Source organism: Primulina tabacum, chromosome 16, assembly GCF_025594145.1.
Source record: "Primulina tabacum isolate GXHZ01 chromosome 16, ASM2559414v2, whole genome shotgun sequence".
Classification (NCBI taxonomy): Eukaryota; Viridiplantae; Streptophyta; class Magnoliopsida; order Lamiales; family Gesneriaceae; genus Primulina; species Primulina tabacum.
In genome coordinates, this window is record NC_134565.1 from 30,927,345 (window position 1) to 30,984,910 (window position 57,566).

At 34.4% G+C, this 57,566-nt stretch overlaps 5 protein-coding genes and 3 long non-coding RNA genes across 9 annotated transcripts; 3 read left to right on the plus strand and 5 right to left on the minus strand.

Annotated features, from left to right (window-relative positions):
- The first annotated feature begins 215 nt into the window (after positions 1-215).
- On the plus strand, positions 216-7,933 carry LOC142530196 (putative cyclic nucleotide-gated ion channel 5). Its single transcript, XM_075635994.1, is given in 9 exon segments — positions 216-356; positions 2,127-2,193; positions 2,838-3,423; positions 3,620-3,832; positions 5,059-5,088; positions 5,090-5,367; positions 6,264-6,375; positions 6,614-6,850; positions 7,036-7,933. Coding segments are annotated over 8 exon segments (2,187 nt in total). The 5' UTR covers positions 216-356; positions 2,127-2,155; the 3' UTR covers positions 7,729-7,933.
- Positions 7,934-8,273: 340 nt separating this feature from the next.
- Positions 8,274-16,582, minus strand: LOC142530197 (uncharacterized). Its single transcript, XM_075635995.1, has 7 exons — positions 16,244-16,582; positions 15,965-16,006; positions 10,783-10,865; positions 10,584-10,686; positions 10,256-10,469; positions 8,731-8,825; positions 8,274-8,649 (listed from the first exon to the last, which is right to left on the minus strand). Exons 1-7 carry the CDS (start codon positions 16,383-16,385, stop codon positions 8,402-8,404), a joined length of 927 nt encoding a protein of 308 aa, XP_075492110.1. The 5' UTR covers positions 16,386-16,582; the 3' UTR covers positions 8,274-8,401.
- Positions 11,064-15,957, minus strand: LOC142530198 (uncharacterized). The gene is made up of 2 exons (XR_012816059.1): positions 14,008-15,957; positions 11,064-13,689 (listed from the first exon to the last, which is right to left on the minus strand). It is a non-coding gene; the product is annotated as an uncharacterized LOC142530198 (long non-coding RNA).
- Positions 16,583-17,545: 963 nt separating the features above from the next.
- LOC142528734 (neutral leucine aminopeptidase, chloroplastic-like) lies at positions 17,546-22,894 on the minus strand. The gene is made up of 10 exons (XM_075633864.1): positions 22,601-22,894; positions 21,574-21,985; positions 21,279-21,473; positions 20,851-21,076; positions 20,580-20,706; positions 20,292-20,387; positions 19,441-19,518; positions 18,934-18,994; positions 18,434-18,621; positions 17,546-17,828 (listed from the first exon to the last, which is right to left on the minus strand). The coding sequence occupies exons 1-10, from the start codon at positions 22,838-22,840 to the stop codon at positions 17,700-17,702; spliced, it is 1,752 nt and encodes a 583-aa protein (XP_075489979.1). The 5' UTR covers positions 22,841-22,894; the 3' UTR covers positions 17,546-17,699.
- Positions 22,895-23,242: 348 nt separating this feature from the next.
- LOC142528491 (putative 26S proteasome regulatory subunit p27) lies at positions 23,243-25,218 on the plus strand. Its single transcript, XM_075633538.1, has 3 exons — positions 23,243-23,246; positions 24,503-24,623; positions 24,903-25,218. Exons 1-3 carry the CDS (start codon positions 23,243-23,245, stop codon positions 25,216-25,218), a joined length of 441 nt encoding a protein of 146 aa, XP_075489653.1.
- Positions 25,219-28,121: 2,903 nt separating this feature from the next.
- LOC142529111 (putative WRKY transcription factor 32) lies at positions 28,122-35,225 on the minus strand. 2 transcript variants are annotated; one of them, XM_075634503.1, is made up of 5 exons: positions 34,831-35,221; positions 34,586-34,638; positions 32,670-33,373; positions 32,411-32,569; positions 28,122-28,612 (listed from the first exon to the last, which is right to left on the minus strand). In XM_075634503.1, the coding sequence occupies exons 1-5, from the start codon at positions 35,093-35,095 to the stop codon at positions 28,489-28,491; spliced, it is 1,305 nt and encodes a 434-aa protein (XP_075490618.1). In that variant the 5' UTR covers positions 35,096-35,221; the 3' UTR covers positions 28,122-28,488. The 2 variants fall into 2 exon arrangements, with proteins under 2 accessions (XP_075490618.1, XP_075490619.1); XM_075634504.1 differs by lacking the exon at positions 28,122-28,612 and adding an exon at positions 29,221-29,457 and having other exon boundaries at positions 34,831-35,225.
- Positions 35,226-48,400: 13,175 nt separating this feature from the next.
- On the plus strand, positions 48,401-51,009 carry LOC142530220 (uncharacterized). Its single transcript, XR_012816066.1, has 2 exons — positions 48,401-48,598; positions 50,278-51,009. It is a non-coding gene; the product is annotated as an uncharacterized LOC142530220 (long non-coding RNA).
- Positions 48,848-50,278, minus strand: LOC142530221 (uncharacterized). Its single transcript, XR_012816067.1, has 2 exons — positions 50,056-50,278; positions 48,848-49,191 (listed from the first exon to the last, which is right to left on the minus strand). It is a non-coding gene; the product is annotated as an uncharacterized LOC142530221 (long non-coding RNA).
- Positions 51,010-57,566: the final 6,557 nt, after the last annotated feature.

Here is a 57,566-nt window from a genome sequence, read left to right on the forward strand (position 1 = left end):
TTATTTTACACGCTGAAAAAATACTAGTATATTTAAAAAATAAAGAGATATTTAGAATAATAATTTTGAAATTTCGAATATATATTTTGTAAAACATTTTTTCCTTTTTTTTTAAAAAAAAACCACTTTATTTCAAATAATATAATAATAATTATATCCAGGTAACACGTTAGAAGGTCCACAGAAGCTCACGATGTCGCATATGGACAGACAAAGGACAGATTGGTCATTTCCAGGCTCCTTCCTCGTGAATGGTCGTCGTCTGGATAAATGCTTGACTTCGTTTCTGCAACTTCGAAACATACCTCTCTCTCTCTTTTTGCTGTGATTAATTGCTTCATCTCGAGATTTATGTCGTAAGTTTCTTGCTTTGATCTGTTCTTTCTTTTATTTTACAGAGTCTGAATTGCGATTTTGATGCTTTCCTGTTTCTGTTATCTGCGAAACATTTAATACAATTGAGTTCTTGTTGTACCATCTCAACAATTTGAATGATTTTTATTGTTTTGTCATGTCTATTGTATAATCAGAGTTGGTGTTTGAAGTGTTGTTTAGATTTTTTTTTATCTTGGTTATTATTCTGTTTGATCTAATGGTATCTGTGAATTGTCATTTTAGGTGTTCTAGAGTCGAAATACTGACTTAGATAATGTTAAAAAGTTTGTTTCAGGAGTTTATCAAATTTATGGTTTCTATGGTAATAACTACACATCGATGGATTGTGTATGTAGCTAAGATTTGGATATGGCGGAATCCTTTATTTCTTTACATTTTTGAGTAAGTTTTAGATGTCAGGTTTAAGGAATCCGTTGGGTACATTGATGTAATTGACATTCGGAAAGATATAAAAATGTGTTCGGAAAAATATAAAAATGTAGTTATATGGTATAAAAAATGGGTATCTGTGTTGATATGAAACTCATTTGTCGACCTGTTTTACCATGATTAAACTATGAATCTTTGATTTTCTGCTCCATTTTGTTCTTTGCTGTCTTTTTAGAACTTCAATGGATACGTTTTGATTTTGGTTTATTTTAGTGATCTGCCCTTGGAGAGGGGACTTTTTTTATGATGTTTCCGCTTTATTGAAGTCTGATTGGATCTTTTAGTGGTATTTTGGTGATTTATACCAATGTCGGCCAAATTGTACTGATTTTAAGACCTTGGCTTATTTATCTCTTCATTATAAATTGAGAAGTCATAATTGGGTTTTTAGGTGAGTAGTATGTTTTACAGGTTCTGCAGAATAGTTGATCTGTATACAATGTCCAAAAAAGCGGTAGGCGAGCGGCCACCCATCGCCTACCGCCTAGGTGCTAATGCGGTTTTTTTACCTAAATATCTACTTTTTTTGTTTATATCTATATTTCTCCAAGAATTCCTCTATATCGGATTTCAAACTCAAAATCAATGACTTATTTGTCATTTTTATACAATATAAATTGATAAAAAAATATGTCAAACAATCTTTTAAAAAAAATTAAAAATTCTATATATTACATTAGGCATGCCGGGGCGGTGAGTGGCCGCCAAGTGCCTAGGTGACGTCTTTTAGAACATTTTCTGTACATTCTTTGGTCAATCTTGCACGAGAAGTTACTTTAGAATTTTTTTTATCTTATTTAAAGAAAAGGTTTTCTTCTTTTTAGGCCTCTTTCAATAAATCTGTTAACCTTTTCTTTCGATTATCATTTTGTGAGAAATGCCCCTAAACATGTACAAATTCAACTATCTTTGTAGTTCTTATCGACATCATTAGTTATGTTTTTCCTTTATGCTGTATAATATAATCCTTTTCTAGTGGATTAGTTTGGATATATTGAACACTATTGTTATTTGTCATGTATGCGGAATTGTGCTATAATCTAAATGATTGGTTGGGGTGTTTTGGGCCGTGTTTGGCTAGTGCTTCCTGGTTTTTTAAAGATATTCTATGTTGAACAAATAGAGTACCTATTTTTGGATTTCATTTGTTTGATTTGATATTTCCAGAAAAAAGTAGTATGTGGGTTGGTCTAAAGTGTTATAAAATGTGGCAGATAAAAAATTTCTGGTCTAAAGTGTTTAGAAACTTGAAACCTTTTCTCCCCTTTCATTTGTAATCTTAAATTTTTGTTTCTCTGCAGCTGATTTTGTTTTATGTTAATTACACGTGATGTTTGATCTCAGTGGGCAGCGTGACAAGTTTCAAAGGTATCCTATTCTTTTTGCCCGCACATGTTATGGAAAGGAAGATCTTCTTTGTCCTTACAAAACTATATTTAAATCCTAATTTTCTTTCAAGAAATTTTATGTTCTTTATGTTACAAATATGACGTTTTTAGTTGCGTTATTTCCTTGAAGAGAAAGAAGCGAAGAAGTTTCGTTTTTTTAAACATTGTGTAAGAGCAGGGAAGATTTTCATCAGAGTGATAGTAACGGCTGCAATTTTTGAAAGAGGTAAATTAGTTGACTTGGAAGAAAAATCAGTTTTTAATTAATCTAAAATATTTCCTCTTGAATATTCTTTTTCTTGATGTGAGATTTTCATCAGAGTGTCACAACACCACAAATTCTGAAAGAGGTTCAGTTAACTGACTTGGGGAAAAAATCAGTTTATAAGTAATCTAAAATGTGTCCTCTTAAATATTATTTTCCGAAGCAAGGTTGAATCTCAAAGTAACACTGTGGCATTAACTTGAGATGATGTCAATTTCTCAGAAAATGATGATGCTCAGATATTCTGCTTGCTTACATGGTCCTCTTAAATATTATTATTCTGCTTGCTTACATGGTTTGAGATGATGTTTCTGTTTCTGTTATTTGTGTTGTGATTACGAAGGGCTCTTTTATGTCAGGTTAGACGACCTGAACTCCAGACTTTCGTCCCCGTCATCTTCAACTGTATCGAACAAACGTGGCTTCAATATTGATGCTGTTGGCCATGCTAGGCATCCAATTCACTCTCCAGCAAATTCCTTTGAGAGAGGAATGAGGAAAGGATCCCAAGGACTAAAATCCATAGGCCGGTCCCTTGGATTTGGCGTATCTCGGGCAGTATTTCCCGAAGATCTCAGAGTGTCAGAGAAGAAGATATTTGACCCTCAAGACAAATTTCTGACACTTTGGAACAAGCTTTTTGTTATGTCATGTATTCTGGGTGTATCTGTGGATCCACTTTTTTTCTATCTTCCCATTTTTAGTCAATCATCAAACTGCTTAGATATAGATCGAAAGTTAGCGATCACGGCTACGACACTGCGGACAGTTGTTGATGCTTTCTATCTTATTCACATGGTTCTCCAATTTCGAACAGCTTATATTGCTCCATCATCTCGAGTGTTTGGGAGAGGTGAACTTGTCATAGATCCTGCAAAAATCGCTAAACGATACTTGAAGTGCCATTTTATCATCGATTTCCTTGCTGTGCTGCCCCTACCACAGGTCTGCAGAAAACTCCCTCAGCTTTGTGTTTCATAGCCATGCAGAAATATTTGATTTTTTTTTAATATAAAAGATTTGATTATTTTGATTTAATTATGGTGGAATTCTTGTTAGTGATGATATGTTTGGTATCTGTGAAAGTATTTGGATATTTCTTGTCGCATTAACATTTCAATATCTCGTTGAACTTGCGCAGATTATCGTCTGGAGATTTCTGCAGAGGTCAAAAGGCTCTGATGTACTGGCGACGAAACAGGCACTACTTTTTATCATTTTGCTTCAGTATATTCCTAGATTTCTCAGAATTTTTCCGTTGACTTCGGAATTGAAAAGAACTTCTGGTGTCTTTGCTGAATCTGCATGGGCTGGTGCAGTTTCTTATTTGCTGCTGTACATGCTCGCCAGTCATGTAAGCCATCACATGAACCATATGGCAGTTTTTCTAGAAATTTCCTGCAACAAAATGTCCTTGATTTCTTTATGCAGCTATCTAATTTTATAACTTCTCTTATCTAGCATATGCAAAAAGAAATCTGAAAATGGAGAGCTCTGAGTTTATATATTTATACTTGGTGTCATGTCTTTGATAATATATATATATATATATCTGTGTGTGTGTGTGTGTGTGTGTGTGTGTGTAAAATGATTACTAATCCATTCAGGATCAAGTTTTCTACATGACGGTGCCCTCAGTTTAAATGAGAAGTGAAAAATTGTAAGATTTAGAGATATACATTTTTGCATTAACTTTCGTAATTGGGAGTCTGGTGTTGTGTTATTTGAACATATTAACGGGAAAAAAAATTACGCCATTTTCTTTTGCACCATAGCTAATGGTAATGAAATTCTTTATCGTCTTCAATATTTTGGCCTTAAGTGGCTCATTGTGGACAACTTGAATTAATCATTTATATATTCTCCATTCTTTAACTTGAGTTGGACATACACCCCATTGTAGGTTCACATGAATTGTTGTCTTATGTAATACTCGATCTCTCTTCCATTTTATTTCCATGTTTTTCACTTCTTTTTAACTCAGAGTCAAATTTATGCAAACTATTTTTCTTGCTTTGAATACATTTCATGTGAAATCAAAATCATTTAGATCCTTGGAGATGGTTTTATGTGCTTTACCGATCTAAGAGGTCACTAACATTTCCATATTCTGACCAATTTAAACCTGTTTCCACCTATGTAATGCTAATTGTCGCAGACTAAACATAGATGTGTGAAATATCAGCAATTTCCTTCTGGTCTTTTTGCTCCTTGGTCTGTGGATTGTGTTGAAATTATATTGTCAAATTCAATTATTAGTAGTAAATTTGTAGCATATAAATGAAGTTCATGAAATTAGCAACAAGTGTCTGAAATGAACTAAATGTAAACCGTATATTTCTTCAACATTTTTGTGGTATGGATTTTGAGCTCAGTTTCTCGTTTGAAGTGCCAATATCATCAAAATATCACCATTCAAGAAGTTTGGTGCAGATAGTGATTTTCATCTGCATTTCCACCTTATGATAAACAAAATCAGGTCCTCTGACTGGAGTTCTGGAAAATAATATTGGCGCTTCTTTTATTTGATTAGTTTTCTGTAATATTGTTACTATCATCTTCTGCATGAGGTTTTTGCAGATAGTTGGGGCATTCTGGTATTTATTGTCCTGTGGAACGTAATGATACCTGCTGGCAGAAAGCTTGTAAACACACCAACGAATGCCTCAAAGATTTCTTATATTGCGGGAATCAGAAGATGAATGGCTATGGTGTCTGGAGCAACATCAGCAGTACTATCTTAAGCTCGGCTTGCCCCGTGGATGAAGAAAATAATCCACCATTTGATTTTGGAATTTTTAGGCAGGCGTTGTCATCTGACATTGTTTCATCTAAAAACTTCCTGTCAAAATACTGTTACTGTCTGTGGTGGGGGCTGCAAAATTTGAGGTTAACAAACTTCTGTGCATAAGCTTACTCACGTATTTAAATCCAACCTGAGGATTTCTGTAAGTTTGAAGTTTTGTCACAGTGCATCTTTGACCTGCCGAATTCACGGTAGTTAAGATATGTTCATCAAGTGCAGATGACATTTCTCGTTTCTGATTTATTTATAGTCTTTCTTTTTCTTCATTTCCTTTTTTCATTGTTTGGATTTTGGGAATGAAACGAGACATGCTCACCTTTAAAGTGCTGGAACTGGCTAAAATCCTATATATGAAAATTTGTATGATTTCTGCGCTGTAGAGATGGGCAATTGCTTAATGATCTATGGAAAAGATTATGTTAAAGCAAGTTTAATTAATAAATATTGCTGCTTTCATAGCTTAAAAGACACAAATACAAAAAAGAATTTGGTGTAACCACTAGGATTTTTACTCCAAGATTGGCTCAGAGATACTGACTCCTTGCTTTTTGCGTTAGAGAAACGTAGGCTCACGAACAAATATACCCTGCAATCAGTAAACAGAAGATTGCACGTCTTATTTTATTTTTCTGTATTTGATAGATTCATTGACTCCTTGTATGTTTTCCTATGATTTCTGCATATAATTATGTCTTTGTACCCCTTTGCTATGGCTACGAAGAACAAAGTGCAGAGTCTTAGTTGGCCTTCATAATAGCTTGTGGCTTTATTAATATAAGCATCCATTTCCTAATTCTCGCTTCTCTGTCCAAAAGCTTTAACTTAGTAAAACTAAAATACTGTGCTTCTGTACTACATAACCCATTTTGCTGGGTTCTCGTATTTTAATATTTTTTACAGGAAATTATTTTTAACTGATCACTGTAATTCAAGTTGCCTCTTCCAACATTTACAGTTTTTTTCATCTTTCTTTCGACAGCACACTTGGCCAGGGGCTTCAAACCAGTACCTACCCTGGAGAGTCTATATTCAGCATCGCCCTTGCCATTTTGGGACTTATTCTATTTGCATTGTTAATTGGAAACATGCAGGTAATTTAATAAGCTCGCATTTCTTCTCACACTTGATTTCTGTTGTCTCGAATTTGAATTAGTTCCTTTTTGTTTTTGGCTTTCGAATCCAAAATTTTAAAATAGAATAATTTCCGGTGTATCTTGTATGAGACAATTGTGACTTATGGCTATATCACCATCTCTATGATCCGGAGGAATTCATAATGTTTGGTACCTGAAAATTGAGGAATCTAATTTGGTTGTATCACTGTTACAGACATATCTTCAGTCACTTACTATTCGACTTGAAGAGATGAGAGTAAAACGGCGTGACTCGGAGCAATGGATGCATCATCGCTTGCTCCCCCAAGATCTCAGGGAGCGAGTTAGACGTTATGATCAATACAAGTGGTTGGAAACACGTGGTGTTGATGAAGAAAGTTTGGTGCAAACTCTACCCAAGGATCTTCGAAGAGATATAAAACGGCATCTCTGTCTGGCCCTCGTCAAAAGGGTAACTTGATTACTTTTATTTTAATTCTTTTAACTCACAGAAGCATTGTCTTCTACATGCATGTCACATGATGTGATGTTCATTATTTTTATGCTCCTTAAACTGGTCTAAACGACCTCCCATTTCTGGATCCTGACTACTGATGAATTAGATCTGAATGTTTGCTAATGTCCATATATATTAAGGTCCCTCTCTTCGAGAATATGGATGAGAGGTTGCTTGACGCCATTTGTGAGAGGCTCAAGCCTTCTCTATTCACGGATAATACTTACATTGTTCGGGAAGGAGATCCGGTTGATGAGATGATATTCCTAATTCGTGGTCGTCTTGAGAGTGTGACTACTGATGGTGGAAGAAGTGGATTCTTCAACAGAAGTTTACTGAAAGAAGGAGATTTTTGTGGGGAGGAGCTTTTGACCTGGGCTCTTGATCCCAAATCTGGTGCTAATCTGCCATCTTCCACTCGAACTGTGAAGGCTTTAACTGAAGTTGAAGCTTTTGCCCTTTCAGCTGATGAGCTAAAATTTGTCGCTGGTCAGTTCAGACGTCTCCACAGTAGACAAGTCCAACACACATTCCGTTTCTACTCACAGCAGTGGCGTACTTGGGCTGCTTGCTTCATTCAAGCAGCTTGGCGTCGCTATTCAAAGAGGAAAATCTTGGAACTTAGAAAGAAGGAAGAAGAAGCTGAAGAGTTAGCTGCAGCTAGCGGCAATGCTAGTGGAGGTTCATACAGCATCGGTGCAACATTCCTGGCTTCTCGATTTGCTGCAAATGCTCTTCGTGGAGTTCATAGAAATCGAAATCTCAAGAGTGCTCGAGAGTTGGTCAAACTGCAGAAGCCCCCAGAGCCTGATTTTACAGCAGATGCTGATTGATCTTGTATTTCGACTTTTTTAATGAGAGTGACTTTAGATGCTTGTTAATGGTGAAAAATATGTATCAGGAAGAACTTGCAATTGTGGGGAAAATGGTATATTACGACGTAACTGGAAAAAAAGATATTTTGTGAAGATCAGCCTCTCTGTTTGTCACTTGTATTTGATGCAATTTGTCAATATCGTTGTGAACCAACTTCTTATGAATGACCGGTGATTTCAAGTGTACAATTGTATATTTCGAAATAGTTGAGTTTTGATAACAACTGAATGATTTCATGCAGGCGTGACAAATGGTGTTAGAGTTGAATCGGTGGTATAAGAATCACGCTGAAATATATTGCGAACTGTGGTGGAACAAGAAGGTGCTCATTGAAAATATTACACGTCCAGTGGGAGTTTGGATCAATTTAAGTGTATATTTTTTAGGGTTAATTAGTTATTAAATTGTCTCTGAAGAACAATCAAGATTCTTGTCTTAAATTTTTCTACAACTGCAAAAACATATAATATAATATCCATAACGATAATATATGAAGCCATCGAACTCGAAGATGATTATAATGTTGAACAAAAAAAGTTTCTTAATAGAGCAAATGCTGTAAATAACCAATTATTGGACAAAACCAAGGAAATTTGCAGAAATCAAGCCAAACTGTATGGTGTCTTTACTTCATTCTTGAGCAGGCGCTTCAATGAATCTAACTGTGCGCGGAAGCATAAATTCTGCAAACATAGGATAGTGCAACGAAGGATAATAACCATCAACATTGTCACTAACCACCTCACACGAGAGAGGGATCAATGATCTGCCTCTGAAAAGAATCCAGTCAATGTGAAGATCTTGAGTTTGTCGATCCCAACAAAGACAAAGTGCTCGAAAAATTAACTTCAGGAACTCAAGAACTCCTTGCTTGTCACCTGATAACAATTAATAAAATAAAAAGTATTGATGCAAGTAATGTGTCTATGCCATTTTTATTGAAAATATAGCGGCTGAACCTTTAAATCCATGGTAAGTGCGAATTAAAGATACATTTTTCCTCGTACGTGCGTTGGGCCAAGCATCCCTCATATCACCTACAACACCATGTTCCCTGTAAAAGCAGCAAACATAAAACAAGAGAAAATACAGAGCTCCAACTTGAATAGTTGTTTAAGAATCACCTATGGTTTAACCTATTTAGTTGTAAACACATTTTGAAGGAGGAGGAGAAGAAGCTTCTGTTACATTTGTTTAGCGTAACCACACATGAGAGTTTGATATTTTGAACATTCTGTATCCAGTCTCACAACAATCCAAGCCCCAAAAGAATCACTTTTGCTCTCTAAATGAGAATTTGTTTTGGTTTCATGAGATATTCTCCATAAGCATGTTACCTTGCAAAGTGTGTATATGTCATGGTGATGAGAATAAGCACCATTAGAATTAAATGAACACACGTGTCATGCAAGGGGGATAACTATGCCGGTTTTTCTGGTCCACTAAGTGCGTGAACTATCAACTTTCGCATATCTTTTTTTCATGGAGCTGGATGAGAAAGGACAAAAGACATCATTGCCATTACGTAAGGAGAACTCTGTTAATATCCTTTTATTTGTCCTTGTTCACTCCTTACGGATGCTAGAAAGACTAGAATACAATAATGGTTCATGACAACTACAGGGAGAAGGGAAAAAATGTGCTACTCAGATTCTTGTGGCAAACTCCTGCCATCATAAATTTCAACTTGTTTCTCAAACAACCTCAATAAAATTATTTCGAGATATCAGAATTTAACAGAAATAGAAGTTTGACCCTGTGTTCTGGAGGATCATGGTAGAAATTCTGCAGCTAAAACTACAAGGTGTTTCAAGCCAAACTCTATCGTTCTTAACATGCTAGTACATTCCTTGAATGCTGAACTTCTTTTGGATGCAGTCTAATAACATCTTTATATTAAGACTTATATTGCTTTCAAAATTCACTAAACTCTTTTCAACTCATATAGGAATCCATTAAATATTTGCAATTCTTGGTTTTGTGCATCATGCATTCCTTCACAGTGTTTCTCGATATTTTTTGACAAAGGAAACTGGAAGGAGTACGGATGGAAAATTTGCTACAGCAGGTGGCAATAAGAAAGTCACGAAGCCGCAAAGGCAGTTTATACAATGGGGTGTGTTCAAATGAAGAAGACAAAAGTATAGACCAACAGGGACATAAAATGACAAGGGGATGATACTGCAAGGGAAAAGTGAAATAGCAAGGACAAATACCATAACCTCATTATCAATTTCAAGAAAGTTAGCATCTGTACCAAGAGGAATTAGGTAATCTGATAACTATATTAGAACTATGAGACTCCAAGTGTAAACATCGAGTATCGTACCGTCGCTGATTTTTTCACATATCGAATCCAATGAAGTCGGATATTTAGGGTAAATTTTTTCAAACAGCTCATGAATAAGTGGCGATGTCACCAACTTAAGCATATTGAAAACCTTCATCAAACAATGAAATTGAGACCGCGACTGAAAGTAATACCTTGATCTTCCAAGAAGAAAACGCCCCGTTGTTGATTCCTTTTGTGCGTTAAACCCCCCACAGTATACAACAGGCAAGCTAGGAGGTAAGGACGCTATATGTTGCCACGTGAGTAAAGCACCACGTCTTCGAGCACGAGGAGTCAACTCATCCATGTATGTATTCACTATCTGAAATGAAAAACCGGGTGGCTCAACTCCTTTGAGCTGAAATGTGTACACAATTTATTAAGGAAAATAATATAGATGTGATGCCACTAAGCTACATGAATAAAAAACAATTTTCTAAATTTAAAGAAAAAACATTATTATGGAAGCGTAAAAGGATATAGCCCATGTTGAAATGCACGGATCTGTGGAACCCCACGAGATGCTTCCAGGCACTGAAGGTGACTCCGACAACCAGAAGGTTCCACCTTCTAACAACTCAACCTACATCAAGCACTAAAATATTATCTGAAGACTTGATTTCTCAACTGTTCTGATGATAGAACGAAACCAAAATGATTTTCTAAAGATGAAATTCACCTTATCCTTGTCATAAAAGATAGTGCAATGCTGATCTGAGGTATCTTCAGATCCTTTCCTTGAAACTCCAAATTGTTCATAACCTTGTCGATCAAAAGAATAACTCCCATATCAAATAAAGCTTTAAGTCAATAATGAGAGATTTTAAACCATGAATATTAATTAATAACAGCCCAATTGTTTCCTTGAGAAGAGCTGGGAAACATGCTCAATGGACTGAATAATTGACCCAGCCCTTTGTTGATTGAAGAAACATCATTTCAATTAGTATTTTTTTCATCTCACAAATACGATCTAAGAAATCCAGTGTTTCTCAGCCCTCTCTCTGACACATCTATTTTACTCCTACAAATAGAAAATGACCATAGGTGGTGGATACCACTACTATTCACAGAAAAATCTCAGCTGTGAACCTACCGATCTGTCTATCTCTATCGTATGTAGAATCCAACATGCTCTATATGCTTTTTGTACTTCCATACAAAGGCCGTTGATTAAAAGTTTGAATTTTAATTGATAACAAAGGCATAGGCAGCCTTATGAGCTCATGGGTGTTACAGAAGAATATGACAGACAACATAAGGAGAAATAATTCTCTTATTTCTTATATTCGAAGTCATAGATTAGTATACTTTATATCGATCAAAGGAATAAAATCAAATCCCACTAAATCTGAGAAATATCCTATAATACCAATAATATAGTCTCTTAGTCCAAAATAGAACCTATCCGATCCTAACTACTCGACACTCTCCCTCAAGTTGGTGCGAAGATATCCATCATCCCCAACTTGCTCACTTGTTCTTCAAAGGTTTGTTTGGATAAGCCCTTAGTTAAGATATCTGCAACTTGTGATAAGCTTGGAACAAATGAAATACAATAACTCCTTCAAGTTTCTCTTTTATGAAATGCTTGTCAATTTCGATATGTTTTGTTTTCTCATGAAGAACTGGAATGTGAACAATGCTAATTGGTAGCTTTGTTGTCACAATACAGCTTGATGGGAAACTTCAGAATCATTTTTAGATATTCCATAACTCGATTAAGCCACAATACTTCACACTCTCCTTGTGCCATAGATATGAATTTTGCATATGCGCTGCTTCTTGCAACTACTTTTTCTTTTGCTTCTCCATGTTACCAAGTTGCCCCACACAAATGTGCAATAACCAGAGGTTGATCTTCAATTAGTGACCGATCGTACCCAATCAGCTTTTGTATATACTTCAATCTCCATACCAATATTTGATATCTTCCCGTATCCACTGCAACGCTATTGTTGATATCTCTTAGTTTCTTATTGGCTTCTAAATAGTATCCGATGGTTTGCATCCACTCATCCCTATCTTCTTCAGGAGGTCAAGAATACATTTTTTTTGAGACACCGTGATTCTCCTTTTGGACCTTGCTACCTCCATCCCAAGGAAATATTTCAACTGCCCCAACTCCTTCATTTCAAACTCTCTTGCCAAGCTTTTCTTTAACCTGTTTGTCTCTTCTATATCTTCATCTGTCAATATTATATCACCAACATAGACAATTAACACTGAAATCTTTCCACTACTGGACCAAACTGTTTTGTGCATGATCGAGTACTTTTTCTCAGGGTAATAGGAAGATCAATGTTGTTTTCAAGAGTAGTCGAGGCATCATTCTGAGTTTCAAGATCCAGTCCATGAGTTGACTCATGGCATTGTTGAATGACAGGGTCTCCTTTCTTTGCACCCTTCTTCCTTGTATAAACTAACCCTTTGAACTTTTCTCAAATGTTACCACTGTTTTGTCGGATTGATTAAAATTCGAAATTTCATAGTTTCCTAGTTCTATATTAAAATCAGACTCGGTTAAGTGGTCATCTTCACTATCCCTAGACTCTCCCTGAAGATGAGGCGTGCAGAAGGACTGGCCTTCAATGAATGTTACATCCATGGAGATTAAAAAAAATGGTAACAGGGTCAAAGCACTTGTACCCCCATTGATTTCCAGGATATCCAACAAAAGATACATTTTCGTGCTTTTGGGTTCAGTTTCGAGATACCAGGATCAAAGTTATGAACAAATGCTAGACTGCCAAATATTTTCAGAGGGATTTTATTTAGGAGGCGTGTATGGGGGAAATTTTTTTGGAAAATATTCATGGGGATTGGAAATTCAAAATCCTAGTTGGTAATCTATTCATCAAATAAATGGCTGTTAGAACTGTTTCTCTCCAAATCTACTTAGGCAGTTTAGTTTCAAAACTAATTGCTCGAGCACGGAGCAACTTCAAGGAAATGTCTGTTTTTTCGTTAAAGCACACTATTTTGTTGAGGTGTATGGGGACAAGAGCTTTGGTGAATGATCTCTTACTCTTGAAAACACTTGCCAAGTACATCGTTAAAGTATTCCCGACCATTATCACTCCGAAAAATTTATATCCTAGTGTGGAACTGAGTCTAAATCATTAAAAAAAAATTTTGAAATGTGACCCTTGCATTAGACTTATCTTTCAAAAAGAAAACCCAAGTTAGACGTGAATGATCGTCAATGAAAGACACAAACCACCGTCTATCAGTAATTGTTTTTACTTTGCATGGGCCCCAAACGTCACCGTGAATCATTGTAAATGGCTAGGACTTTTTATAAGGCTGAGATGAAAAAGTAGCTGATGATGTTTGGCTAACTCACAATATTCACAATGCAAAGTAGAAATATTTTTATTGATAAACAACTTGGGAAACACTTTTTTTAAATAAATAAAGTTTGGATGACATAACCGACTATGCCACAATAAAATATCGACATTTGAGTAGGAAATAGAATTGAGACACTTGTCTGGATCGCGTCTGCCAAAGAAGGATTCGGCAGTGAGAAAGTAAAGGCCACCATCATGTTTAGCATTGTCAATCATCGTCCCCAAGGCCAATCCTGCAATTCACAATGGGAGGACAAAATATAACTCCACATGTAAGATTAATAGTGAGTTTGCTGATTGACAAAAGATTATACGATAGAAGGGGAACATGTATCACATTCGTAAGACTCAAAGAAGGGGAAATAACAACAGTTCCTTTCTCTGCGAAGATGCGACAAAGCCATCAACAATTTTAACTTTTTGGTTTTCTGCACACGGGATATATGATGAGAACAATTGCGATGAACCTGTCATATGATCTGTTGCTCCAGAATCTAGAACCCAGAAACTGGTAGTGGATGAATTTGCGATATTTGCACAAGTATAGATACCTGTCTGGGCCAAGGAACATGAGGCTTTTGTTTTATCACGTCTAGAATCAAACAATTGGAATAATTGCTCTAACTGATCCTTGGTGAAGGGAAGTGAATCTGAGGAGGGTGAGGGCATTCCAGAACCTTCACCACCTTCTTGAAGAGCTCGACCACCAGTACTCGATCTATTGTGCCAAATTTTTTCTTAAGATGGGTTGGTTTCCCATGTATTTTCCAGCATATTTCTATGGTGTGCCATGGCTTTTTGCACTTCTCACAGAATAGTCTTCCCTTCAGAACCCGTCTCTCGACTCACAAGGGCCGAACTTTCAGACTCCATGGTGTGTTCAACACTGCTTCACCATCACTTGGCGTCGAATTTCTTCACGCCGAACCTCGGAAAACACCTCCCGAAGTTTGGGCAGAGGTTTCACCCAAGAACATGTCTTCGAACCTCATCCAAATCATAGTTTAATCCCACAAACAAGACAAAAATCCTGTGTCGGTCTAGTTTTGCCTTGTAGCGGGTACCGTCCTTGCTACTCTCCCACTCATCTGCATCGATGAGGTCCAATTCCTGCCATAGAACTATCAACTATTTATGGTAAGTTGTGACATCTTTGAACCTTGTTGCATCTGCCATAACCGAGTATTTAGCTCGTACAATTGAGAGTAGTTTTCAGAATCGCAGTAGGTTTCTCGGACAGCCTCCCGAACCTCTCGAGCCGTGGGTAAGAACAAGAATGGTTTACCGATTGCAGGCTCCATAGAGTTGATCAACCATGCTGTGACCAATGACTTCTTGGAACGCCACTGCTTGTATCTCGGGTCAGTCGAACCCGGGACTTTCACTTTGAGGATTTCCTAACCATGTAGCAGATGCTGCTTCCCAGATAAAAATACAAAATACAAGCCGATAGACATGACCTTAAGAATTATATCACGTTAACTTTCAAGTTTTGGTTGGTGTCCATTTTATTGGATAGATAGGAAAAGGAATACCTAACAGACAAGCTATCACAACAGACATGTTTTTTTGCCGCTGATTTATCAGAATGACCATTAAATAAAGCTTATTTGTCTCATAGTTCTTTATTGACGTTTGACACATCGTTTGTCTTTTGATAGAATCTTATTTTCCACCAGAAATTAAGATTCAACAGAAACATGTAGATGACCCTGACAAATCAGTTATTTCCATCAATGTATTATTAAAGATTTCATTGATGTAATGAGAAAGAATGAAATGCCTCAGTGTTGCACTTCTGACCGGCAGTAGAATACTATGATTTATTTGTCCATGGCCAGAGAAGGCCAATAGAAGATAAGCTAAAAAAATAAGGATGTCATTCTAAAAAGTCAACCAACCAGAATAGGTCACGCATACCTGGCCCCCGGAAATAATGGAAAAGAAAGTGTAGGTTGAGTAAAATTAAATTACACAAGTAATTGCAAACTGTTCAGCTGACATTGATGCAAGTGTAATATGGCGAACACAGATAAACAATGTATAATCTGAATAAAAAACCTTATCTCCACGATAGCAAGACACCTCTACAATACATTAATAATCACTCAGATAGCTACGTAATACGATTAACGCTTGAGGTTGGCCACCACTTCTGCTTGACCCCCAACTGTATCTGTTCCTTGACGAGGCTCATGGCCTCTAAGAAAGTCATGTTGTCATCTCAGACATTCTAGCTTTGTTTCACACAAAGGAAAAATTGCCAATGTGTAGCGATGTCAACCCAAAAAGTAAAAAAGAGGTCCAGCTGATAGCTTGCCAACCTCAGCCAATTTGATCAGTTTGTTAAATAAATAATCAGGCCAATTCCAATGACAAGGACACAATGGCATAACCCTTACCTCCTTTAACCAAAAAATAAGAAAATTCTAAATAGTTATGAAGCTCATAACCAACCAAATCATTAGATTAACTAGAAAAGAAATACCAAACCATTTTAAGCTTTACCTGGCAAGCATTGCTGTAGGTAGTCTAACTGTGACTTCACACCTAATCATACGCAAAAGGTTAAACAAGAAAGTGAAAAACTCATTAAATCACACCAAGATCACCAAATAAGTAAAAATCTTTAACTTAGAAAAAGCAAGTAAACCATCCGTGTAATGTAAATTCAATAAAGCCCAGATCAGCCAAGTCAAGAAAAGAAACTTTTAGGCCAATCAGGATCCAAATCAAAAGTTAAATTTTTACTTAAATTTAGAGAGAGATATACACACTTATAATGACCTTGCTGCGTGCAAAGAATCATTGGAGAATAACTGGTTATCACTGTCACACACAACTCTTTCCTCTTCTGCCATGAGTTTGGACTGTCCTCTGGCTGGTCCTCGAGAAGATTAAAGGTCATTACAGTCAGAGAAACACTCATCGTTCTTACTAATGATTCATTCAAGAAAATTAGATAATAGTGGTTTGCTTGTCTACATTGAATCGAGGAATCGAAGAGGAGTGAGAAAGGCAAGTAAAAACAAAGAAAGGCAACGCGTTATAGCCTATAGGAGTTGAATCGAGGACAGAATATGTGGGATCCCTCCCTGTTCGAGTGGCACATGGGAAGAGACACGTTTCTCTGTTGTTGTCAGCATTTTTTTCTTTCTTTCTTGGGATAAATTTTAGCTTTCCTCGACTAATTTATTTCAAGTTTTCTACACACTTCATATTTTTAGTTATAAAAATTTTCCTCGAATAATTTATTTCAAGTTTTCTACCCACTTCATAGTTTTAGTTATAAAAATTATCCAGAATTTAGAGATCATTTTCTCACAACTGTTTTCATATTGGTTTGGAATCTAAATTTTCTCTCTTTTTATCTTTTGTATATTCTTTGTGCCGTGTGTGACTGACTAGTGAGTTTGAATATAAAAATTGTACTTGAATAAAATATTTAAATAAGTCCAGTTTTTTTAAATGTTTTTATTTTTTAAAAAAAAGAAATACTTTTGATGTTCGGGTAAATGTTAAAAAATGATTTTGTTTAAAATTTTTAAAAAAATTATAAGTAAAAACCAAAAAATCATAAATTTTAGCTTCTAAAACAACTTTAATCAAACACAGCATTTTTAGAAAGAAAAAAAAACTTATAAAAAATACTTTTCAACTTATGAACCACAGTCTATTTATTATCTACATGGATTTGCTCCATATGAGAAACCCAACCCGATAATTTCTAATTCTCAGACTTTATGTATCAAACATGCTAGTTAATGTTATCATATTCGTTAAACCAACGCAGAATTATCAAGAAACCAATCGCATCATCATCAAATTTCTATTACACTAATCAATATATGTTCAAAAGTAAACTTGTGATAAACTAAACTAAGCTGTTAACATGATTTGTAGTTTTTTTCATACCTTAAGAGTTGACTTGATACCAGAAGAATTCGGAGGCAAGACGCAAGCCTCAGAAAACTAAGAGTTGGTATGAAATCATCCCAAAGTGTCTATTTTTCATGGATCATTGGGCGGCACGAAACAAGCTACAGCATTATAAAAGAATCTGGGAAAATTGTATTTTTTGGTACTATATATTAGAAAATTTGTAGATAGCCGTAAATTCCCAATCTCACAAAACAAACCCAAGTGAGGCAATGGCCTAGATTTAAACATGCATTTTCAATCAAGAATAATTCAAATATGCATCAATTTCAATCATCTCCCGACAGTAACATAGAAACTCAAACTACAGAGAGTTCTTTAGCACCCATTCAACCAACGTCGAAATTCCGAATCCCGTTGCACTTTTCTTCTTATCGCTCCAAACGGGGCCAGCCATGTCGATATGCATCCATTGCACCTTCTCATCAACAAACTGTAGAAAACAACACAGAGTCAGATTTCACGACTTGCAAACTGAGAAATAATCGATATGCCCTTGGGTGAGGAAGAGGAGCCATTAGAAGCCATAGCCTCCTCCTTTACAATATATTTTTCTCCACTCTCGTATGATTCTAATATTTAGATACATAGTGTAAAAATGTATTTAATTAAAAATCAATTAGCATTTAGTTTCGACTCCTCTTAAGTGAATCTTTGCAAGATCAGGCTTACAAGTTGTATCAATTAAAAAACTTGTTGGAATTTCCAAAGTGATACACTCTCGCAACATGTCGATCAACGACGAGTACAATATCAGGAACCTTGTCGTATATTTATCCCCGCCTAGACATATTTCCGAGAGAGATAACTGTCTTTTTACAGCCTTGCTGCTGCTACCAACCGCAAATTTACAGTATAGAGTGAAAATCAATCCTATCACATATTTTATAGACACATACATAATGCACGACGTGAGTGAATTAAATCGTTTTAAATATATTCTAATCACATGCATCATGAAGCAATTCTCTTTTTTATCAAAGATAAGGAATCACTACTTCTTCAGAGAGAAAACATCCGTAACAGCTGAGTGCTGACCTGTTTCAAGAAAAGGGCCGCAGTGATGGCACCACCTTGACGACCTCCCGTGTTCACCATATCAGCCACCCCAGATTTCATGGACTCCCAGTAACTTTCCTCCATCGGCATTCTCCAAAGCTTTTCACCGCTGATTTCTGAGGCTGCCAGGACTTCTTTGGCAAGGTCATCACTTGGTGTAAAAATGCCTATTTTTCAGTATTCAAGAAAAAAAATGGCATTAGTAACTTTTGTATGACCATATACCCACGTACTTATTAGTTGATAAACATTTAGCATTCATATCCCTCACAATATACCCACGTACTTATTAGTTGATAAACATTTAGCGTTCATATCCCTCAGCAATATCTTCAACAAATTTACACTCAGCTATCTTCATAAATCAAATGTTATTATATATAATGCTCAAATAACGATCTTGTTTTTCCTCGATATTACTCCAGTCCAAAGTAATTAAGGCATACTGAATAAAAGAGATTGTTAACAAATTTATATACCAGCAATAGAGGGTCCAAGAGCAACGACGCAGGCCCCGGTCAATGTAGCAAGATCTACGATCTGCAAACCAATAAATGTTTTATACAACACTTCAAAATAAGCTTTGGCATCAAAGTCAAGTGCAGAAATCAATGGATTTTTACAACTCCGCACAACCTTGTGATCTTTCTGACGGCAAATGGGACTGTGAAAACATTCAGGTCACATAAAAACCAATTCAGTAAAAAGGGCACATTCAGTTTCTTAGTAACATCCCACTTTTCAATTTCTTCACCTCACCATACTTAGAGTAACTTCCACAAAATTCAACTAAACAAGTATGCTTTCACTGTTTAGAAGCATCAAATACTGGAAGAAGAAATCATCATTCAACATAATGTCATAAAAATGTTGGTACTAAGGCATCTTTCCAGAATAAAGTATGTTAGCTGCAAAGGAAAACGATAAAGATCTTCCCAAAACGTGTCGCAAGGATGTAAATGCAAATAAAACATAGCTTAGTATACCTTTTCTACCCCTTGATTACAAGCATATACTAAAGCATCAGCTAGGGTGAGTCTTCCTTCAGCATCAGTATTGTTTACCTGCAACATGGATTGACGAGAATATAATTGGGAAATGACAAGGAAATCAGAGAGTATCATCTGTACAAATGCATGGACATAATAGGAGAACAAGAAAGACCCTTTTATCAAAATAAATAAAAACTAGGAATTCGGTATTTCCATTTAAAACTAGAGGGATGTTAAAAACCAATGAAAAGTGATTACACATACTGAATGCCTCTTGATTTAAGGGAGGATATCAGAACAATAATTCATGTTAAAGACAGGTTGATTCAGATATTAATTATTAATGTCAGTTCATGCAATTAAAAAACTACATGGAACAATCAAGGTAACAGTAGTACTCATGTAAACTAGCCTTCAAAGTATTTTTATAGCTAAACAATTACATGGTGTGAAACCAGGACAAGAATGCCAAGTAACTAACAAAACTCATAACCCAAAATTAATTTCATTTACAAACTTATTAAAATAAGCACTTTCATTAGTTATTCTTTTTTAAAAAAAAAAAAAACTTGTTAGTTATTCATATTTAGTTATTTACATTCACAATTAATTGAAATACATACTATTCCAAATGGACTGAAGACTCAGAATTAGTTTACACGAGCACAAATAAACTGTTCAGAGCATGCCATTGAAAAGACATCTCAAAGCCAGCCAACCCATATGCACATTAATGTTTCCATAAACAAGGGCATAAATGCACACAGAATATATTTCTAAAATCCAACAAATAACTGAACAGAAAAGAAAAGGTCAATCCATAGCATGCAAAATTGAAAATTCACCTCAATCGTCTTCCCGTTTGAAGCTGTGACGATGTCTCCTGGCCTCATGCCAGTCCCACTTATCATGTTCTCACAAGCTGCAACAATGAAGTGAACCTGCAGACAAATAACCAAATATTAGGATTTAAGCCATTTGCTAAAACCTATTCAAATACACTGACTTATAGCCAGTGTGAACAATATGCCACAAGAGATACTAATGGGAATAGATGGAAAACACAAAGATGCACATGAATCAAGTCAAGTAAACACCATATCCTTGAAGTGGCGAGAAACGAAATGAATTACCTCTACTCCAGCAGGCTTGATTTGACCAAGAGCTTTGGCTGCACCCAGAACTGCTGCAGAACCACCCATATCAAATTTCATGAGTTCAATCATACAGCCTGGCCCCGTCTTGATATTGTAGCCTCCACTGAATATAACGACAAATATTCAAGATTATATGTAAGAGGTCACAAAAATGAAAAAGAATGTCCAACTTATTCAGGTATTGAAAAATCTCATGTGAGGACCATATAAAAGGAAAAGCATACTCGCTCAAAAATCATACATTCACCTGTCAAAAGTCAAGCCTTTTCCAATTAAGGCCAGCTTGGTTTTGACTTCTCCATTCAGAGGTCGGTAACATAAATGGATGAAATGTGGAGGATTAGCAGATGCAGCAGCAACTCCTAAGTAGGAACCCATTTTCAATTCTTTGCACTGCTCTACATCCAAAATTTTTGCAGAAAAAACATCACTATACTGTGATGCAATCTTTTTGGCTTCTTCAGCAAGTACTCCTGAAAAAACCCCATGTTAGAATGTAACAAAAAAGAATATCATGCCACAAAGGCCAAGACATTATACAATAAATAAATACCACAGAAAAAAGTCCAAAGGAAACAATATCTCCAGAGGGCAAATATCGGTGGCTACTGGAAGTAATGTTATTAGCCCTCTGATTACATTAAACGGAGAAAACAGTAGCAAAAATATACTGACCAGGGGTGACTACATTTGCGGGGGCATTCACAAGTTCTTTTCCCAGAATGATCCCTGAACAGACATCTTCGGCATACTTAAGTTTTTTCTCAATCTCATGTCCAGTACCAAGTCCAAGAATATCCACAGATTTGAGGACTGGCGTCTTTGATTCGGACTTAAACCGATTATCATCAAAAGTTCCCAATACAGCTCCTGTATATATTCGAACATCATAAGTTTCTGCCTTTTTCCGAAGTAGAAACAAAAAATGTCATGTGTCGAGTAATATCTAAGAACCAAAGAATAAAGGTACCAGCAGCGATTGCAGAAGCAGTGGTTGGCTTTGATTCCAAAGATAAGCCTTCAGAAGAAGCAAGTGTGATTGCCACATTACTTGACTGAGTCGACTTGGCTGCCGCAGCAACAGCCTCACCAAGACCATGATAGGCCAAAGTAGCTGAAGTTGATCCAAGCCCGATTAAACCAACCCGTTTTGAACCAAGACCGGGAAGCCTGAGAATTGTTGACTGTCCACTCTTTCCAGTAAAATCCTCCTCGGATGAGACTTCCGATAGCAATCCACCCAAGTGTGAATCTAGTTTTTGCAAGACTAAATTCTTGAACTTCAAATTCTCGTCTTTGGCCATATCCTTCTCTGTGACACCAACAGCAAGTATGTCTCCTTTCCATTCCGCCAAATCAATCTCTTTTGCGGCAAATGAGATCTTACACCATTCAAATAAATAACCAACTAATTAAAGCCGAAAAGATTAAAATCCCCCAAACAAAAGACAAGTTTTTCAACGCATCTGCATACATGTATCATAACATAAACACGATATCCATTTCTGAGTAAGATGTGAAGCACAAACACAGGAAACATGTATGTGAACAGAGAGACAACCAGTCCTTTCTTTTCCCGACAATCAATCTAATTGGGAATTAATAACATAAAAGATGGAGAAAAAATTATATTAGAATTTCAGCCAAAACAACCAAAAAAAAAAAAAAACCTAGCAAGCAACCATAGAAGAAGACCGAACTACATATCCTAAGCAATCCAAATAAAATATTATAAACAATGAACTTTATCATATCCAGTTAAGATTCAAAAAGTCGGAAAATTTGCTAAAAACAGACTTTCAAATACACCAACATAAATCTGCAAAACAAAATTAAATCAAACCCACAAGATTCATCGCGTGAGTAACCTAATAGACTGCAAACTCTACAGATGCTCCAAAATAAAATCCAAAACTACCAAACAAAGACAAAATACAAATCAATCGAAAATTAATCTTCAGAAAACGCAACCAACACCGTTTCCATGGAAGGAAAACCTTAGGTGGGTCGATATTGTTCGGCTGAGTAAGGCCGAGAGTGGCACGCGCAATTGAGTGAGCCATTCGCTTCGCTCTTTTGGACGAGAATGGTGGGATAGAAACGGAAATATCCCAGACAGGGCTAAATCTGAATTTTGCAAAAACGGAGGGGCAAGAATGATAGTGACAAGAGGACGAAGAAGAGGTAGAAGAAGCGAGGAGATTGAGGGAACTAGAGAGTATTTTAATGGCGGCCATTGTAGAGTGTGCCAGTCTCGTGCTATTTATAGGGATGTATGGATAGAGGTCGGTACCATTTCAAGCTATCCATTGGCATCTCTTGTTTATATTTTAATGTTGCGATTTCACGAGTTAGCCGTAGAGTAATTCCTTTTTATAAATATAATCTATAAGGTCTTGACTCAATGGTTAGCTAAAAAAATTACATGAGACGGTCTCACGGGTCATTTTTTGTGAGATAGATATCTTATTTGGGTCTTTCATGAAAAAATATTATTTTTTTATGCTAAGATTATTACTTTTTATTGTGAATATCGGTATGATTGACATGTCTCAAAGATAAAGATTCGTGAGACTATCTCACAAAAGACCTACTCCAATTATTAAAGTCGATATATTGAGATTTGTTAGTATTAGATTATGGGTAGTTTTTAAATTTTTTCAAAATAGATTTAGATGTTTTTTTGTATTTTTTTATTCGATCATATTTTCTTTGTCATAGATAAGCCAATCTCGTTCCACTGATCCTATCAATAATACAAACAATCATATTTTATCTTTATAGACCAAAACAATATCGTAATTATAATCTAAAAACATTCTTTTTATATATTCTACATTTTAAAAAATAATTGACATCGTCTGTGAGATGTGAAATGAGCCTCTTTCCAATTATCAATTGAAATACAGAAGCACCAAACCTGACAAACTGGGCGAGAATCTCAACGGGGTTATTTTGCATTAAAAATGGTCGACGGGACCAATCATGCTATTTCTCCTTTTTAAAATTCACATATTAATTTTTAATTTTATTTATATATTGCTCCTAATTACAGCTAAATTATATTTCATTTGCCAAGTCAATACCACATATGGGACCAAATCCGTCTTTCAACTAAAAAAAAATTATAATTCATTTATATATATTATTTATTATTATTTTCAATAAATAAAGCAAGAGAGTATTATAATAATTACATTTAGTATAGTTACTTGAACTTTCAAAATTAGCCATAACTTAATGAAGAAAAAAATAGATGAAATGTGCAATATATTAATTCTACTTTTTATCATGTAGATTTTTCACCATAAATTCACCTTGGTGAATTTTAAGATTTGAAAGCAACTTCTTAACTATTTTGTTGATTTTTATTATTTTTTTTCGTATTTTAAAATTATATTTTCAACTTTTTTCCAACTCATTTTTTCATTACCTCCTGTTTGCCATTGTTTTCTCTATTTGTTTGTTAGTTAATGAACCGAAATTTAGGGAATTTCTCGAATGAACCCACTCCGTTATGTGCAGGAGTCCATTGATGAAAAGAAGCTGGGGAAAGCTTGAACCCAATTCGTACAGTGATAGAATAGGAGGGCGATTGAAATTCCTGAGGAGTTATATATTTGTGTATTGATAAGACCATTCACTATTTCTTGTAACTCAATATCTCCCCCAGATAAACCATATAGCCAAGAAAAACAATGAAACAGAATAGAAGAGCTTACCCTACCAATTAGTAAATATTTCATAGTAGCTTCATTAGACCGTACATGTTGGTTTCCTGCTAGTGTTGATTGGCATTGCATGAAAAAAGTGAGGCGAGTCAATGGTGTGGATGATAGGGAAATAAAGTAAGTGGTGCAGTGATGTTGTAATTATCACAATTGGTTATGCAAACTGAGTATTTGCCTATTTTGTTTGTGTTTCTGCAAAGCTTCAAAATGACAATGATATTACTGACAAAATAAACCAAAACATTCAACTTTTGCATTCTGCCAAACTAGCTATCAGGGATTCAGATTAGTATCTTATTAAGTAAATATATTACTGTTTATTAGATATTTATTTTATAGATGTGACAAATAACATCATTGTATGAATTGAATGTTTAGTATATCACGTCTGTGAGCATGCGTGTTTATAATGGGAAAAACCCATTTGATGTGACATATTCTTGGCCATATCGACTCAAATCATCATCATCATCTTCATAAGGTTCTGTGGCAGGTCCAAAACAACTACCCTGAATGCAAATGTGGGTACTTTGTCTGTTAGAAATCCTATTGCCTGAGGTGCTTTCAGTGACATGGATATGGACATAGCTGTAAGTAGACCCTTTGCAATGATTGATGAAATCACAGAGGCATATCCAGCAGCTGAAGATGGCTTACAGCTCAGAGATCAAATCGTGAAATTTGGAAATGTGGAATTATGCGAGAACTTGTTGCAAAGGCTAGCTGCTGAAGTTCAGAAAAACCAAAGTCAAGTGGTGCCTTTGCTGGTAATGAGGCAAGGAGCTCTCATTACCCTGACCGTGACACCAAGAGCTTGGTTAGGAAGCCGACTTCTGGGCAGTGGCGGAGTCAGAAATATGATTTTAGCCGGGCTAAAATTTTAAACTCTAGAATCTTTTAATATTTTAAATTGATTTATCCGAACTAATATCATATTATTTCAAAATTATACAAAATTTAGGTATAAATTTTTTTAAAAAAATTGGGTCACCCGGGCTCATTGCATGTACCTCCGCCTATCTTCTGGGGTACTTAATAATCTCCATTGTCTTATTCCTCTCATTATACATCATCAATCCTTACTTAAGCTGGACGGATAGGCTCAGATACTTTTGGAAACATATTTTATTACAATCATTATATTTTTTATTTTGAAAGAAAGATGACATTCAGAAATGGTGAATATTTTCAGGTGCCATTTCCGAACTTTGTAGTGTGGAGTGTTTCAATTGCCAGTGCCTCAGAGATCAGGGTTGCTGTGCCAACAGAGATAGTTGATGTCGACCGGTGAACTTTGCTGTTCACCGTTGGAGAACTTGCACGTTTGAGATGAATTGTAATGGATATATATGAACTCTAAAATAAAACAATTTAATCTTTATATATTATTCTGATGGCTGGTTGACAGTCTTTTTCTTGTCTTTTTTTTGTTCTTCTTTGGTTTCAAGGAATGATTTTCATTTTTGAACTTAAAAGTTATAGTGTGATGGAAAATGATTTCAGATTTTTCGTTGCATGCCAAAGTATCATATTAAGAAGCGGGATTTTTGATGGAGTTTATAAATTATGCAAAATAATTTATAAGTTATTTTAGAGCTTATAAGTTCGAATTTATCACGTAACAATTTGGTCAAACATTAAAAAAGTTGAGTTACTTGAACTTATTTTTTATAAGATATTTTTTTAAACATCTTTACCGCCCAAATTATTTTTATTAATTTTAATTTATCTCCAATTTATCTTTATATAATATTTCATACAGGTTAATTTCGAATATTATTATTGATATCATTATTAATATTACAATAAATATTTAGTTATAATAATTATTAATTTTGTATTATTACTAATACAAAATTACTGTTATTAAGATTTATGACTATATTTATAATAATAATAATGTTTTTTGATAATAATCAGTATAATCTTAAGTAATTTTCGATCTTATAATGTCAAGCACATCACCATTTTTAATATTAATTGTCTTATTTTGTCAAACATTTTAACAACTTATTTTTAAACAAAAACTCCATGAAACCGTTTTTCTTTCGATTTTGTATGATGTATCTTCTATCCGACCAAACAAATGAAAAATATTAATTTTAATCCTTAAAATATTACTTTTTACTCTAGATATAGACCAGACCAACCCGTTTCACAAATATAAATATGTGAGACCGTCTCACAAAAGACTTATTTTTTTTAAAAAAATAAGACCTCACGGCTTATAAGTTCTATGAATTTATACACTGTAATTTGATTTGCAAAACATGAGATTCAATATTTTGAAGATGGATTCCCTTGAATCCTAGATACTTTAATCTTTTTAATGTTAAAACAAGAGTAAAATACCATGAAGCTCCGCCAGATTAGGTGGCTCCCCTCCCCGAGTTCGATCCCCCCTCCCCGCGTGTATTGTAATAAAAAAAAATACCTTTTAGCTAAATCTGTGTCTTGGAAGCCTCTATGGAGAAATGACGTTTATAATAAACCTTATTGATATATTTAAGCGAGGATTCAGTGAGAGCAAAAGAGTATTCCATGTCTTCAAGAGAAAATATTTGAATTTTATGTACTTTTCATGTATGAGTCTAAATATAAGTTTTGAATAACAAATGCTAATCAAAGAGAGGAGTTTTGTTTATAAAAAAAACCATAAGGCTGTGTTAGGATTCATGAAATTTTTTTTATCAAGAATTCCAAATTCTTTGATTTGTTTGAATCGATTTTAACAGTAAGAATTGAGTTTTGTATAACTTGAAATGCATAGTTTTTTAAAATCAATATTTCATATTTCATATTGACAAAAACTTGTATGAGAGACGATCTCACGAGTCGTATTTTGTGAGACAGATCTTTTGTGTAGGTCATCCATGAAAAAATATTACTTTTTATGCTAAGAGTATTACTTTTTATTGTGGATATCAGAAGGGTTGACCCATAAAGATTCGTGACCGTCTCATAAAAGACCTACTCTTTCATATTTAAGGGACCGTTATTCATGGAAAGAAGAATTAAATAGCCAAAAATAAATGGGCAGCAAGAGCAATAGAAAGTGGCAAAACTTGGTCTCCAACAGTTTTCACTAGTGGGGACAAAAGAGATCACAAATTAAAGTAAATGGAATTGGATTTGATTCTTTTAACAAAAAGAAAAAGAAAGAGAGAAATAGATTTTATTCTTAGCCTTCATAAAAAAGGCATAAATTTGTCGACCATGTAGAACGGCTCAGACCACTCAAAATCGTGCAAGAGTTTGGAAACATTTTGCCTGAGTAAGTCAATAATTATAGATATTAACAAAATCACACCTCTTTTAACTTATAAAATGTTTTTTAATATATATATCTACAACTGAAATTCACAATATCCTAAATATCCATTGCAAATCACGCCCTACATCAAAGAAATCCATCGGACTGTAGTTGGTTAATCCACCAACAAATTGTAAGAAGATATCTTGATCAAAAGTCTTTAATAATAAACATAATCTAGAAACAAAAAAATGTGTAGTGCCAAAGGCAGTTGTACCATACAATGAGATGAAAGCAACCGGTTTTGTCCTTTCCTCTGGCAACCCATTTGTAAGGAAAGCAGGCCATTGCACGAAACGAGAAATTGCTACACCAAATAGTAACATACTTTCCCGAGAAAACTTGACAAGAAACTATGCCCCAGCTCAATTTTCCATTTGATTCACTACCTCCATTATAGTTTTACAGATACAACAAAGACCAATGCCATACTCTTCTATATAGTCCAAGCTATTATTAATAGTTTAGCATCTCGGAATTACCACACCTAGCTGAAGATCGACCTACGATCACAGAAGATATAACAAGCTACGAAAAAAGAGGGAAATAAATTTAAAGTTGAATTAGAAGATGTAGAGATTATGAAATGCTCAACTCTATCAAGCTCTTCCAGCGGTGTCAACTCGACTTAATTTCAAGCTCAATACTCAAAAGGGTTTGTGCTGTTTCCAACGTTTTCTCCCCTCCAGGATTCATCGATTCATCAGTCAAATCGCTTTCTTTGTCAATTGACAGTTGGGTTTGACTCCGATACTGGTTTCATTTTGATATTTTTTAGACTGTCCATGGAATCACAAGTATCATCAACTAGACGAGTAGACTTTGAGCCAAGTCGCTTTTTTTATACTGGCATGTCGTGATCATGAACTCCCTTGTAGGTTATTACTACAGCACAAGCGTAATCCACGGCTTTCTCGGTGTATTTTTTAACAGGACATCCAGCTGATGTACATCTGTAGTAGTTCCTGAAATTCATTTAAGAGTTTATTAAAACAAATACAGACCATCAGTGAACATTACACATGACAATCGATATAAGAATGTTCATTACTTGTTAATACAGAAAAAGAGGTTTAACAATTTCTTGCATTCAGAAAGTGGGGCTATGAGAAATAATATTACAGGACCAAACACTTGCTGTTGTGCCTATAATTACTACCAGCGGTGAAGGCTCAACTCAAATTTTTTTAATCTGACAGCAGTTCAACCGCTGTGTACTGATTGTTGTGGCCACATATGCAACCATATAGGAAATATGAACAATTTGCCCACCAGCTCAAGCACGTTTTGTCTTATGGACCTTGCTGTAAACCAAGTAGCAGGAGCAAATATTGTTCCCCAAACAAAATCACTTAAAAGTTGAAAATTTTCTCACGAAGTTGAGGTAGTCGTTTCGTTTGATGAACAATCGGCATCCCACTTTCCCATTCTTGTAAGACTAATTACACACACTTCCAAATACTGGCCCAAGCTAAAATGGGGCGCTGATATTTTGTGCTAGCAGTCAATAATCATGTAAAATGCCCTAAAACTTCTTGCTTGAAAATTTGCGGAAAATTAAAAATTTTCTTTTTAAAAAAACTTAAATGGCCTCATTCATAAAATCACTGGTGAATCAAGTTCAATATTTCAAAATATTGCAGCAGAAGAAAATAAAGTTTGCCAAAAATCATAATTTAAAAATATCCAACGACTGATAAAATGTTTGCGGAATAAAATAACAACTGCTGCTCTGAGGTCCTCGGGTGCCACTACTGCCAACCCAAGCTGGCTCACTGGTTCCCGCCCTCGGCCCTGGCCTCATCAGTACCTACAACAATCAAGTCTAGTGAGCCTAAAGACTCAGCATGCATATATCGCAGGTAACGAGTAAAAATCTGAATTAAAATATGCATGAGATAACATATCATGTCCTGAGGCATGCTGAAAATAATCTGTACTGAGCAATCATAATACGTGCATAACTGAACTGATAATCACAGTAAAAAAAAATGTTTGCTCCTTGGAACCTGTACTGAAGTAACTGGTAAAATTTTCTGTTGAGATTATGTTTTACGCCTGTGGCCACTGCACTAAGCTGAACTGATCGGTAACTGGCTACCGGGGAGGCTGAAACTGAACTGAGCTGGCCGGTCACTGGCGACCGGGTGGTACCATACTGAACTGATCGGTCACTGGCGACCGTATAAAATAACACTCCCACATAGTGAATGAACCACAAGCCATATCGCATAAATCTCAAAATAATCATTTTCTATTTAATGCACTGTAAAATAATTAACTGGCATAATGAAAATGTCCCGTAATTTTACCAACTGGATTGGATCGTCCCCAGGCTCGCTGCAACCTAACTGTGCCATGAAAAATATGCAATAGCTTAAACTTGACCAACTATGCAATTTAGTTCAAAAGATGCGATTATGACGCCTAATGACTTCGCATTTAATCATGACTCCGAGCCAACCTGAACCGACACCGAACCGACGTATAGTCATGATTAAAATACGCTGAAAAATCGTAAAATAATGCTCCTAAAATGATAGGGTCGAAATCTAGGTGGAATGGAGGCCAAAACACGAAACGCTCTTTCGAGAGTCAATTTGGCACATCGCACCGTAAATTCTCGTACGACCTCAAAAATGAACCGAATCACAAACGGTCGAAAACATGACCTTCCCAACTCAAAGGGGCACTGTCCAGTCCAAGGCCATAGGCTAAAAGCCAACCGAGAACTCGAACGAGCCACCGAACCGACACAGCAACTTGCTGTAAAATTCCAGCAACTGTACCATTGCGTAACTTGTGTTGTTTTCGAGACTACCGGCCATTGGAGGCGTGAACCACCGACCAGAGACTCTTACCAACATCCCAAGGAGTGATTTGAACCATGGCTAAGGGCCCTAGGCCAGCCACAATCCGCGTCACACCATAACTCAACCGAAACTCCAACCGAGAACCAACGTGCATGCGTGTGTAGTGTTTTGCTTTGATCGATGTCTTGCGTCGTTCCAGTGGCCATTTGATTGACCATGGCACGATCTAGACATCTAAGAGCATGGTATGAACCGTGGCTATGGGCCATAGGCCAACCAAGATCCATACCAAGCAACCAAAACCGAAACCGTATATGCTGAAATTGTAAGGGCCGAAGGGACATAGGGGCGGTTGTGATGTTTTTATTAAAAACCGATGAGCCATGGACCAAGCCACCAAAAGGGCGACTTAGTCATGTCTTAGACATGCTAGGGGAGTGATCTAACCATGGCTATAGGCCCCTAGGGCAGCCAAGATCAGATCCTTCCTCCTTGCCAACAAGCTGAATTTCGAAACTCAAATGGACCAAATGAGAAGTTGCTGTCCATTTCTGAATTTCCAGCAACCAGGGGCTTGAACGAACGGACCAATCTGATCCTAATGCATCCTATTACATGTATTGATGTCGCCTTGGGAGCCTGGAGTCGAACCAATCACCTGAAACTCACAAACCAAGAAAAACGTGAAGCTTGCCAAGAAATATCAAAAATTCTGCATGTGTTGTTTTCAAAAGTTTTGACATGGATCTCGATTTTTGCTTGAATAAACATGATTATGTACTGAAAAATAAATGATAATATGACTTGATTGAGGTTTAGAAAGAATCTAGACATGCCTGGTTATCGTTTGAAATGAAAACGAAAAGAAGAGACGAGACGGCGCGGAGGAGACGGAGTGGCTTCCTTTTCTACCTTACCTTGCTCTCGATTTTTTCTCTCTTCTTTTTGGCTATGTACCTCACGATTTTTACCTCTGAAAATGAGTCTGAATTCACTCTGAATTTTCGAAAAGGAGAGGGGGGGAAAAGATGGTTAGGAGGGTGAGGGAAGTGGGTGCAAGATATAAGGAAGATCCAAGATCAAGTCTTCTCATTTTAAATTTTTGAATTCTAGTTTGATATCAAATGAGTTGGTGGATGTTTCTAGAGGTAGTGGCCGATTTTTGCTTGTTTTCTAGTCTAGGATATGTCCATTAATTTAATTAAATTGTGCTCTCAAAAATCCTAGAATTATCCTACAACTTACATGCAAAGAAATGGTCAAAAGGTTGATGAGTTGGCAATTAAATTGTCTAGCAACTATGGGGGCCGAAAATTGCAATAAAATGAAGGGGAAATATTGTTATCTAGTCAACTAATAATCCTTGAAAGCCTTACTAATCCTTTAAATAATTTAGTGAGCTAACCCCTTAATTAAGTAACTTAAATGAGCTCATTTCTTAATCACCTCAAATAATTAAATTAAATCCTCAAACCTCCCTTTCTAACTTAAATGAACTTACCTGCTAGCTAAATTAACTTCTGAAAATATTTTCTGGATCTTAAATTCTATCTCAAAACTCCAACTCCAGTCCGGCCTCACTGAAATAACTGAAATGCTAAAAATCAAACTACTGAACTGAAATAATGAATAATTAACTTCAAATAAATGTATTTAAAATAATTATGCAATGAAGTCAATTAAATTTAGAAATCTACAATTATGCATGGCTTAAACGTAGACTGATTTACGGGTTCTACAAATCAAGACACTGTTTGGGATTCCAAATCGACCAGGCGGTTCAAAAATCAAATACGTTCAGTTCTGTGGCCACAACTCCTTGTCGAAGATATTATTCAAGTACTTTTGAGATTTTCAAGGGAGAAAAAAAAAGAGTCCAGCCATCTTGTTGAAATTAGGATTCTCATACGAATCAATACTAAAATGTAATACTGGGATCTGAGAGTGTACCTTGGATGAGGATTCCCCTTCACCATCTTCTGGCCATACTTGCGCCACCTGTACCCATCTCCTGATATCCCCATGTCACCAGCTGCATGAACAACGAATTTAGATTTCTTTCCATGTTTGGAAAGAGGCCCCAATTCAGCAGCAGAACTTCTCTTCTGCCTGGAGATTCACATAAGGTAGTCAAATTCTTCTGATAAAAACAATGAGCGACATGATATTACTACATTAAATCAAGAAAACCATGTAACTAACAACTTACCTGTTTGCACATACCGGACCGTCGACATACTCATCCTTAAAACTGATTTCCATGGTCTCATCAGACCCACTAGACTCTTGCTGCTTTGTTTCCGGTATCTGATAAATTCTAAGCAACGTTTCTTTTGAAGATGTAGATGGAACAGGGTCACTAGGGCATCTCACTGAATGGGTTGTAAGATCATTACCATTAATCGGCATGATTGGACGCACAGCCTTAATTTCTCTAATGCAATTTAGCTTTTGTGGAGGATCATGATTGTGGAGACTTCTGTAAACAGTATCTATGACACGGTTAGAACGATCACAGCAGTCAGTCTTTTTGGCATAACAGTCAGAAAATGTGCATCTGTAATAGCTCCGAAAGCCCTCTGGACTCTTCACTTGCTTTTGACCATATTTGCGCCAATTGTATCCATCAGAAGAAGTCTTCAGCATGGGAAGTGCAGCAAAAGGTTTTAGTTTGGGAGAGTTATCCGTGTCCTGATCTCCAAGACATGGATTCCTCTTGTTTTCAACTGGAACTACTTTTTGTTCTGACGAAGATGGATTCGGAATAGATGAATCAGACTGAGTAGCATATATAGGTGACAGCTCCAGCTTTGATGGACCATCATATGGCCGTATCAGATGTTGTATTGGGGTTTGGGCAGGTTGACCAGTAATAATTTTCAAGGGTTCCTCATGGATTGCTTTAACTTGGTCCTGAGGTAATAAAAACAAGAAGATAAAATTCCAAAATAAAGTAAATGATTTTAAGCGTCAAAGACGGAACATACAGATCTCCGGTGTAGCAGGAAGACAAACGAAAATAGAATAAATTTCATCAATATCATTATTCTCGTCCGTTATGAAGCCAAAGTGTTTAAGATGACAACACTTTTTGTGATGTCTGATGCTGAAACAAAATCAAGTGCTTGAGAGATAACATACTAATTCACTTGAGTAGCCAAAGGTCATATTGATGCAATAAAAGTTTAAGAAATGATGAGCAAACTCCAATTTTATTTCCAACTACCATAGGTTTACTAGGACAGAATTCACTGTCTTCTAAACCAACATCTACCATGCAAAACCTAACTTTAAATGAAATAACATGCAGGATCAAGTTTATTTCCACTTTTGATCTAATTTTTCTTCCATGGGATGGTGCAAAATTCAAGCAAGACGTATAGGCGATGGTGTTCAGCCGATAAAAAAATGTAAATTTGCATCACTTGTCCATAATTGCTCTAACAATTAAAATAGCCATTACATTCCACACAAAAAGGTTGATTTTGTCAATCGTATAATAATAACTGATTTACTATGAATACATAACAGGATATACAGACTAGCCAATAAATGTATATCAATATTTTCCAGTTTAAGACCCATAAAACAGGTAACCTCCACACAATGGAATTTACTACATTCAGCAAGGTTTGCACATATTAGCTGAAACATACTTGTAGGTGCATAACTTGATTACGTGAATGCTTTTAACAATCTGGCAGTAATAGTTTAGGTAAAAATGGAGGAAGCGACAATAAAGAAGTTACGTCATATTTCTTTCAAAAAAACAGTGGCGGAAACAAGTAATTAATCATATCTGAATTAAGCAATATTTCCAAGGCATGTAATTTTCGATAGAAACTCAAGATTAGTGAATTAGATTAAATTAATTAGCTTACACTGGTGCTTTACTCGACTTGAACCAAATTAACTCAATCAAGGTAACCATAAAATGGTGAATATAAAGAAATTAAGGTTTAAAATATCAAATGAGCTCAGTACAAGAATGAGAGTCGATATCCACATATCAAATTCTGAAAACGAAAGCAATTTCTTCCACGTTCCAACATCACAAGAATTTAGAACAATCAAACTTAGGGTCTTCATGGGGAAAAAACTGTATAAAAGAATAAAAAATCTAACCTTTAACTCTTCGACTGACAGTAGAGGTTGCAGAGAATACTCCACAGGAACCTCTGCAGTTTTCAAAATTCATCAAAACCAGCACGTTTACTCGCTCGTCCACAGTACACACATGCACACACACACCGAAACATACGAATTCCAGTCTTTGATCGCACAAATCTATCATCTCAAATCGTTTTATTCACTTGATCTTGAAAAAACAAATCCGAATAACCATACAAAAAGATGTATTTACGAAGTACCGGATAAGCTGTGAGTCGAATCTTTATTTTCGGAATCACTCTCGGACAACCGTACAGGCGCTAGGGTTCCCAATTCAATAGCTTTGGATTCTCCGCTTTCACAAGAGGAAGCGTTCACGACGGTAAAATCATTTCCATTATCTCTACTCGGTGGACTCCGTTCATCGTCTTCTCCGATTGTTTCACCTCGAATTTCTTCTTCTTCGCGTGGAGGACTTGAATTTTCGTTTTGAGCCTCTGAACTCCGACGCGTCCCCTCTTCCATAGCTGGATCCTACGCACAGTCAGTGTGTGAGTGCGTGCTTTTGTGAATGTGAAGGAGATGATTTACAGTTGTTTATTTGCAGATTCTTCTCCTTCTGTGGTAATCGTTCTTTGCGTCAAATGACAAGAAAATTCCCTCTGAAAACGGTATTTTATGGATAGTGAAGGAAGCGTGGGGAGTAGTTTTGTAGTTTCATTCTGAATGACGGGGTTAGGGCATCTCCAACCGTACTCCATAATGGAGGAATCCTCCATAATGGAAATGGAGGATTCCTCCATTATAGAGGATGAAATCTTCTCTAACCGTACTCTATTTGTTTCCTCCATATGCAACAGTGATCTTCTATTTATGGACTGTTATGGATTGAAAAGGGATGAAAAATAATTACAAAATAGATATTTTAAAAATTGTCATATAGTCCTTTTGAAAATTAATAAGCGAATTACATGTAGTTGTGTCATGTTTAGCGAATTAATAAGTTTAGTTAAATAATATATTATGAAATTAATTAATTATATGTGTGTATGTGTTCGAAAATGAAATAAATTAAAAAAAAATTATTTGGTAATATTTAGAGGATATGAGTTGAAAATGAAATAAATTAAAGAAATAGAGTATTTGGTAATATTTAGAGGATATGGGTTGGAGAAGGTGTTTGAAAATAGAGATCATGGATCTCTATTTTGGAGGATAGAGGATGAAAAATAGAGGATATGGATTGGAGATGGCCTTAGTAGAGTGGCCTCAAAATTTTGGAGTGTCACTAAAAATATTTATTTGTAATTTATTTATTTTAATGTGAACCGGACATAGTTTGAAGGTTCGTACGATTTATTATTCCATTCGATTTGACCTTCGTTGACTCGGGTTGGGTTAGCTGCCCATTCCATTTACAGACGTATTTCATCGTCACTTCGTCAGAAAATTTTAAATATTATTTATTAATCTCTATATCCAATCATTCATCTTTATTCTTATTTTATATTTATATTAAATAAATATATTTTCAATTTTATTTATAAAATTTAAATGATTATTGTGTAAAATGAATAATAATATTATTTTTAAATATATTTATTATTGTTGCAGCCTCTTGTCTTTCCTTAAACAACATCCTCTTAGGGTCCTCCGAGTAAGGAAAAGACTTCACGAATGTAACTCATTCCGGATATATTCCGTACGTTAGATAATACCCTTTCGTATATTATTGAGTATCGTTGATAGTGAAATTAATCTCAGAGCTCATTGCTTTGCAAGACATTATTAAATATGCGAGATTTCGTACAATACATTAACATCATTACGTGAACTAGTGACACCAATGAATGCATGTCATATCCACAAGTGTTGAAACGATCTCTTCAAGAACGATTGTTGATGACCCATGGACTCTGATAAACTGGCATTTTCCAAGCAAACTAGACAATTTTTCCATTCTCAGTGCATGCAATCAAGGTTGCCCAACATTTCAGGGAAGTCGTGCCTCTCATCATGCATTTGAAGAAGGACGTTCAACATCATCAACATTCTCCCTTCTCAAGCATCGATTACCAAATAGTTTAACCACATATTTGCAGACCTTGAAAAGACACTTGATGCCAGTTGATTCACCCAAATGTAGGTATTCGTCAAGGATGTTAGCCGGGTCTCCATAAGCCAATTGACGAATTGCGGTCATGTATTTTTGTAGTGGTGACAAATCTTTTCTTCTTGCAGCATCGTCCCTCTGCTGAAGATACGATGAACGATTCTCAAGTGCATTCACTATGCTAAGGAATAACTCTTTTCACATTCGAAATCGTCTTTGAAATATTTGATTTGGATACACCGGATTTCTGGATAAATAATCATTGAAGAGTCTCTCATGCCAGGCTTCACGATTTCTTTGGATGAACATTCTTCTTCACGGCATCTCGTTATTGTTTTGATATGCCTCAATTTCTTTGTCGACTTTGTTGAAGTATTAATGACATTAATTCTTCCTATAGATCATATAATTGATCAACTTCAACTTGGACTTCGTTTTTAGAGCTAGAACTAGAGCTAAAGCTGGTGCTAATGGAATATTGAAACATTTTAGGGTAAACGAATTTAGGTCTATGCGTTTTTCAAATGATATGTTCGTAAAATGAATAATTGTAGAGCACAATATGTCTATATATATTATTTTTGTCAATATCTATATTCCAGCGATTAATTTTCAACAACTATATTTGAAACGGCTATATTCTAAATGCTACTTTTCATCAGCTATATTAATTGACCGAAAAATTACACTAATTGAAACGAAAATTATATTAATTGAAAATTACATTAATTAAAAATACAATAATTGAAAATTCATTAATTGAAAAGTGCAATAATTAAAAATTATAATAACTGAAAATTATATATTTCATCCCCCCCTTAATATCTTGACATAGACGTTTTTGAATGATAAGTTTCTCCTATGTCATTTGCAAAGTGTTTTTCGAAAGGATTTTATATTCCTTTAGTTGAACTTTGGCTAAGGCAACTTTTGTTTTCAGGCAAAAACTTGTGTGAGACAGTCTCACGGATCGTATTTTGTGAGACATGTTTCTTGTTTGGGTCATCCATGAAAAAATACTACTTTTTATTATGAATATTGATAGGGTTGACCCGTCTCACAGATCGTATTTTGTGAGACATGTTTCTTGTTTGGGTCATCCATGAAAAAATACTACTTTTTATTATGAATATTGATAGGGTTGACCCGTCTCACAGATAAAGATTCGTGAGACCGTCTCACAAAAGACATACTCTTGTTTTCATGTCCTATACTTCAAGTTGATTTGTTTCATTTCAACTTCAATATTTTTCATGCTTATATACTGAGTAAACTTTGAAAAAATATTGTCCAAATTTATTGTCATACTCCTCATGTCCGATTTCATTTTGCTTTAACCCTTTCTTTTTGCTGCTTTCTGACCCATTGGGCGAGTTTTTTCTTCGTTTAGGTCTACGTGCAGAATCACATCTTGGTTGGATGAGGTGTTCTTGCCCCCGACTCCGAGATCCGGTCCTCGCCTTCTTCGTGCCAACAACATGATCAACGGACTGTGGAGTATACATTGGATGGTCTTCTACGATTATCCACTCATGCTCGAGATTAAATGCAATGTCGTATTTTCCTCGCAATATTTTTCATACGCAAGCCGCGATATATCCTCGTCACTATGGCCATTACGATACGAACTAATAACACTATTGTAATTTGCGTTGAAGCGATATACTTTTTTTAATGTTATTATACCAGTGCGATCGTATGACACTTGCACTTCTGTTGGTGTACCCGAGAGGGATTCTCATTGTAGTAGCTTAAAACACGTCCCGGAAAGTATCTGTCTTCTGATCATTATCTGTGATTGGCTCGTCGAAGTGTACGACTTCAAGTTCATTTGAAATCGCAAAATTCTGTAAAAAAAAACAGATTGCGCAAAAGGGAAATCAATCATCTTTAACTGGAGATTTAGATTTCTTCAAGGGCAAGGTGTTCTCTTGCCCCACAAATTTGTTTGCCCAATTTCTTTCAATATTTTTTCAGACCAAAGCTCGGAATGGCCACACTATAGTCAGTTTAAATATAGTTAATAAAGTTTTTTTAAAAATTACAAACATAGCTTATTTCGTTGGTGTTAATGTAGCTTAGAGCACCCATATTGGTGCATTAATGGATAATTATTAACACCAATTAATATTCATGCACCAATGTGGGTCTGTATATTATTAATCTCGGTTGCCATGTCAGCAAAAAAATTCATCAACATTAATCTCATACACACATTACTTTTTTTAAAAAAAGAAAGACAAAAAAGCCAAACGGCTCTTTTGACTATCTATATATATATATATATATTACAAATCAAATAATATTATGTTTTAAATAATTATAATTTATAAGTTAAAAGAATGATATCAAAGAGTCCAATAGTTTTTCATTTTTTTAATAATATTTTAATCAATATTGATATTAAGTTATTTTTAAAATATAATAATACTATTTATTTTCAATAATATTTATTGTAAAATAAAGAAAAAAAAGATGAATAAGTAGACAGTGGGACCCATAAATAATGAAGGTTGATATTAAATGAATGTGAGTGTGTATTAATAATGTGAAAGTATTAATATAATGATTATGTGGCTCGTAGATCTCACACTTTTTGAAGAGATAAAAAGTTAATAAATAGATTAATGACTACGGATGCGGATGCCCTTAGGGATGTAGATGAGTCGAGTCGAGTCGAGCTTGAATACCATACTAGTTGAGACAATGTTTTCATCGGATAAGTGATCGAATCGGTCTAATTTAAAAAAAGAAATCCAACCAGTCGGATCGATTTAATCAGACTGTCGGACCAGACAAAATATTGTTATATTATATAAAATATTAATATTAAGTAATTAATAATATATTTTAAAATCTAAAAAATGTTTATAAATAGATAAAAAAAATTATTTATCAAAGTTTAAAAACCAAGTAACTATATATATTCATAATATCAGTTATAGTTTTATATTTTTTAAATAAAAAATAAACTAAATATACACAATATTACTAAAAGAATATTTTTAAAGAATTTTAAATTTCTAATAATCATATGTATATATTTACAAATATTAAATTTAAAGTTTTAAAAATAAGAAACTTAAATTTTTTTTAAAATAAAATATATATTGAAAACCGATCAAATGTTTTTTGGGTTTGTCTAATGAGAGAGCCACATGCGGTATATCTGCATAATATTATTTACAGGATATTATGTTAGTCCGAAAGCTTATCTAATAGATCGATTGATCGAGGTAGCAAGAATTTTGTTTTATCATGTATATGAACAAACATTTCTCCACATCCCTGTACTAATCGAGTATAGTTAATTGAAACTCGATATCGACTCGAAAAAAATTCTAGATAGTCGAACTCGACTCGACCTCGGACAAACCAAATTCAATTCGAGTTTTAACCGAGTTGTTCACTAATATGTGGACTCATTTACACCCCCTGATGTGTCTGAGTTGCCATTAAGTCGTTGATGCTGTAAAAGTTTGTTGTCCAATTTCTTCGGTTATCAATAATTGTGTGCGTGTCTTAATCTTATCAATCAGTGTACTTATTTTAAATTCTCACCAAACACTCAAATTGAAATCAAGAATTCTTAAACCATCCATAAATCCAAACCTTTTTTTTCTTTCTATATTATTCACACCAAACTTAGTGTTAAGCTACGATCAAATATACGTTTTTTCAGCTTTACAAGTAGATCTGTAAGATCATTTCACAAGAGACTTATTCAAAACAAAAATTATTTATTGTTATCTTGATAGGAGAATTTGAGTTAATAGAGTAGTTAAATGTTTGACTACTGGTCATAGAATTGATTCTTTCTACCAATAGTTGATCGGAAGCTCTGTCAGATTTATCTAATTAATATAGTTTACAGAATATTACGTTAATTTTATGGTTTATCTAATTGAGACGAGACAACGAGAATTTTGTTTTATCAAGGATACAAATACACCTTCTCCACATCACTATACCATAAGAGTGTTGACATCTATCAGTTATATTTTCCTCCACAATTATATTTCCTTTCGATTTTGCATTATCCTATGCTATTAGATGTCATTTGGCTGAAGTGAAAGGATTTGATCTCAAGTTAGAGGTGTCAAAAGGAGTTAGATTCATTAGATTGACTCGTTTCGTCTAATGGTACACGTCTCATCTAATGGTATGTTGTGGGTTGGCCCACCTCAACCCACCAAATTACACACAAGTCCATCGGATTGGATCGTTCCGTCTTATAAAATAAGTGGATTAGATTGATATTTTTCCAACTAAATCAAAAGGCAGGCCAGATCACCCCTTTTAATTGTAGATTGTGACGGGTTGTGAGCCGACTCATCCTATTAACCTGTTTTTGCGTCCTGTCTCATAATAGATTGTGACGAGTTGTGAGCTGAATCAACCCATTAACCCGTTTTTACATCTATGTTCCCAGCCATCTAAAACTCAGCCTTGTCATAGTCCTTGGCTGGACATAATCCACTATTTGATTTGTTATATATTAAATATTTCATTCTTGTTGGAAAATAATATTTAAAATGTGTGTATTGAATATTTGAATTTTGAATATTTGAATGTTGAAAATAAGAGTTGTAAATATTGAAAATTAGTGTGTGATGATGTAGGTAATGATGTATTTTATTTTTGGATTATTTGTAAATAAATTCTATAAATAGCCTCACCATTTGTGAAGAAATTCACAATTGAGTAGAGAGAAAAATATTATAAAGTGTGTAGTTTAGTAAATTTTGAGAGTTTGAAATTTTTACTTTTTACCATAAATTTTTACTTTTTCACAACACGTTATCAGCACGAAGCTCTAAAAGTCCTCCATACTTTTCCAAGCTCTAAACAGAAGAAAAATGTAACAAAAGTAATAATATTTATTTTAATGTTATTTATTTATTGTATATATAATATAATGTTATTATATAATAAAAATTAGAAATAATAAAAATTATTTTTTAGAAAAACTTGTTATAAATCCTGGGAGGATGTTAAGACGACATCCCACACTCCCGGTAAGGGATACGACAAGTATAAAAGCCTATAAGATTTATAAACAAAATAACTTACGACACCTCATTATAATAATGTGATATGATATACATAATTATTTAAACATGACTAATATTATATACATCATATTATTACCATAAAATTATACAAATGCATACATTTATTTTTTTGTATACCAACGGTCATAAACGGTAACAAAACGGCTAGTTTTTACCCTATAAATATCATCTCACAAACACATTCAATCACTCCAACTTTCTCTTCTTCTCTAAAAATTATTCTTCATCAAATTTTTCGAAGAAAAAAGAAGATGACTTTCTCAAAGTTATTTTTAATTATTTTGGTTATCATACTCACGAGTCTTTTATTTATCGGAGAATATCCTCCTCGTGTGTTTTCTTTATTTTTACAAATACTTGTACTTGTTGTTTATCCATTACTTTGTATTGCAATATTCATTAACTAATAAAATGCATCGTAATTTTTTTTAGTACCACCATGTCAAACTTGGCAAAACTCGAATTCATTGCTCTTGATATCACGGAAAAAAATTATATGCCATGGACTCTCGATGTATAAATGCATCTTGAGTCATTGGGTCTAAATGAGACCATAAAAAAAATGGCATATCGACATCCCAAGAAAAGACAAAAGCCATGATATTTTTGCGTTGGCATCCCATGGATTTGTGGAAGGGATTAAAAGAAATATTCGAACAAATGAATTTAGTGAGAAATCATCAGGCACGACCCACTGGTTCAACGGCATTTCCTGAAGTAAATGTCGTAAGCAAAAATGAATTTAAATCTGGAAACCAAAATCAAAGTTATAAACAAGATTTTGGTCGAGGACGAAATCGAGGTCGTGGTCGTGGATGTGGACGTGGAAGTGGTCGTGGTCGTGGACACGGCCGTGGTTTTGAAAATAATCGAGATAGTTACTTTTATAACTCATCTCAAAAGAACGTCTCAAACCATCCACAGAAAAGACATCATGAAAATATGAGTGTTAATGAGAATCACTCAAAAAGATATGAAAGTTCTTGTTTCAGATGTGGTACTCCAGGACATTGGTCCCGTATTTGTCGAGCCCCTGAGCATCTTTGTAAACTTTATAAAGAATCATTAAAAGGGAAAGAAAAGGAGACCAACTTCACTGAACAAAGTGAACCTTTGAGTGATTCAACTCATTTTGATGCTGGAGATTTTCTAATTGATTTCTCAGACAATGATCAATTTGCTGGTGGAATAAATATGTAAAATATTTTATGTACCCATATGATAATGTTTTATTGTGTGCTATATTTTTGCATTTTATTGTCAGTAATTTTATTTCATTGCATATATTTTTTGAAGTTGAAATATGGAAAATACTATGAGCAAAGCTGAAGTTTGCATACCCGATAGTGGTACAACGCACACTATCCTCCGAGATAAAAGATATTTCTTGGAACTAAAACCAACAAAAACAAGGGTGAATACAATATCAGGTCCTGTAGACTTGATTAAAGAATGTGGTAAAGCACAATTTTTGTTACCTAATGGTACAAAATTTTTTATCAATGATGCTTTGCTATTCACCACAATCGAAAAGAAATTTGTTGAGTTTTAATGATATATATTCACATGGGTATGATACTCAAACAATGAATGAAGGGAATTGAGAAATATATGTGTCTTATCACATATAAATCAGGAAAGAAATATTTGATTGAAAAACTACCAATGCTCCCTACTGGATTGCATTATACACACATAAGTCTCATTGAATCAAACATGGTAGTTGATAATTCTTCAATATTAACCAATTGGCATTACCGATTGAGACATCCTGGTTCAAAAATGATGCGAAGAATTATAGAAAATACACATGGTCATCCGCTGAAATACCAGAAGATCTTTCAGAATAATAAGTTTCAATGTAAAGCATGTTCTCTTGGAAAACTTATTATAAGACCATCACCAGCCAAAATCCAAACTGAATCACCAATGTTTCTTGAACGTATTCAGGGTGATATTTGTGGACCAATCCATCCACCATGTGGACCATTCAGATACTTTATGGTATTGATTGATGCCTCCAGCAGATGGTCACATGTATGTTTATTATCAACTCGAAATGTTGCATTTGCAAGATTACTTGCTCAAATAATAAAATTGAGGAATCAATTTCCCGATTATACAATCAAGAAAATTAGACTTGATAATGCTGGTGAATTTACTTCCCAAACTTTCAATGATTATTGTATGTCTATGGGAATCATTGTTGAGCATCCTGTTGCTCATGTACATACACAGAATGGATTGGCTGAATCATTGATTAAACGTCTGCAAATGATTGCTAGATCAATGATTATGAAAACAAAGCTCCCTATTTCTATATGGGGACATGCAATTTTACACGCTGCTTCATTAATTCGCATCAGACCAAGTGCATATCATAAATACTCCCCATTGCAGCTTGCATTTGGTAAAGAACCAGACATTTCTCATCTGAGAATTTTTGGATGTATGGTGTATGTGCCTATTGCCCCACCGCAACGAAAGAAAATGGGACCTCAAAGAAAGGTTGGAATTTATATCGGTTATGATAGTCCATCAATCATTCGATATCTTGAACCTCAGACAGGCGACGTGTTCACAGCACGTTTTGCTGATTGTCATTTTAATGAGGAAATCTTCCCAATGTTAGGGGGAGAACAGAAACATACCGAAAAGGAAATTACATGGTATGTATCATCATTGTTACATCTAGATCCAATAACAAAACAATGTGAAAAGGATGTACAACAAATTGTACACTTGCAAAGAATAGCAAATCAAATACCAGATGCATTTGCAGACACAAAAGGGGTAACTAAATCATATATACATGCTGCAAATGCCCCTGCTCGAATTGAAATTCCAAAGAAACAAATGGAAGATACTCATGATGTCATTAAACGCCTGAAGCGTGGAAGACCAGTCGGTTCCAAGGATAAAAATCCTCGAAAAAGAAAATTCATAGAGAAACACGATGATCACAAAATAAAGAATGACGTTTCTGAAGAAACACATGATGATCACAAAATAGAGAATGGTATTCCTGAAGAAACACATGATGATGAAAATGTTCTGTCAGAACCACAAACTGACGAGAATCATGAAATCTCTATCAATTATATTAATACTGGAAAAATATGGAACCGAAAAGATATAGATGAAATTGATGATATATTTTCTTATAATGTGGCAATCGACATCATAAATGATAGAGAAGATCATGAACCAAAATCTTTTGGTGAATGTAAAAATCGGCAGGTTTGGATAAAATGGAAAGATGTCATCCAGGTTGAATTAAATTCGCTAAATAAACGTAATGTTTTTGGACCTATAGTCCTTACACCTGAAGGTGTAAAACCTGTTGGATACAAATGGGTTTTTATTCGAAAGCGAAATGAGAAAAATGAAATAGTAAGATATAAAGCTCGACTTGTTGCACAAGGTTTTTCTCAAAGGCCTGGAATTGATTATGAAGAAACGTATTCTCCTGTGATGGATGCAATTACGTTTCGGTATTTGATTAGCTTGGCGGTATCTTAAAATTTAGAAATGCGTCTTATGGATGTTGTTACAGCTTACTTATATGGATCACTTGATAGTAATATATATATGAAAATCCCTGAAGGATTTAAGATGCCTGAAGCACAAAGTTCAAAACCCAGGGAATGTTATTCTGTGAAATTACAAAGATCATTATATGGGTTAAAGCAATCAGGTCGAATGTGGTATAATCGACTAAGTGATCACTTGATGAAAAAGGGATATGTAAATAATTCAATATGCCCTTGTGTTTTCATTAAGAAAACAACATCCGGATGCGTAATTATTGCTGTATATGTTGATGATTTAAACATCATTGGAACGAATAAAGAAATTCAAGAAGTTGTGTCATACTTGAAGGAAGAATTTGAAATGAAGGATCTTGGAAAAACCAAGTATTGTCTGGGTTTACAAATTGAACAAAAAGAATGTGGAATGTTTGTTCACCAGACAAATTATACAGAAAAGATCCTTAAACGTTTTAATATGGATAAAGCAAATCCTTTAAGTACTCCAATGGTTGTTAGATCATTAAACATAGAAAAGGATCCATTCCGTCCATGTGAAGATGATGAAGCTATTCTTGGTCCAGAAGTACCATATCTAAGTGTAATCGGTGCCCTTATGTACCTTACAAATTGTACAAGGCCTGATATATCTTTTGCCGTGAATCTGTTGGCAAGATTTAGCACATATCCAACAAAGAGACACTGGAACGGAATTAAACATATATTCCGTTATCTACGAGGAACGACAGACTTGGGACTTTTGTATTCAAAAGATGCTAATCCAAGTATAATTGGTTATGCTGATGCTGGATACTTATCTGATCCACACAAGGCACGTTCCCAAACTGGATATGTATTTACTCGTGGAGGCACTGCAATATCTTGGCGTTCTCAAAAACAAACGCTCGTAACAACTTCATCAAATCATGCCGAGATTATTGCACTACATGAAGCAAGTCGTGAATGTGTGTGGTTAAAACCAATGACCCAACATATCCAAATTTCATGCGGATTATCATATGATGAGAAGCCTGTGATACTATATGAAGATAATGCTGCATGTGTTGCTCAAATGAAAGAAGGATACATAAAAAGCGACAGAACTAAACATATTCCTCCTAAGTTCTTCGCATTCACCAAGGAGCTTGAGAATAATAGATGTATTGATGTTCGTCACATTCAATCAAGTGAAAATTCATCAGATCTCTTCACAAAGGCGCTTCCTACGTCAATATTAAGAAAGCATATATATAATATTGGGATGCGCAATCTACGAAATTTGTGAAGAATTGTCGTGTCAACATGAGGGGGAGTTTACGTGACTGCACTCTTTTTCCCTTACTATGATTTTTATCCCAATTGGTTTGTCCTACTAAGGTTTTTAACGAGGCAGTATAAAAACACGTAATTAATACAATCATTATGATCATCATCACAAGGGGGAGTGTTGGAAAATAATATTTAAAATGTGTGTATTGAATATTTGAATGTTGAAAATAAGAGTTGTAAATATTGAAAATTAGTGTGTGATGATGTAGGTAATGATGTATTTTATTTTTGGATTATTTGTAAATAAATTCTATAAATAGCCTCACCATTTGTGAAGAAATTCACAATTGAGTAGAGAGAAAAATATTATAAAGTGTGTAGTTTAGTAAATTTTGAGAGTTTGAAATTTTTACTTTTTACCATAAATTTTTACTTTTTCAAAACAATTCTCTTTTTTTTTTATATACTTAATTCATTCTCTTTTAAATGAAACCATTACATACAATTAAAATGAGAAAATTTATCCCTGAGAAGATACACGATGACATCAAATTTTAGACTATAAGAACATCATAAGTAATAATGTCTAATAAATTTCAAAATAATATTTTATGTAACTCGCATTCTTTAGTTTATCATTTTAAATGAATAACGTCACACGTATTTCATTGTATATACAAGTAAAAACTTTTCTGCATCTTTTTTCAAATTTATTGAACAATTTTATTTTACTTGGTGCATGTAAAAGTGGTCACGGAAATAATATATATTTAATTTGTTAAGATCGGAACTTGGATCTAACTCAACCCCAAAAGCTAGCTCAAGGGGAGAGGAATATTGTCCAATACCATATATACAACTCTCAGGTATTTTATCCAACCGATATGAGACAACTAACACACCCCCCCTCACACCCAGAAATGAACATTTGGAGCGTGAGTCATCTAATAAATTTAAAATTATTATTATTTTCTGAATTTTCAGACAAGTAAAACATTATTCTTTTCCATAAAAAAATATTATTCTTGATCTTGAATCTTGATTCTCCACCAAATAAAAAATGCAATTATATTGTTTTCTTAAATAATACGTTTAAGAATAGGTTGTTTGTCATACAGTCTCACATATTTTTATTCGTAAGACAAGTCAACTACGCTCATATTTATAATAAAAAAAATATTTTTGACATAAAAAAATAATATTATTTTATGGATGACCACAATAGAATATATGTCTCAAAAATTGATCACCCTCTCACATGAGTTTGTATGATACTATATATAATCCAAAAATATATGGAATTTGCTCTCTCTCTCTCTCTCTATATATATATATATATATATATATATATATAATAGGTAGCCAGGCATTTGAAAATGGAATCATAATATATATCTTCTTACATCAAATAACTAAAAAAATAAATCTATAAAACCAAATAGTTAAAATAATATTGTATAAAGTGAAAAGTCTACTCTCGTAACTATTTCAAGCTATGACCACGTTTTCGATATGTTTTTTTGAGTCCATGCAATATTCAGCTGTAATCCATCGGAAAAACCTATATATTTCAAAAACCAAGAAAAAATAAATAATAGTGGTAGCTTCGCCGAACTCCCACCTTGTAGGAGCTATCTTTCCAATGAGGATTTGAAGCATCTCTTCTTCTTGAACTCTACAAGCAAAATATTAATATCTGATATTAATTAACTTTTAATTTGAAGTAAATATTCTTTGGGATATTAAAAATATAATAAAAAAATTTGTGGCGTGTTGCAATATTTAGTGAGTGGTCGTGGATGATTGAATCAGTATTCAGTCGTTGTCAATCATATAACAAAATGATAATTCGACTAATTTCCTTCGCTGTGTTGTGTCACTGTATGTGTTATTTTCATCTTTGAAAGTGAAGGAAACCCGCATGGTCGGCTTTCAAGAACCAATTCTCGGCTCAGTTTTTGGTCTGTCACGTTGATATTTTACCTCAACTGATTCAATAAACGAGGTTTGGGATTGATGCAGCGGCCATTACTCATGTCTGGTTGGTCCTAGTTACTGAATTTTCGGTTCTGTGCTGTTAAAAAAACAAGATTTCTTGGTTCATAGGGGCTCCAACATGGGTCTTTATTCATTGTGTTTAGAATATCTAATTTAGTATTACGTAAAATTTATTCGAGTGTCTCGGGCAATCTGATGCTCGAGTTGTGTGTTTTAATTTCTACTTTCTTGATGCTGCTGCTGCAGTATTCTCAATTCTGTGCTTTTTTGGAAACTTTTTACTCTATTTATAATCACGGCCGACAAGTTTTGAATGTCAAATTATCAACACCTGTTCGTAAAAGTGCTAGAAATGTTTGGCTCCCTTGAAGCAAGATTTTAAATTTAACATCCGTAATGGAAAAGATAGGCTCGGCTCCCTTTGAGCAAAGTTTCAGATTCAAGCTGTGTGAGTTGAGAAAATAGGTGTTGGGAGGAATATTTCCATTATAGTTCGATTAAAGAGAGAACAGAGAGAGAATCAATGGGTTTGACTGCACCACTTCATTAGGTGGCTGATGTGGTTTAATTGAAGTTTGATGGATTGTTTGAATTTTCATGATAAAAGACAAGAAGATGCTAATTCACATGCATCTACTTTCAGTTTGCTTTTTGAGAAGGATTTTGATTAGTCATAATGAAATCGAAATGAAGTACAAGGATGAATCCTTTTGTGTTTTCGATTATGAAAGGGGTTACTATCATTAGGCTTAAATGTAAATGGAAGAGCCTTCCATGCTTGTACACCTGAATAATTGCTCCAGCGACTGATGTTAGAGTAGATGTCCTGCAAGCCAACTGTTGGCTAGGGATTTTATTGACTCAGTTGTAAAGAATAATCTTTATTTTAATATAATTCATTATTTTATGGTTTGTTATCTCTTTATCTGTATACCCATTTTATCAAACATAGATAAAGACCTTGATTATACTTTAATACAAATGAATTGTAATTCGATGTTGAAACTCGTTTGTAAACACTGTATAATCTAAATTCGTTCCTAGTCGATTCAGCCGCCTAAAACATGGATAAAGGTCGCTTGAGCTTGAGACTAGCATCTGTGATGTTGTGTACTGCGTTTCTTGGTAAGGGCATAGAGATGTCCAAACATGCAGATGGGTAGTCATATGATGATTATACCGAACAACCCTCCCTCGGACTTTCCAAGTGGTTATCATTCATCGAGAGGATAAGTCTGTGGTTATGATTGTACACCATTAGTCCTTATGACCCGGGACAACACTGAGTCTCTATATGCGAGGGTTGTGCTTTGACTCGTTTACCGGCTCCAGGAGAGCCATCAGGTGGCGAGGTTGTGTACAGTTACGACACATATAGGAGCCAGTGCATTGTATAATGTTATTTTATATCCATTTGTTCACTTGGGGTTGATTTTTCAATGTGAGTGCTTGAAAGCTCACTGAACAAGTAAGTCGTAGCTATCATCAGATTTTGGCCACTCTGCTGTGAAGCTATTCTATGCTGAAGTTATTTGAACTCACTTATTTCAAATTTACATTGTGTCACTTCCAAATTATTTTCCTACAAATTATCAAAATACAGGTTTCCCACGGCATGATTTTCTATGTTTGTTAGTATTATGCTAGGATTGTCTTTATTATTTACTTCCATTTTTGTGTTTCAAACTACGTAACATTGAACTATCATGGAGTTTGTGCCAGGATTACGCTTCACATTGAAGGTAACAGGCATGGTTCATTCATTGCCAATTACTCGATGCATCATGTATCCATTGCTGTTTCGCAAGTGTGATATCTGCCTTAAGTCATCTTTCCTTCTCTTTGTTCTTGCTCAATGCAAGCTCATTCTTTGTCTGTATAAATGAAGTCTTATGCTTCGCTTACTCTCACTGCTTTTCATTCAGAGGAAGAAATGGAGTTCACCACGGAAAAATCGTGAAATGACAAGTTTCGTGCCTTTAGGCCCATGGCTTGGGACACGTACAAAAGCAAACCGAACATGCATTGGATTCTTTTAGCTCCAAGTGTTATTGATCTTTCTCTCGGTTCTAAAAAAATTGCATAAACAGCAAGTTGAGGGAAGGATTAGCATTTATTACTAGCCTTATAAGTTCATCATTCATGAGCTAGAGCAAAGCATTTGATGGCAGCTGTCACCTGAAAATGGAAATACGAACAAACAATGCAGAAGATTAACGATGGTTTGCGGTATAGGATGAATTCGAAGATAAATTTTGGTAAATATATTTGCCCGATTATCTGTCAGATTGGACCAAATTTTTAAATTTTTTTAAGCCCAGTGAAATTTTGAATCTAGCCTAGCATTTGGCTCATGGTTATGTCTAATTGCTTGCGAATATTATTTTAAGAATTAAATTTTATGATATGTTTTTAATATAAAATATTTTAATAGAATATATTAAATTTGGGTTTAATTGAGAAATTGAAATCGAGATACGAAGGAATAGAAAAAGTTGAAAAATAAGAGATGGAGATAACGGTGGTGTCTTTAATAAATTGTGTTAAACAACTATCACATGCTTAATTAATTTTGAAAGTTTTTTTTTTTTTTGACAGAATTAATTTTGAAAGTTAAAAATATAAATTTGTATTTTATGTATATTTTAAAAAGTTTCTCTATTTTAAAAAGTACCAAATTTAATATTTTTAAAAAGAAAGTTATTTTAAGCACTGTGTTTTAAAAATTAACAATTTTTAAAGAGAGTTATTTTAGGTACTATATATTTGGTGACCCAAATATTAATTAAAAGATGTTTGATTAAGTATGTAAATATCATTAATTAGAGATAAAATGTATTTAAAAATTTAAAGAAGTTTTCATTCATGTAAAAGATTTCTTAGCATATATGGTCACATGCGGCAGAGGGAGGCCAGGTGCGCTTTAATTGTCAAATATTTCATATTGAATATGTTGTTTGTATGTACTATATTCATTTAGACATTCTTCGGACATATTGAATATGTTGTTTGTATGTACTGTATTTATTTAGACATTCTTCGAACATATTGAATATGTTGTTTGTATGTACTATATTCATTTAGACATTCTTCGGAGAGAATAAAAGAATTCTCGAAAAAAATAGCAAAATTTATTACATAGATTTCTTTGATCCATTCATCAGGAAAGAACTTGTCCGCGCATCAAAGGAATTTCAAGAGGGTGGAATAGAAGTCCAGTAGGTGGTCGTCAAATGGAAATATACTAAGTGTACTCAATGCTGAGTCGCCAAAGGTAAAGAGATAATCTTTAAATGTTCAATTCTATCGGTGGATATGGTAGTGGTTTGCTTAGTAGATGTGATTGTGGTTAACATATTGGGTGTGACATAAAGGTAGGTTGGTTGAATCGAAACATGTATTTTTATTTTTCTTAATTGAATTGATTATAAACTGAGCGAAATAATTAAAAACCGGATCAGCGTGTTATATCCAATTAGCTAATGAGTTGGTCTCTTGTGAGACGGTGTCACAAATCTTTATTTGTGAGACATATCAACCATATCGATATTCACAATAAAAATTAATACTCTTAGCATAAAAAGTAATATTTTTTTCATGGATGACCCAAATAAGAGATCCGTCTCACAAAATAAGATCGTCGCACACAAGTTTTTGTCTTGGCTAATATCAAATACTAACATATTTAAATACATAATCAGAAGGATCATCCAATTAGTTAATGGTATAATGAATAACTTCATATTTAACCTTGTTTGAGAATCCAATTGATTAATGGTATACTAAATACTAAGATTTTTTGGAGGCTAAATAATAACATATTTAAATACTTATAAAAGTGTTAACATCCTTGTTTAAACCATAATCTTATATCCAATAATTTAAATACTATAATATGTGCAAGTTAATATATGGATACTAATTATTTTTACGATGGGCCTAATCCCTAATTACATCATACTATTCAAGAAAAGGATGTGCATGTACTTAAGAATATTTTAATTAAATTATTAAGGTAGGTTTTGTCTACCTGTCAATAAAAGATAATGATTTTAGTGTTGGACTCCACTGAAAAGGAATCGTTGGTCAAATTTTCTTGATTACAATTTAGAAAAATGTAATCTTCAATTAATTTAATATAAAATATTCAATCTTTTTTCAACTCCCCCCTGTTTGTCCGATAATACATCGTCATATTTAAGTTTTTTTTATATATATAAAGAACTAGGATAATGCCTAATGGTCATCAACTTTAGCAACTTTTGCATTCAACTTAAATTATATAGTTTACAAACTTTTTGCTCAAAAAATATTTTAAAAAGTTATTTTTCTAAAATTTAAATATCACTAAATTAAGGCAAAAATTTGTGTGAGACGTTCTCACGATTTGTATTTGTGAGACGGATATCTTATTTGGGTCATCCATGAAAAGTATTACTTTTTATATTAAGAGTATTACTTTTTATTGTAAATATCGGTAGAGTTGACCCGTCTCACAAATAAATATTCGTGAGACCGTCTCACAAGAAATCTATTCCTAAATTAAACAAGACTTTTATCCACTCTTGTTCTAGTATTTCTTTCTGCACAAAAATCCATGTGAGACGATTTCACGGATTAATTTTGCGAAACATATATTTTATTTGGATCACTTATGAAAATTATTATTTTTTATTATAAATATAGGCAAAGTTGTCACGTCTCACGAAGGTCTCACAAATAAAGATATGTGTGACCGTCTCACAAAAAAATCTCCACCCACCATATTCATAACCTATATATAAATATATGATTTATTATATACCAAAATAAATCCAATGATAAAAAAATTTATATATGTATTTCACATGAACCAATATAATGTATCATGTGAAAACATTATGCGATCTTTGTTTTACAATTGAATTTATCTTTGGAGTAATACAAAAAGGAAATATGTCTGGACATTCAAGACAAAATTTATTCTTTAATTGTATTTTTTTTTTTATAATATTATACTTCAAAATACTCATGCAATAATTTTACTTTTCTGGACTAATGATATTAATAAAGAGATTAATACTAACTCTAGATATGATTTTCTGTTTTTTAAAAGAGTTCATTTCTAAATAAACTCTATTTTATATGTTTTAAAATTACCTATTCAAGAAATCATCTCTAGATAAAAGATATATATACGAGAGGGAAAAAGAAACATGTGTGTTGCTATGAATAAATCAAAGAGTCGAGTCGAGCTGTGTTGTGTTTGTGTGAAGTATTGAAGACTTTCGAGTACAACACCTAGCCAAAGTGTTGCTAAAATGTTGTTCATTAAACTGAATTTTAATTAACAGAGTTTGCGTCCATTATTAATTGATTATTTTTATTTATAGAAATTTAGGATATTCTACACTCCCACGTTGTGTCAAGAGAGTTAATTTTTATTTATTAACTAGTATTCTTTTTGTGTGTTAACTAAATACATCTTCTGATGAATCTTTTGTCATGAGTCACTGTATAAATGTGACCGGTGGTGTATAATTAGTTGTGTCTTAATTTATTTACATTTTTGTGCTAAATTATATATTGTGATGTTCTTTTGTGTTTATCTTAAACACATAGTTTTCATAATATTCAGTACTTATATGTTAATACTTTAGGGTAGCATCGTAATCAACCATAAATATACTATCACTTAATTTTGGGGAAGAGCTTTTTTTTACGGCAAAAAATTTGTGTGAGCCGGTCTCACGGGTCGTATTTTGTGAGACATGTCTCTTATTTGGGTCATCCATTAAAAGTATTACTTTTTATACTAAGAGTATTATTTTTTATTGTAAATATCGGTATGATTGACCCCTCTCACAGATAAAGAATCGTAAGATCAGTCTCACAAAATACTTAATTTTTTTTACATGAACTATCAATGACTGCACGGTAAACCCAAAAAGCAATTTGACTCTTTCAAAAAAAGAAACAATTATTTTATATTATTTTTAATATAGCCGACTATTAAATCTTATCTTATCTTATAATGGCGTCAGAGGTTATACATATCATATAATGTTTAATTAATTTCCCTATTATATAATAAGCCTTTGAGAATATTTTAAAATTTAAATTGGCATTCCCCATTGGCCCATTTAATCTTTAGTTCGTGGGTGATATGATCATTTGTATACATAGTCAATTTTAATTCTGATAACCGTCAAATCAAAATAAACATATAGTCTGATCATTTACACTAAACGATGTATGAAAGTAACATATCTTCTCACATGACAAGATAAAAAAAAAATCGTCGTCACGGTAACGTCACGGTAACCCCTGGATATCCAACTCGAGTCTCGACATGGAACCAAAGTTGATTCCAAACATTCCAATTTACAAGTGTTGGTTAGGACCACAAGGAACGGAATTGAGATGGTGCCCCAAAATAGCAATGAGGTGGTATGTGGTGAAGGTTAACACCTTGGTGTGGGCATAGCCCATATAAAAATATGTCGTTTTTCATTGGGATGGAGAAAAAAACAATATTTTATCGACTATTTTGTCAGCATTCAGGCCCACGTGAATTATTTTTTGTTGGGATATAGAATGTCTGAGAGATCTTTCAAATTTATCTTTAAAAAAAAAAAAAAAACTAGTTTTTAATATGTATTGAAATATGACATTTTTAATCGATCGATAGTAGTATCGAATGTTGTGATAATTTATGTTCCAATAAAAAGAATCGTATATCGAGATTTTTATTTCTCTCATTTAACATAAGAGTCATAAATATATTTCTTTGGCTTGGAATCCACAAGTTTTACTTAATATATTAGAAATCAAAACACTAGTAAAACGTTGAGAAAGACCAAGTTTAGATGTGAAAAAAAAAATATTTGGAGAGATTTTTGTTCGTAAAAAAACATAAATAATATATATATATATATGATACCCCGGATCGAGGATGGGCCCGGCCTACTCTCGGTAGCCCAGATTGTCACGTCCCGAGCCCGAACTCGCGCCTGCATGACTGCACAATGAGCCCATATAGCAACTACTTCGTATTCGTCATCGTTTTACAAAAATGATTAATCCAAGTTGCTATAGAAGTCCATTGTAAGTCATTATAAACTCATTTTAAATCTTTCATTTTTAAGATGTGGGACAAGGGTATCACAATCACCCCTCCTTCAGAACGCGACGTCCTCGTCGCGGTCTGACCTCTGGATCCACCAGCGCCGAAAATCTAGAGGTGGCTACTACAGGTTCAAGAGGTGGCTCCCGTCATGTAACACTTTGCCCCGCAGGTTCAAGATGTGGCTCCCATGCACGTAGCACTTTGCCCCGTATAGCACTTATTTCTCGGTGTTCCATGCCGGTGACCGGCTCTGATACCATTCTGTCACGTCCCGAGCCCGGACTCGCAGGCCATCCACGCGAGATAGTGGCCAGCGTTCAGGAACTCATGGCAGGCCATCTACGCGAGAAAGTCCTTTCACTTGCACGAAGTTGGCGGGAGGTCATCCGGGCCGACCTCCCAAAACACCCGTAATCATGGCAGAAAGGACATGGCCAACCTCCCATGTCGAGCTCCAAGGCCGACCTCCCACAAGTTTCCGAGCCGACCTCCAAGAGGATGTCATCGATTCGATTGGTAGTGTCTTGGCCGATCTCCCAAGCCGAGCTTCCGAGTGACCAAGATGATAGGCGGACTCATGCCTATGAGAACTCTTACCTAGACGTCAACGGATAGTCAATCGAGATCTAACCAAATCTAGAAAATCTAGCCAAATCTACAAGATCTAACAAATCTTTCACAAGATTCTGAGGATCTAAATCTACCAAATCAGAACTCTATTCTTTTCCTATAAATATCAGGTTTCGTTCGTTGTTTATTCATTCAGATATTCACGTTCTCTCAGCATACACATCACTCTCTCAGTTTTCTATTATCTGACTTGAACGTCGGAAGGGCTACGCTGGAACAACCTTCCGGCCCCCTTCTAACGTTCTTGTTTGTGCTTCCAAATTTCGAGGGTCCGATCCGAGCTCCCCAAGTAAATTCCGACCTCTAAGCTACCGTCCCGGATTTCAGCAACATCAATATATATATATATATTGATGATGATGAAACTCGGAATCATTTTTTTCCGATGTGCAATGAATAAATCGTCGGGTTAACTCAGTAATCTAAATACGTCTGGTAAGATAAACTTCGTTGAAAAACGTGTTGATACAATCGATCAAATTCATATATATTACTATTATTAAAGTTGAGACATGAATAATAACTATTTTGGTTTCTTGTGTTGTACCAATTTTTTTCCCTCAAAATACTAGTTCCTCGTGATAGCAATTATTTTTAAAATAAAATAAAAGCATACTAAATTAGCGATTTAGAAAAATAAACTAGATATCCAAACATTGACTTTAAATAATAATTAACATAATCTAATTATATTTAATACGAAAATTTATTATATATAAATATAAAATTATATTTTAGATGAGAATTTGATTTAGGAGTACACCGTTTCCAATAAACCTGTATATGTGGGTGTGTGTTAATAATTGGTACATAAATTGGGCGGTAGAGATTTTAACACATGGGAATGCCTTCAGAGGTAACATGGCTCGATTCAATTATTTGATTTTCCAAATATGTGACAATAATAATTGGAGCCTAAACTGAAATTGTCACCAAATTGAACCACATCTTAATAATCATAATCCTCACGTATATAAAATAAAAACAAGTTGGAATGAGAGTAAATTCAATATGAGAAATATAAATAGATGTATATTAGCCTCACGAGAGTTTTTCTTTTGTGTGTAAGAATGAATTTGAGAGTATATCCACTGAAATGGATTAATTTCCTTGCCCACGATCACTAGAATGAAAAAAGTTACATTTTGCAATTTTTTTGTAACCGCATCAAATCGTCCCACTTGAACTGTTTCCTATAGTATTTGGCTTAGATTTGTAATAATATATAAACAACACACTCAATTTAAACAAGTTTTCGTTTAATTTATGTTAA

Excerpts from the sequence above, each read along its gene's own strand:
- LOC142530197 (XM_075635995.1), bottom strand. The coding sequence starts at position 16,385 with ATGAGTGTTTCTCTGACTGTAATGACCTTTAATCTTCTCGAGGACCAG. Across the intron at positions 10,687-10,782 it reads TCTTTTATGACAAGGATAAG|GTTGAGTTGTTAGAAGGTGG; the intron begins GTGAATTTCATC and ends TGCTTGATGTAG. Across the intron at positions 10,470-10,583 it reads GTGCATTTCAACATGGGCTA|CATTTCAGCTCAAAGGAGTT; the intron begins TATCCTTTTACG and ends AAATTGTGTACA.
- LOC142528734 (XM_075633864.1), bottom strand. The coding sequence starts at position 22,840 with ATGGCCGCCATTAAAATACTCTCTAGTTCCCTCAATCTCCTCGCTTCT. Across the intron at positions 19,519-20,291 it reads CAAACGGGAAGACGATTGAG|GTAAACAATACTGATGCTGA; the intron begins GTGAATTTTCAA and ends TCCATGTTGCAG. Across the intron at positions 17,829-18,433 it reads CGGCCCTTTTCTTGAAACAG|TTTGTTGATGAGAAGGTGCA; the intron begins GTCAGCACTCAG and ends TGTTTTCTACAG.
- LOC142528491 (XM_075633538.1), top strand. Across the intron at positions 24,624-24,902 it reads GCTATCAGGGATTCAGATTA|TGACATGGATATGGACATAG; the intron begins GTATCTTATTAA and ends AGGTGCTTTCAG.
- LOC142529111 (XM_075634503.1), bottom strand. The coding sequence starts at position 35,095 with ATGGAAGAGGGGACGCGTCGGAGTTCAGAGGCTCAAAACGAAAATTCA. Across the intron at positions 32,570-32,669 it reads GGTCCGGTATGTGCAAACAG|GCAGAAGAGAAGTTCTGCTG; the intron begins GTAAGTTGTTAG and ends GTGAATCTCCAG. Across the intron at positions 28,613-32,410 it reads AAGGGGAATCCTCATCCAAG|GAACTACTACAGATGTACAT; the intron begins GTACACTCTCAG and ends AATGAATTTCAG.